The sequence below is a fragment of the Camellia sinensis genome, chromosome 6, assembly GCF_055761805.1.
Source record: "Camellia sinensis isolate YWXY chromosome 6, ASM5576180v1, whole genome shotgun sequence".
In the NCBI taxonomy this organism is placed as follows: Eukaryota; Viridiplantae; Streptophyta; class Magnoliopsida; order Ericales; family Theaceae; genus Camellia; species Camellia sinensis.
Window position 1 is genome coordinate 112,986,619 of NC_138966.1, and position 72,089 is coordinate 113,058,707.

Consider the following 72,089-nt stretch of genomic DNA (forward strand, 5'->3'; position numbering starts at 1 on the left):
AGCATCTGAGCACTTGATTGCCCATTCTTGATGAAGCATGTGCTGGTTCAGTGATGATCAGCACATTTGGCGGTGCTTGTTTTGGTGCGATGGTGAGTGGCAACATGGCCATTGAGTTATTTGTTGTTGATCAAGATAAGAGGCATGGAGGCTTTTTGTCAAATGATCTTTTTGTCATGCGTTGGCGCCGTCGATGAAAGAATGGTATAGCTTTGTAGAGAGAGAGAGTTTATATGTTGCCATTGTGAGTTATCCCAAGTATGGTCTTTAAGAATTCTAGAGAGAGAAAGCTAGTTGGTTGGTGCCTGAAGCCCTTCCATTGCATCTTTTATTGCTTCTTGTAGAACACTAGGGAAAATATGTTTGGTGTCTGCTAGGATGCGTAAGTAGAAGTATTTGCATAGTTCGACAATGTGAAATTTTTTTAATGAGTGGATGAATTCTTTGGCAAGGTGACTGTTGTGAGTTTCTGCAAACCACGGTACCTGCTCTCTTCTAAACTTTGGCGGGGTATGAGTTGATCGTGTGTCACTAAGTTGTGGACAACAACCTGAAAAATCGGTTGAGATGAGTGCAAAGTGACTGCCAATCTGAAGAGGCTAAGGTTATGGTTGCTTAAGTTAGCTCCGATTGAAGTGTTGTTGGCTCGGTGGTGACCACAGAGAAATATGTTAAGGATCCACACCGATGTGAACTTGGCTATGGTGGAAGTCAAGTATGGAGGCTGTGAATACAGATTTGCTGAAGTTTTTCAAACCTAGGGTGGCTTTCCATTAACTTGGTAGTTGCTTGTTGGCAAGTAGAGGTTGGCAAGCAGAGGTTGATTTATTTTTGGGCTCTCCTGTTTATGTATAAATAGGGAGAGCTATAAGCTGAATTGTATCAATCAGAAAAGAAGAAAACAAAGAGTGTATGTATTTGTGAGTGAGAGTGCTATAGAGAGAGAGAGAGAGAGGTGTGAGTGCTGTAAACTCCCTCCGGGAAATTCTATAGTGGATATCTCTCCGTGGACGTAGGCAATTGCTGAACCACATAAATATCTTGTCTCTTTTCTGTGTGTGATTGATTTTTGGAGTGTCTTAATCCTAACCAAGGCTGCAAACGAACTGAGCTGTTCATGAACAAGCTCGGCTCGGCTCGTTTAGTAAACGAGCCAAGCTCGAGCTCGAGCTCGAGCTCGAATAAGCTCGGCTCGTTAAGCTCGACTCGTTTATCTTTATTTAAATTATATAATAAATATATTATTTATATATTAAATAATATATAAATATATATAAATACATTATTTATATATTAAAAATATATAAATATATATAAATAATAATATAAATAATATTTTTTATTTAAATATTTATATTTAAATAATATAAATAATATTAAAAAAAATTTATCGAGTCGAGTTGAGTCGAGCTCGAGCTTCATTAAAATTAATGAGCTGAGCCGAGCCGAGCTCGAGCCCAGTTCCTTATCGAGCCGAGCTCGAGCTCAATAAACGAGCTCGATAAGTAAACGAGCTGAGTCGAGCTGAGCTTGAGTTCAGCAAAGCTCGGCTCGGCTCGGCTCGGTTCATTTGCAGCTCTAATCCTAACAAATGGTATTAGAGCCGCGTTGGTCAATTTTTGAAAAAACATGGTGTGTTTTTCAAAATTGCCTAGAATCAAGTTGCTCGAAATCAACTTTTGAGCACACTAAGAGGTGCGTCTCTTTGAGATGATTCGCCGGAAACGAGTGCCGTGGAGCTTGCCGAAGATTCGCTAGAATTTCGCCGGAAATTTTAGTTCAGCGAAGGAATTTGAAGAAGAAGGCTGATGTCATTGTGATGTCATCATTACATTAGCAGAGTTTTCGAAATTGCAATTTAACCCCTAAAGTTATGGTAAATTGCATTTCAGCTCTTGAAGTTTTTGAAATTATAATTTAGCCCTTGAAGTTGTGATAAATTACATTTCAGTTCCTGTAGTTTTTGAAATTACAATTTGGCCCCTTCAAATTTGGAGAAATTTCATTGAGGTCCCTCAAAAAGGTGGGAAAGTGCTTTCCTGGCTAATTTGACCATTCTGGACTCAACAGTGTGGTCTGTTTGTCCAAATTCAGATTCTTTGTACAAGTAAGAAGACGATGGAGGAATCCACATCAACTTTAGGATCGATGATAAAGTTAAATGCTTCCAATTATGGAATCTTGAAGCCGCGAATGGAAGATGTCCTATACTGTAAAGACTTATTTGACCCTATTGCTCTAAAAGGGGTAAAACCAGAAGTAGAGAAGGATGAAGACTGGATAAAGATGAACCAGAAGACTGTCGGTCAGATCAGACAATGGATAGACCACAGTGTGTTCCACCATGTCACCCAGGAGACAGATGCATATGTCCTCTGGACAATGTTAAAAGGAATGTACCAGTCAAAGATCGCCCAAAACAAAGCCTTGGTGATGAGAAGGCTTGTAAATCTGAAGTTGAAGAATGGTGTGTCTGTCGCTGAACACACCAGTAAATTCAAGAATCTGGTGAATCAGCTTGCAACCGTCAAGATACCCTTGGATGATGAAATGCAAGCCGTTTTATTGCTCAGTTTTTTACTGGACAGCTGTGAGATGTTGGTGGTTTCTCTTAGTAACTCTGCACTAGAAGGGAAGTTGACCATGAGCATGGTCACAGACGCCATGTACAATGAAGGGACAAAGATGAAAGACATGGAGGTAATCAGTTCTATGCTCTTTGTGACGACCGGGTCTTCATTTTCCTCCATTTCTTCTCTTTTCTTTCTTTCTTCACTCCGTCTTTTTTTTATTCTTGTTGAGCTTGAAACGTCCAGAATTTAGCTCTCAAAATAAAATCCTTATTCTTGTTGCGTTTTGGTATTGAATCTCACTTGTTCCGGAGAGCGCGATGACAAGTCTGGAGTGTCTGGGAGCCAAATCAGGGAATTCTGGGCTGCTGGGCACGGGCCGCACGTGCGGGGGCCCAGGGCCATAGGTACAGGAGGCCAAGCCGTATGTGCAGAAAAATGGAAGGCAGTGTGTGTTGCATTCTGCTTAAATTGCAGGTGCGGAGGCGAAGTGCGAGACTAGTTGCACGTGTGGGGATCAGTGCCGTACGTGCGGGGGCACATGCCGCACGTGTGGGGCGGGACCAGTCCGAAAACTCTATTTTTTTTCACTTTGGGGCTGTTTGTATCTCATTCTAAAACCTCTCCCTCTCTCTCTAAAAACACTTTCTCTCCTCATGCTCTCTAAAAACCCTAACCAAGGCACTAAAAACTCTTGAATCTTGCTATCCATTGGGCTTAGATCATCATCATCCATCTCCACTCTCGAAGATCAAAGCTAGGGCTTCCTTGGTATAGGAGAAATTGAAGGATTCTCCCTCTTGATCCTAGGGTTTCATATTCATTTCTTCATCAAGCTTGAGGTAGGGGAAATCCTTGAGTTATATATACATGTTTTGCAATGTTGTTGTTGGTTTAGTAGTTCCATGAAGCATTGGTGTTGATTCTGATTTTATGATCTAAAATGTAGAGGGTTTTCAAAATGGGTCTGAAGCTTAAATCTTTTTACAAATCCTTGTGGGTTTGCTTATTTATCACACACTAGCTAGATGGTTGGTAGGTTTTCTTCAAGGAAGTGAAAATTCTTGTTTTGATGAAAACCCTAGGTAAAATTTTGGGGAATTTTGGAAAATAAGAAAAGTGTCTATGAAATTCCTTGTTTTTCTTGTATCAAGTGAATGAATGAAAGTAACTCCATCCTTTATGTAATAAAATGGCCACCTACTTGTTATATGAGATTTGAAATGGTATTTTAACATTGTTACCAAATATATGAACTTGTGTTGTTGTAAGGAGACAAATGGTTTTGCATTAGGGAAAGTGTGAATTGTTAAATCTTATAGTTTGATGTTGAAAACATTGCATGTATCCTTGAAGAGGTTAACATATTGAGATTTAGATATGATGAGAGGTTGTTGTTGATGCTACAAATTAATATTGAGGGATGAGAAGATAAATGTGGTAAGTTGACATTGTTGAAGAAACGTCATGAAATGTTGCGTAACAGCATCATTTTCTTATTTGATTTTCATCATTGTTTGTACATCTTGACGTGAATTGGCAAAACGTTTACATTAAGAAAGATTGCATTGAAATGAGAACCTTGGAATTGTGATATAGGGTAAATACGTGGTAAGTTCGGATAGGGGGTGTAGTTGTACTTGTTAAGTTGGCCTGAGTGTTCTTGGTGAAAGACCAGAAAACCGCGCGGATAGGTGTCGAGCCTTCCGGGTAATACTGGTAAAAATGACAGTTTGGTAGTACTCGTAGAGTCTACTTGCAGACACCAGCCTAGGGATTACCAGTGTCGTATTTACCGCCCCTATTGAATTAATATTGGAAGTTTGAAATTGATGAGATCACATGATAATACTGAGAACATGGTGATTATGAAATGATGCATGGAAATAAATATTTTCCTCATTGATCAACCTTAGCATGGCATTGCATTTACATTTATTTTTGTGGTGAGGAAAAAGCATAACTGTATATACTTTGTGAGAATTTCTCTACTGGGCTTTATGCTTACCCCTATGGGATTTGGTGCAGGTAAAGGTGTGGTGATCTCGCCGAGTTGATGGTGTAGACGTGATTGTGAAGAGTGCTTGCTCTTATATTTTTGTGTAAATTTTTGTAAAGCCGATGGCTAATATGTATGGGTTCGAGAGACCATTTTGTGTAGCCAGGCTATCTCCTTGGAACTTGTAAGTCCTTGAGGGCCTTATTCTTTTTGTTTTGATGATTTTACATGCTATAGATTCATGTACTAGTTTATTAATGAATGTATAACCGCATGTGAGATTACTTTGTAAAACATTTGATCTTATGTAATGGGATTTGGAAAATATATTATTTGGAAGTGGGTAGTTCATGTCGAATTATTTCGGGGCGTGACACTCTTGTCACAGAAGATAGAGGCAGAGACAGAGGTAGAGGAAGAGGCAGAGGAAGATGTAAGAGTAAAGGCAGATGGAACAACATGAGTAAATCTAGAGACAGTAAAAGACAGAGTAACTCTAGCTTCACTTGCTTTCACTGTGGCTAGGAGGGTCATATAAAGAGAAATTGCCCAAGCCGAAAAGATAAAGGCCAAAGCAGTAAGTCAAAGGGGGATGAGAACACACCAGCCACAACAACTGATGAAATACTTCTTGCAGTTGGTGAAGAGGAGGATTGCCTTCATGTGGCTGACCACAGTTGTACAGAATGGGTGATAGACACAGCTGCATCCTATCACACAATTTCCCACAAAGAACTCTTCAGCTCGTACAAAGCTGGAGATTTTGGCACTGTTCGAATGGGAAATTCTAGCTATTCCAAGATTGTGGGCATTGGAGACATTAGTATTCAGACTAATGTTAGACCCAAGTTGGTTCTCAAAGATTTGAGGCATGTTCCAGATTTGCGTCTCAATCTTATCTCCGGAAGCGCCTTGGACCGATAGGGTTATACAAGTACATTTGGAAATGGCCGTTGGAAGCTGACAGGAGGAGCTTTGACAATCGCCAGAGAAGAGATGTCTTCAACACTGTACAAGACTCAAAAGAAGATCTGTCTGGGAAGTCTTAATGCAGCAGAAGACAAGGAGTCAACAGACTTATGGCACAGAAGACTGGCTCACATGAGTAAGAACGGATTACATCTGTTGGCAAAGCAATCCAAGATGCCCTTATCCAAAGGCAGTGCCCTGAAGCCGTGTGATCATTGCCTTTATGGCAAGCAGCATCAAGTATCATTTAGTTCAACGAGCAAGAGGAAAACAGAAGTGCTTAGTATGGTATACTCGGATGTTTGTGGCCCAATCGAAGTGGAGTCACTTGGCGGCCGCAAGTATTTTCTGACCTTCATTGATGATGCATCAATGAAGTTGTGGGTGTATTTTCTGAAGACGAAGGATGAGGTATTCCAACACTTTCAGGAGTTCCATGAAATGGTGGAAGGAGAGACTGGGAAGAAGTTGAAGTGTCTTCACACAGTCAATAGTGACGAATACACTTCCAATGTTTTTAAAGCATATTGTGCTAGCAGGGGTATCTGGCACGAGATAACAGTTCCCGGCACCCCACAACATAATGGTGTGGCAGAGAGGATGAACTGCACTATTGTTGAAAAAGCCAGATGCATGCTCAGAATGACAAAGTTACCAAAGTCATTCTAGGCTGAAGTCACCTGTACAGCCTGTTATCTCATCAACAGGTCACCTTCAGTCCGTTAAATTTTGTGATACCTGAGGAAGTCTGGTCCAAAAGAAAGGTATCATATTCTCACTTGAGAGTCTTTGGGTGTAAGGTGTTCGCACACATCTCCAAGGAAAATAGACAGAAGCTTGATGACAAGTCCACTCCATGCATATTTGTGGGCTACTTAAATGCAGCATTTGGGTACAAGTTATGGGGCCCAGTGAATAGGAAGATGTTCAGGAGCAGAGATGTTGTGTTACAAGAAGACCAAACAATAGCAAATTTTGATAAGTCTGCAAAGTCTAGAGATGTCATCACTCTAGACTTGTTACCATCTCTCAAGCCATCACAAAATACTAGATGTGATGATGCGCTACAAGAAGTACCAGAGTTGTAGGATCTTATGCCAGAAATAGAGGATCAAGAGGAAAGAGATGAAGACCCAGATGAAGAGGGTGTTGAGCAGGGGGAGCAAGCCCCTCTACCAGAGGCAACAGGGCCTCAGTTGCGGAGATCTGGAAGAGCTGCTATGTCATCAGCCAAATATCCCGCTTCTCAGTATATTCTAATTACTGATGAGGGGGAGCTTGAGAGTTTTTCGGAAGCAAAGAGTCATACAGAGAAAGACTATTGGATGCAAGCCATGACGGAAGAGATGAGTTTTTTGTAGAAGAACCACACTTATGAGCTTGTTCCATTTCCAAGTGACAGGAGAGCCTTGAAGAACAAATGGATGTATAAGTTGAAGAAAGACGGCAAAGGTAAACTATTGCAGGATAAAGCTCGCTTGGTGGTCAAAGGTTTTGGACAGAAGAAGGGAGTTGATTTTGATGAGATCTTCTCTCCAGTTGTGAAGATGACTTCCATTCGAGTAGCTTTGGAATTAGCAGCTCGCTTGAATCTGGAGATAGAACAGATGGATGTCAAAATTGCCTTTCTCCATGATGATTTGGAAGAAGAGATCTATATGGAGCAACCAGAAGGATTTAAGGTTAAAGGGAAACAGAACCTAGTTTGCAAATTGAAGAAGAGTCTCTATGGCCTGAAGCAGGCGCCGAGATAATGGTACAAGAAGTTTGATTCATTCATGGTGGATCACAAGAATGGTAGCAGACCAGTGTGTATATTTTCGAAGGTTTTCGGATGAAAATTTCATCATCCTACTGTTGTATGTCGATGATATGCTGATCATCGATATCATTGGACATGATACTACTATGATCAACAAGTTGAAAAAGAACTTGTCGCATTATTTTGACATGAAAAATTTAGGCGCAGCATAGCAGATTTTGGGCATGAAGATTGTTCGTGACGGGAAAACCAAGAAGATATGGCTGTCACAGAAGAAATATGTTGAATGGGAGATTGAAAGGTTTAACATGAAAGATGCCAAGCCAGTCAGCACACCACTGGCCAACCATTTCAAGGTGACAAAGCGTTCGTGTCCCACGACCAACCCTGAAAGGAAAGAAATGGAGGCAATACCCTATTCCTCTGCAGTAAGGAGTTTGATGTATGCAATGGTGTGTACCTGGCCAGATATAACTCACGCAGTTGGCGTTGCGAGAAGATTGATCGCCAATCCAGGAAAGGAGCATTGAGAGGCAATCAAATGGATTCTTTAGTACTTGAAGGGAACTTCAAAGATGTGTCTATGTTTTGGGGGAGCTGAACCAATTTTGGAGGGTTTTACAGATGCCAATATGGCAGGTGATCTTGATGGTAGAAAGTCTACATCAGGATTTCTGTTCACCTTTGCAGGGGAAGCTATTTCATAGCAGCCCAAACTATAAAAATGTGTTGCTTTATCTACAACAGAGGCAGAGTATATTGCTGCCGCAGATGCTAGAAAGGAAATGTTATGATTAAAGCGGTTTCTCCAAGAATTGGGTCTACAGCAAGAAGAGTACAAGGTACATTGTGATAGTCAGAGTGCAATTGATCAGAGCAAGAATTTCATGTACCATTCCCGTACAAAGCACATTGATGTTCGGTATCATTGGATACGAGAAGTGATGGAAAAGCAGTTGATGAAGCTGGTGAAGATTCACACAGATAAAAACTAGCCGACATGCTTACAAAGGTGGTCTCGAGAGAAAAACTTGAAGAATGCAAGGAAATTGCTGGGATGGACTTCCAGTAAGGATCCTACTCTCCATAGGTGTGGAGGGGGAGAATTGTTAAGGATCCACACTAATGTGAACTTGGCTATGGTGGAAGTCAAGTATGGAGGCTGTGAATACAGATTTACTGAAGTTTTTCAAACCTAGCACTACAGGAAATGACAGTTTTGGCGACCAAAATATTGGTCGCCAAAAGTCCCATTTTTAGTCGCCGAATGTAATTAGCAACTAAATTTTTTTGTCACCAAGTTCGTCGCCTATACCCTGTCGGCGATAGTATTGGCGACTAAAATATTTTTGGTCGCCGAAAGTTAAACATTTGGCTACTAAACTTTGGTTAGTCGGGAAAGGTGATCTTTTGGTGACTAAATTATTGGTCGCCGAAATTGAACTTTTGGCTACTAAACTTTGGTTAGTCGACAAAGGTATCTTTTGGCGACTAAAATATTAGTCGCCAAAAGTTCTCACAGAAAACTAAATTAAACTATTAGAGACTAAAATTTTAGTCGTTAATAGAATATGTACATTTAGCGACCAAACACTTTAGTCGCCAAAGGATGTCATGTTTTTAGTGACTAAAATATTTAGTCGGCAATTAAACTTCCCTCATTCTGATTTGTTTTAGCTACTATGTGGTTTGGTCACAAAAAGCCATTTGATTATTTTTGCTACTAAATTATTGGTCTGCAAAACATTTGTTTACATTTTTGGCTACCAACATATTTAGTCACCAAATCCTATATTAATTTTTTTTTTTAATTTCTGAACCACCTGTATCCATTATTATTGCAACCTGTACCAAGTGTAAACAATATAATCCATCAATACTGAATATATTATCAACCATTCAACAACGTGCACACATTTCACTTCCAACCATCCAAAATATTTATATTCAACGTCCAATTCTAAATGTAATACAAATTCCATACGAACCAAGTATAATTCAACCCCAATAATTTAATTCCATACATAATAGAGGATTAACCAAATTTAATATTCAAAAGGAAATCTATACCACACCAAATTCATCAAAATTTCAAATTCAAATTCATCAAGTTTCGCATCAAATTCATCAAGCGTTCGCCACTTCTTGAATATGTTGAGACTGGCTTTTACCAGGTGGAATAAAAATCAGATCTTCCCAGCCGGAGTTCTTCTCACTCATCTGGCATCAAACAAGGAAAGTAATAACATGTTGGCAATAACTTGTTCGTATGAGGCAAAAAGAATGACCAACTCCACAAATCCAGCATTCAGATCCTCTTACCTCCATTTTTTTAAGAACATCTTCCAAACTTCCCACCTGTAGAAAGAAATAAAAACAATGGCTATGCTAACCTTATAGCACATGAGTTACAAATTAACTCCACATTTTAGTTAAAATAAGGGGAGAGAAACAATTTGGGAACATGCTAATTTAGTAACTTTTTGGCTATTTCACTACAAGAATTAACACTTTTGGCAACAAAAAAATTGGTCGCTAAAAGTCAATTTTTGGTCGGCAAAAGTTATCCGCGACCAATTTTTTTGGTCGCTACTTTGGTCGCCAATTGAGGGTCGGCAAAAGTAATTCGCGACCAAAATTGTGGTTGGTCGGCAAAAGTTGGATTTCGCGACTAAATTTTTGGTCGCTAAATATTTAATTACCGCGACTAATTTATTTTGTCGCCAAAGCACTTTGGTCGCGAAAAGTAATATTTTCCCGACCAAAAAGTTTGGTCGCCAATTGTGACATTCCGCGACCAAAAATTTTGGTCGCCAATCGTGACATTCCGCGACCAAAAAATTTTGGTCGCCAATCATGACATTCCGCGACCAAAAAGTTTGGTCGTCAATTGTGACATTCCACGACCAAAAAAGGTTTTGGTCGCCATTTGTTACTTTTCGCGACCAAAACTTTTGGTCGGTAAAAGTAAGTTTCCACGACCAAGAACTGTTTTGGTCGGTAATAGATGTATTTTTTGCGACCAAAACTCTTGGTCGACAATTGTCATTTTTTGCGAAAAAAAATAATTTATTTGTCGCGACTAATAAATTGGTCGCCAAAACAGGAAAACAATACACCTGTAATTCTTAATAATTCATTCAATCCATAATAAAGCTATAATTTTAAAGCATCATTCAAATTAACTGAATCATTAACATTCGAAACAATACATAATTCATTAACATTCGACACAATACAACTATTCTAAGTTTTCATTCACAAGTCACACCCATCTAGCATAACAAATTGAAACAATACATAATTCAGATTTACAGCATCAGGAAAATTGCTTAATCCACTAAGTTGCCTTGATAGCCAATCAAAAAGATCCTTGCGCCCTTCCGTGCCACGCTTCGCATCCATCAAAGCAGTAGTGATGTAAGGCACCTAATAAAGAAACAGAATTGGAAAATTTACTAATGAATGGGGCAGCAGATGCACTAATTCGCTCATCATAGGAACTGTGGTCAACCTGCAGCTCTGAAACAGGGGGAACTGAAGGCTGAACAGACACTAATGATTGTTCTGGATTACTATGTACTGCTTCAATGCGTAAAACTTCTTTTGAAAAGCATTTTTGGAAAGATTGAGATAGATGGGATGCTGCTGCTGGCTGTGGTTCTTCAAGTGCATCAGTTAATGCCTCACCGATCAAGGATGAACTGGAGGCCTTGATTGTGCTTGTATGCAGATCTAGCTTTGACTGGTTGAATGGCTCTGGTAGCGTTCCCTCTGGAACTTCCCCCTGAATGCTAAGAGATATTGTTAATTACGCAAGCTATGCCAAAAAAAATCAGGATGACAGTGCAAGCAAAACAAAAGACAGATGATTATAGACAATAATATCTTTAAAAGTACATCAGAGGCAAAATGCAGATATAGAATATAGACCAAATTGTTCTTAAAACGCAAAGCCAACTTCCTAACTGGGGACAATCATTCATACTTCTGGTTCAGACCATCAAAAAGTCGCAGGACGCGTCTCTAACTTGTCACCATGACACTAATACTGATAACTGAACTAGAGTTTTGCATTCTACACAATTAAATAGTGTAGTGAAAATTGATTATGCTGAAATTTGGGAATGATGTACAGAATTAGGTTTTAATTTGTGAAATTGGCACCTTTCTGTGTAATTTGGTCTGTCAAATTTATTCTTTGTTTGGGTTAATTGATGTTAGAAATTAGGATTCGAATTGCCAACCCAACAAAACCGACCACACCAAACCTCCCACTACAAAACCAAAAGATTCAGTTATTTGTATAGTATGGTCAGTTTCATTACCATTTTATAGGAAACCAACATGTTCAGTATGGGGCCAATTTTGCTTTATAAACTGTCCGAACCAAACCAATTACACACTTACATACAGGTTCACGAAATCAATCTTAAAACTTCATAGAAAAATATGTATACCTCATGATGGGCTTTAAAGAAATCCAATAGTCTACCCTGAAAGACCTTCCTCGTGTGTGAATTCCCACTAGCCAATTTCAGCATGCCCTCATTCTTAATAGCATCAACATTCATAGTAACATGAAGATCAGGCTTCATACAACAAGTTCGCTCATCATGTACAAGTACCTTCTTTATCTCAATCACTTCAGGCAAAATAAACTTCAATTGTGCTAAATGACCATGGGAGAACCTCCTACAAAAATTAAATCATGACATTACAAATCTAATGAAAAGGATTAAAAAAGAAATCCTCTGGCAATATAGAAGTTTATGTGCTTTATGTCAAAAAGTTTAAGAAACAAATAAATTCATTAATCTAATACAAATAAAATGCCATAGGAATTTTGAATTAAGCTCACAGTTTTCATTGTCTTGCCTTTTTCTTTTCAACAAAAAATGGAAACGAATAACAGGAATAGACAAACAGTCAAGGTAAAAAAGACCTTATAATTGACGATTTGGACCCATATCACTAATTATTTAGATATGGCTTTTCTATACCAAGAAGAATCCTAGAATTCAGCTAAACTGATTTATTAAAATGGTAACATCATAAATTATTAAACCTGGTTCAGTGTAACTATTTAGATATAGCATCATAAATTATAAATTATTTAGATATAGCAGATTTGACAACTTGGCTGAATGGCTTTCCATCTTCTACCTCGCTCATTACATAACCCAGCGTACCTATTCACATACAAGGATATGAAACAAAATGATAAAATTACAACTTAAAAAACAAAGCATGTTCGATATATGCAAGCAAGCATGAAGAAGAAATAAGACATTTCAAAAAAAAATAAAAAAATAAATTTAGTTAATGTAACTTGCTTTTTCTTTAATTAGTAAGGGATTTGGGTGGGGGTGTTTGAAGACAGTGTCATTTTCTTGGGAAAAAAAATTATATTTACAGATAATCAAAAGGCACATAGTGGAACATTGCAGTGGAGAATCTGTACAAGATCATTGACAGAACAGAAATGAAGTTGCAGGTTAAATTTTCTGTAATTCTGATAAATAAATAAAAGACATTAAACTCCTTTCCCTTTAAAAATTATATTATGAAATTACTATTCAAAGTGAGTCCTCTTCACTACTTATTTCTCTTGTTTCAAACTGCTATATGTTACAGTTTTGTCTTTTTCTGAATACAACTAAGAAAGCCAGAAAGATAAGATATTACACCACAATATAGACTATTTTGATTCTCCTTGTATATTAGTTTGTTGATAACCTCACTAAAGTTTACATAATAGTATGCATTAGTCTGGATCTCAGGATCCTCGTCATTCATGCATTAGAAATACTATGAAAGAATATAAGACAATTCTATTAATTTTTAACATGAGAGCAATCCTGATGAAATTTAATTGTGGATATAGTATTCCCCACACCCTAAAATTTCACCATCAAATCTGAAATAAATCAATAGAGAATGCCAACTTCCCTAAATGCATGGAACTGGGCAATATTATGGCTGGCAAGGATCTGCAAACAATATCCCCTAACAATGTTCATGAGCCAGTCCTCACACAAAATTAGCCACATGATATGACTGATAAACAATTGGACATGCATGTTGCAAATCAACACTTTTCTATATGTATATAGTAGCAAAAACCATATAGTTCAAAAGGACGAAAAAATAAAGTCTTCAAAATTGCCTCACATTATACGGACATTTCTATATAAGAAGATTATCCATCTAAGACAGAAGATGACACGACATGAGCAAGGGAACCATGTAGGATATGCGACTTACTCACCCACTAGCATAACATTCCTAGTGCTATCATCCAGTGCATGAAGAAACGCCGCTATGCCTAATTTATTTGTAGTCTCATATCCTTCATAGATATTCCAAAATAAGTGCACATAACCATATCTTAGTAATTTGCATAGAAGCAGTATCTTATCTCAAGTCATGGATGACAAGAGATTGGTCTTGGTGATAATCAGTTATTTCCTCATATCCTTAGATGGAAGAAGTATACATGGCTAATAACTAGAGAATGCATTGAACATGCGTACCCACCAATATAAATAAATATATAGATTGAGTACCTTATTCCCAATAGTCTTATGGAATCAGATGCCAAAGTCATATCTGAAATGTATTCTTCATGAACATCAAAAGAGTTGCAGCAAGTACGCTGCCTGGTATCCCAAACCTGCATTAAAGTGAAAATGAAGAAATAAAGGTGTAAGCAAACAAATTAAGATTAAGTTTCTCCAGCACTCCACAGGGTCATAACCATAAACAGTTAAACAAAAATCATGGAACACCTCAAGGGAGAAAAATAGCATTATTTTTGTTCTTTCAAATTACAATGTTATATAGAATCATAATGTTCACAAGTTTGACTTTCTGCTGAAGTTGGCATACATAATTCATCTAATCAATGTATCGGTTCTTTTGTACTATAGAACTTGATCAGTGTTGTTGTAAAACTTCATTGATATCGTTTAATAACAAAAGATAAATTGTAGCTTTTTTCTCCTGCTCTAGTCTCTGTCAAACTTATCCTCTCTTGCAACTTTTAATTAATAGCATAAATATATACGTATATATATATATATATATAAACAAATCAATCTCTGCAAAAATGCAAAACATATAATCCCACCTTATAAGCTTTACTTCTTATCACAAATGGAAAAAGGTTTTGACCATTGTACTAATTGATAATATTGACAACGAAGAGTTGCTACCTGGTGATACGTGCTCCGTCTTGAGCATGGCGAGCAATCTTTTCTTCAACACTCTAAAACATACTAAGGACTTCAAATACCATCTATGAGGGATTAAAAAAAAAGTTCTAGACAGAAAATCATGAGATTGAGTCTCACCTCACGACGCTGAACAGTACCCCCATATCCAGTAGCTTGGCAGAATCTCCTGACATCGTTTTTGAAATAAAAAGAAAACTTGTTTTTGGTTAGTGAGAGTGTATTTTGAAATAAAATAAACAAATAAATAAAATCAAGATAGGAAAAGATGAAAGCAGAGAGCTTTCCATTTTTGTAAAAAAACACTAATAGATGCAATCACTATCCCTTTGCTCTGTTTCTCAGCAACCAAACAAATGTTAAATAAACAAGATCGACATAGCCAAAAAACTATTTTAAATTTAATAATAAGCTTCTTGATATCTATAGATTCTCTTTCTTTTTCATGTGCTACCAAGATCCAAGATATATATACATAAGGTTTACAGTAATCAGTTCTGAATTCTGATAATTTTCCAACCAGTTGCTGTCAAATACACTGTTAGAGAGGGACAACATATATTTTGGGGAGATATGGGGGCAAGGCATCATAAATAAGCTTCGGCCCTGAGGGAACACTCCATGACCCTACAATCCACTGATAATTCATGCTAACTTTTCATATCATGCTCCCCACCCCATCATCACACAAAGTGTTTGGCCAAAAAGAAAAGAAAAGAAAATAATAAGAAGGGGGTAGCCCAATGGCCAATGGTTTGAAAAATAATTTTGTTCACAATCCTCTTTCTTGGGTGAAATCAGGAGAGTTTTGTTCACCTAATTAGACTTATTAGGGGCTTTAACCATTGTAGGGTTCTTTCAATTCAAAAAATTACACAAATAGTGTATAGAAAAACTTTATTATTTAATTATGGTAAAGCATGATTAGCAATTACATTTTTTTTTTCAAATCTTTATTGCTAATAAAGTTTTTACTTAGGATTAGACAATTACACATTGTATAAAAAAAATGTAATTACTAACCACATTTTACTATAAAGTTTGTTCGTATACTATTTTATTTAATTTTGAACTTAAAAAAAATACAATGGTTAAAGGTCTTACCTTCATTCTTTCTCAGTTTTTGCTAAATAAGCCAGGCAGAGCAAGACCAGAAAGAAAAGATCATCACAAGAGTTCCTAACACCACTTTTCACAGATCCCACCATGATCATGAGTCATGATTATTCATCCATCCATCCCAGAAGAGGGTCCACATTAGAAGTATGAAAGAAATTATAGAGAAGACCAATCACCTCAACCCCAACCACCTCAAATCTTATTGTACTTTTTAATTACACAAAATTACATAAAGATATCAATCTCAACTTTTGAGGCAACGAAATAATTTAGTTATTAGATTACTGTGTTTAATGAATCTTTCACTTTTTGGAGGTTGCACCTGTATCCAGTTTATGGCTCTATAGTATGAACAAATTATGAATTTAAAAATTATAAAAGAGCATAATTATCAACAAAAGCTTGGAAGCAAAAGGAAAGAGCTAAAGAGCATTTATCAAACTGACAAGTGTATGGAATTCAAATGAAAAAGCTAAAGTAGATTGCCATCTGCCATAAAGTGTAATCATCCCCACAAATTTGTATTTGAGAGAAAAGAAAAGAAACCTAAAATCAAGGCCAAAAAAGCAAAAGCTAAAGCTAAAGAAACCTTTAACAAAATGGATCCATAAAATTAATGAATAAAATACAAAGCAAAATGAAAATACCTTCGTGTAGCTTAAGCTATCAGTCCATTACAAGCTTGTTGAGTTCTATCAGTCCATGGAGGCAAACCAACATTGACAGAAGAATTAAGCATGTGGGTATCTGAAGAACTTGTGAATTTGCCCTTCTTAGACCACAACCAGATCTTGGAGACCGAAAAGCTTTCACCTTTGCTTCTACTGCTTATTTTCTTCCCCTCTGCATCTCCATCAGCAGTGAAATTCACATTTTGTCCTCCTCTCCCTTTCACAAATTTCCCAAATTTCCCAAACCCAAACCCAAACCCAAACCCAAATTTCCCAAATTTCACAAACCTAAATTTCCCAAGAGCTTCAACAGGCAGGCTTCAAGAACAAATCACAAAATCCCCAAATTTCAGAATCAATTTAGAACAAATCAAACCCAAATTTCAGTCAAGCAAAAATCAACCCAAATTTCACAAATTTAAATAAATTTCTGAAACGAATTTAGAAAATAAAGACCTGGATTCCAGTTTGATTGATGAACTTCTTCTTTGGGATTGATTTGCAGATGAACTTCTTCTTTGGGATCGATTTGCAACCGTAGTTAATCCCAGTTGACTTCTCTGCTGCAATACAAAACATATATATATATATATATATACATAAACCCTAAAACCATCTTAAAACCCCAAATTAATGACACTGAACAACACGGTCATACAAAATCAACTCACATGTCGTCGATGGAGATAGTGGCCTAGAAGATGAATCGAGTAGGGCCATTCGTCCTGGAATGTAATCCCCTGCGTTGAAACCTAGAGCGAGAGAGAGAGAGAGAGAGAGAGAGAGAGAGAGAGAGTAAATTAGGGTTTGATAAGAAGAGAGATCAATAATAGAATAGAAGGATGGGTAGTGTATGTACCTGGAGGATGAGGTCGTGATATCGGCGATCTTGTCGTAGGATTTGGAAGCCATTGCGTCGCTGTGGATCGCTCACGACGGTTAGATCTCGGCCTAGGATTCAAATCTGATTTAGATTTCGATGATCTTCTCGGATCCGGCAGAGGTACCAGTGGAGGAGGAGGAGAAGGAGGAGGATCATCGACGGCGGTGGGTGTTTAGAAGAGAGAGAGAGAGAGAGAGAGAGAGAGAGGCACCAGCGGAGGACGGAGGAGGATCATCGACGGCAGTGGGGATCTGCGGCGGTGGCCGTGGCGATCTGTGCCGGTGGTGGTGGTCTGCGGTGAGGTGAGGCTTGGTGATGAAGGAGAATCTGTGTGAGAGGTTTGAACAAATGGTTGTAAACAGAGGGGGCGGTGAAATATATCCCAATAAAAAAACATTTCACCTTTAGCGACTAAATTTGTTTTTTGTCGCAGAATCTTAACATATAACGACTAAAATTTGGTCGGCCATTGGCTACCAGTGCATTTAGATATCAAAACGACGTCGTTTTGATATCTGCGACTAAATTGTGTTAGTCGCTAAAAGATTTTACTGTTCCCGCCCAATTTTTCACCTCCTGACATCATTTTTAGCGACTAATATTTTAAATTGGTCGCGAAAAATCACCTTTTTGCAACAAAATTACTTTAGTCGGTAATAGTATCAACGTTTAGCTACAAAATATTTTTTGGTCGGCAAATGTTATTTTTTTGCGACAAAAATTTTTTTGGTCGGCAAAAGTGGTCGGCAAATATGTAAATTCTTGTAGTGTTTGGCTAAAAAGGTAGGTAAAAAAAACTTGTATGTTTGGGATGACTTTTTGGCTAATTACGAAAAGATGTGCAAAAAGTAGAGAGAAAAGAGAATCTTTGACTTTTTGGTATGGGTTGTTGGCTTTTTGGCTAATTTAGTAACTTTTTGGCTAATTGGCTAAAATAGCCTCTTGCCAAACGAGGCCTAAATGCCTCAGAGAAAAAGCCATGATTCAAAGCATGAAAACTGAGCTAAAATTTATTCTAGGTCAAATTAAGAAATATTCTCTAGATTTCTTGAATCTTCTGGAACATACTTCTGCAACTCTGTTAAACTGTGAAGTATGAATTGAAAATAACAAAGTCCAACTCGGATATGATGCATATGAATATCTCATAGAAGGGTGATAAATTGATGTTGCTGAGTGCAAGCACTTCTGAATGTTGCTAAGGTACATAATGAGTAAAAAATAATGAAACGATAAAATAGATATAAGAAGAATATGGTCCAACCCAAGTAAACTCAAATCTCCAAACTTTTAAGAATTTTAAAATGTACTATAAAATTATAAAATTATGGTCCAACCCAAGAAACAATTTATAAAATTAAATCAAACGAATTTCTCCACTTCATCGACTTTGCTTTAACTATATTAGCAATGTTCATAAATGGTCAATTCATGATAACAATGGCCACTTTAGCTGTTACCTAGGCATAATTTTCCACAATTTGATTCAATAATACCACATCATCCTTGTTCATCTTGTACCTCTATTCTCCTTTTTCTTCAATGTGATTGACACTAACTTGGCTCAAAGATTAGTTGTTCAACACATTTGAAAAACTTGGCTCAAATTCTTAGGCTGTTGCATCATTCTCCTGCACATTTTTCATTTACCTGATGTGTGTGCTTGTGCTTTTTTGTTTGTAATTTAATAGTTATAATGTTATCATGTTATCATTTTAATTCTTCTATTTTATTTATTTATTTTTCTGTTTAAAAGTCATCACATATGCATCCCTCTTTTCTGAATTATTAGGCTCCAGTTTTGGTTGTGACTTTTGATCACAAGTTCTTTGTTTTATTATCATTTAAAAATTAAACTTTGTCCCATGAACCATTAGACTTTTGATCACTAGTACCATTAGACTTTGTCCTGTGAGGTGGGTACATTCTCTGCATTCATATTCAAGATAAATATGCTCATCTACTTTGAGATTGTAAGAGAAACAATAGAAAAATAATGATATTCACACAACACTTTTAGCCTCACACTCCACTTGCGAGAGGCAAAGCACAAACAAAGGAGTGTGGTAAGCTTAAAGTGTAGTATAAATATCGTTGCCATAGAAAAATGTCCCATATAACTGATTAGAGCATGCATCATCAAGACAAAAGAGAAAAGAGTATTCATCAATCATGTGAAGCATAAAAAAACATACGTATGCACATCTTTGCAAGACCACAGGATAATTTATAACATTATATCAATGAAAACATGCTTATGAGATCAGAAGTTCCATAACCATACAATCTCTAGTAAGTTCCATAACATTACTAATACCAGGAGTTCCATAACCAATGCTTTCCAACCTCAATACTTATGAGATCAAACTCAAAATGCAAAAATCATTATATCAATGAAAACACTAATATCTAGGTTCCATGCAGAATAATGAGTAGCACGATTCAGACATCACAACCAGCTCAAAGATTAAAATGGCATTAATTTTCTAGAAATTAAAGCAGATCCTTCAAAAGATGCCTCCTACTGCAAGAAAGCTCTACACATTGCAATATAGTACACCTAATGTTCTGATTTCCACATTATTGGCAATCATCTTGCCCTTTTATTATTACTGAAATAAGTTTAAAAAATTATGTTACCTCGTCTATGTTCTCAAACTTCCTTTCTGGCTCTAGAGGTTGACCACCATAGCTTTGAGTTGGACGTGGGGTCACATAGATTACCCTTTTAGAACTCATGCAACCCATGGCCTATATAATTCGCAAAGGTTCTGCAGCATCCAACAAATGTGACTTCTTCTAGAAAATTATGCACAATCACAAAATGACATAGCATATGATACAAGAGCAATTATGAAATAAACCCCTTGGATTCTCTTTCCAGTAACAGGACATTTGGGTCCACTGGCCCTCTTCTTTGGTGCTCTGATATACCAACCTCCCTCCTAAATTCACACAAATTTAGCTCAAATCAAAAAATTTAACTATCATTTCCACAATTCCCATAGCAAACTCGTAACTTATTTTACACATTATAGCTAAATCTTGTATCGAATTTGGCACAAAACTTAGTAATTCTAAAATACAACACAATGTTTATCTAGTCTTTCGAGAGTTCCAATTTGGCCTTGATCTTAATTTTTGACAATAACATTCATTGGAGAAACAATAATTTTTCTAGTGTATAGGATTGTTAAGTGAATATTAAAATAATAATATATACGATGATATTATCATTTAATGAAAAAGGTATATGATTAAATTAATAGAAAATAAGAGACATCTAATTTTATTTGTATGTTTTCATGAAGGCATTACATAATAGTACTCAGTATTTTGTTCCAACTGTAAGTACGTGAATTTCCAAAGTCAATAAACTCCTCTCGTTTGTTAATTCATATTTTTAGTGATTTTTTAATTTTGTATAAAGTGAAAAAAAGTTAATGTGTCTGAAAATAATTTTTTTAATTATATTAAAATTTATAAATTATTGAGATATTTGATTTTTTAATAAATTTTTAATTTTTAATTTTAATATTTTAATTAAAAAAATAAATTATCAAACGAGACCTACCTATTAGCACTAAACTAGGTGAATGGACATGGACTCAAGACTATTTAACTTTATCAAACAACTTTTAAAATAACAATAATAAAAAATAAATAAATAAGCACTAACAGAGACATTGAAATAGAAACTAAAAAAAATCAATTGGAAGTTTGGAACTCCTTTTAGAAGATAGAATCATTGGTCGTTCCAAGAAGATTTTTACGATTCGATGGAACTCATAATAGTAAAATCACTATGAACTTCATTAAGGCCCATTTGGGTGTCTCAAAAAAATGAATTGGGCCATTTTACTTTTAGCTCATTTACAAATTAGACAATTTAATTTATTTAATTCTCTATAATGTGTGAAATGGTGAGAGGCTGAGTATATTTTAATTTGATTTATTTAATTCTCTATAATGTGTGAAATGGTGAGAGGCTGAGTATATTTTTGTGTGGGCAAAAATTCATCATGATGATGGATTGATGATGATAGCAAGCAAAATCAATAGAACACTTTCATCGTGGTTAATGTATTACCTGATTGGAAGCATTCCAATGTCCAAGTTAGAAAAACTTAGAGAGAATAAAAATAAAATAAAAAAGAATTTACAAAAATAATATAATTTTTATTCAGGGAATGTCCTCCAAACATTTCTCTTATTATTAGGATTTGACTATTTTTAATAACTCTTTTCTTTCTAACTCTACTCTTTAATTTGCTTAGATTATTTCTAACATATATTCCAATAACCTTAAACTAACTAAGATCACTATTATCCTAACTAAATTGGCATTAAACGTGACTCTTTTCTTCAATTTCACACTTGATATATGAGAATTGTCTAATAGTGACGTTTCACCTCAATCGACTACGCCCAATTAAATATTTTCTTTTACAGTTATTTCAATTGCCCTTAGTCTTTGCTTTCTCTCTCTCAAATCAAAGAGGGTGAGGGCTACTATTGCACAACTTGTGGCGGTGGATTTATTTCATTGAGAAATTTTCATCCCAAGTGACTTCCATAGCTCGTTTGCTCAGAAATTTTTTTTTTTCACCAAATAAAACTTATAAAATGTTATTTTTGGACTTTCTACTTAGTTTTTTCTTTGTGTATTTCATCTTTTTAATTTTATTGAGATTTCATGTAAAATTTTAAGAATAATTATTGATTTTTGAATGATACTAAAACAGGACTAATAGCCGTTGGACATTTACCATTGCTTCGGAATATGTATAAATCTAAGGGGCAAAACAGGGGAAAAAAAAATGAGCCTTCTATAGCAAAACAATTCTTATATATATAGATATATATATATATATATATATAGAGAGAGAGAGAGAGAGAAGCATACGCGAGACGGAGCATCAATGGGGCAGAGTTCATCTTAGCGATGAAGCCTCTGGATCTCGTGGCGGTGGCGGTGGATCTATGAAGATCGGCGGAGGAGGAGGCGGCGTGAAAAGAGCGGCGGTACTCACGATGACGATGGCGATGGTAGAGGAGGAGGAGATGCTCTGGTTTCCGGCGAAGGCGAGGAAGAGCGGCAGTGAGAGAGGGAGGGGAGAGGAGCAACGGAGGCGGAGAGGGACGCTAAAAATAGAAAGAGAGAGAGAGAGAGAAAGAGAGAGAAAGGAGAGGCGCTGATTATTTTAGGGTTTGGTTTGGTACAATATATATATATATATATATCATTTTATACAATTCACGACTAAATATCTAATGGTCACCAATTAATTTTTGAAATCCATTCAAAATTTGAAAGGTCTCTGAAATATATCTTTGGCGACTAAAATATGTTTTGGTCGCCAAAGATAAAAGTAATTATTTGTTTTATTCGGCGACTAAATAATATTAGTAGCCAAACAAATTCTACAGCGACTAAAAAAAATTTGTCCCTGAAAATATATTTTTGGCTACCAAATTTTTGGTCGCCAAAAAATAAAAGTAATTTTTTTTTCATTCGGCGACTAAATTATTTTAGTAGCCAAAACTAACTCTACAGCGATTAAAAAAAAATTTTGTTGCTAAAAATATATTTTTGGCAACCAAAATTTTGGTCGCCAAAGATAAAAAATAAATTTTTTTTTTTTCATTCGGCTACTAAACAATTTCAGTAGCTAAAGCTAGCTCTATGGCTACTAAAATTTCTTTTAGTCGCCAATTGTGATATGTTTAGCTACTAAAATTTTTTTTAGTCGCCAATTGTAATATTTTTAGTTACTAAATTTTTTTTAGTCGCCAATAATCAACATTCCCCTACTAAAAAAAATTAGTAGCTAAAAAGTTGACTTTTGTCGACTAATATTATTTTTGGTAGCCAGTTCCGTAACTTTTGGCGACTAAATTTTTTTTGGTAGCCAAAAATGGTCGCCAAAAATGTATTTTCTTGTAGTGTACATTACAAGAAAATACATACTTGCCATTAACTTGGTAGTTAATTGTTGGCAAGTACAGGTTGATTTATTTTTGGGCTCTCCTGCTTGTGTAGAAATAGGGAGAGCTGTAAGTTGAATTGTATCAATCAGAAAAGAAGAAAACAAAGAGTGTATGTATCTGTAAGTGAGAGTGCTATAGAGGGAGAGAGGTGTGAGTGTTGTAAACTCTCTCCAGAAAATTCTATAGGATATCACTCCGTGGATGTAGGTAATTGTCGAACCACGTAAATATTTTGTCTCTTTTCTGTGTGTGATTGATTTTTGGAGTGTCTTAATCCTAACAAAATAAACCTGGCAAAGGCTATGTTACTACCGGGAGTAGGGGTGTGCGCGGTGCGGGTCGGTGCGGTTTGAGAGAAAAATAGAAACCGTATGGCGGGTGGCGGATTGATAAAAGTGTCACTAGAATTTGCCATTTTCCTTATAAAAAACCGGCGGTTCGGTTGGCAAATAATGACGGATTTGCCTTGGCGGTTTGGGCAGATTGGTGGTTTATAAAAAATATAATTCAAATTACAAAACTTAAATTAAAGAGTAAAAAAAAAACAAAAGATACCGTGATGTTAAACCAAAATGTTTACTATTGAAAAGTATTTAGATTGAAAAGTGAGCTAATGCAAGCTTGCAACATGGCCAGAAAAAAAAAAAGTTTGAAAAGTGAATTGGAATCCAACTTTATTTTGGATTACTGACATCTTGAATTCCCATCGAGCAGTAATGTAATACTATATTCTAAGGTATAGAACAACAAGCAAACTTAAGTAAAAAAGAATTTTTAGAATCTTATAAAACATGATTTAATAGCGGTGCGGGTCGGTGCGGTTTGGAAGAAAAATAGAAACCGGCGAATTGATAAAAGTGTCACTAGAATTTGTCATTTTTCTTACCAAAAATCGGCGGTTCGATTGACAAATAATAACGAATTTGCCTTGGCGGTGCGATTCGGTGCGATTTTAGCAGTTTCGGCGGTATTCGGTGCGATTTTAGCAGTTTCGGCGGTATTATGCACACCCCTAACCGGAGTGATCAAAATATTCACGTACACTACGAGTTGAATTAAAATATTCACTTTATGAGCACCAATACATCCAATGTATATAATATACAAATAAACTCTCGGAATGCCAATTGGTGAACCTTAGTTCTTTGGAGAGAGAAACTAATCAATTAGTGAGCAATATGTTTTTTGAAAGCTTTTCCCAGCAAGATCAACTAATAATAAAATATTTCAGCATGTGTGCATGCCTATTATATAGATAAATAAGTTTTTTAGAAAATGACGGTTTTGCTTTGTATTTTGACGACCAGTGTTATTCGGAGCCTAACAGAATACTTTTTGATCAATTTTTAGAGAGAGAAAACTTACAACCCACAATTCTGTGATATATATATTGAGTTTGATTAAAAAATAGGTGCTTTCAAAGAGGAAAACACAGGACTTCCCTTAATTAGTGTTGGCCGATTTGCAGCCGATAATGTGGTCGGTTAAAGAAGTCAGGTTGTGATCGGATGCCACGGAGATGTTCTCCAGCCTTAGCAATGGACCCTTATTAGTTCGGTAGTGACCATGATTTGTGACGTTGCGACGTAATCGAAACACTCCGAGATAGTGATGCGTGTTGGTAGAAGAATTGTGTTCATGCTTATAAATTTGAGAATACGGATTAGAGAGATCAAGTTGGAGGCAACTTATCTTGGATTTTGGCTTGCTGAATTTCTTGGTTGGCAACTCTTGTTGACCTTTCGGCTTGCTGAAATGCTTGGTCGGCAACCCCTTACTCTTAATCTTTGTTCTACTGAAGCCAGTATGTCGGCAACCTCTCTTGGCTTTTTGGTGTGCCGAAACACTTGGTCGGCAACTTTTCTTTGTGTTTGGCTTTGCTGAGAGCTTGGTCGACAACACCTCTTTGGTCTTCGACCTTGCCGAGAGTTTGGTCAGCATTTCTTTTTGGGTTTGTGCCGAACAATAGAGTTAACGCAATCAAGGTGTATCAAGACATTTTCATATATATGTAAACTATAAATTCATGAATTTATATTAGAGATATAGAGTTAGAAGCTAAAAACAGTGAACTTTAAGGAAATATCATGATTCTCCAATGATAATCAAAGCTGCCTCCAGATCATGTTATTACGTTTGGATATTTTTTATTTTATTTTTTAGCTTCATAAAAAGCCGATCAAAACATTATCATAAATTACTATAATAACTCATGGTCTAACTTCGTCAATATTTCTTTCTTGCTGAGAATTTTTCTAGAGAGAGAGAGTGTGAAGACCCAGCCAAGGGTCCAAACAAATCATAAAGCTCTTCATGAGATAGATATAAAAATGCATGTAAATATTAGTATTTATGCAAAATAGATTTTTCAACTTTATATATTCAGCCGATCAAAACATGAAGCCTATCAAAATATTACCACTATTCAAGTATATATATATATATGTCTTTATTATGAAGGTTGGAATAGACCATATGGTAACAAGAAAATACATTATATTTGCAACAATGATAACCACTGTACTGATGGTCGGCATTTTATAAGTCAAGAATTCGGAATGGTGTATTATTGTGTCGTGCTTTCGCTATGGCAGCTACGAGTAACAGGGATAGTGGCGGGCAGAGGATCGGAGCAGGTGGATGGCAGCCAGTTTTGTATGGAAGAAGAAGGCAAGACCAGCGGACTGGAGTCCAGAATGATAGAATAGGAGTCATTACAGTTTTTGTGGATAATCTTCCATGGTCAATGAATCCTAAAGGTCTGTTCCTCCTATTTTCAAAGTTCGGGGTAGTTAAGGATGTATTCATCCCAAATAAAACCAGGAAGTCCACCAGATCAAGGTTTGGGTTTGTTAGATATGATTGTTCAGTGGCAGCTGAAGTAGCTATCCGAAAAGCTAATGGCATATGGTGTGACGACAAGGAACTTCATGTTAAGAAAGCAGCCTTTGAGAAGGTAAGAAGTAATACGAATATAGGGGGGGAGACAAAAAAGGTGGTTACTCATACAGATAAGCCGAGTGGTTATAAGGGAAGAAATGATGGCAGGGTAGACAAGAAGATGATGGGTCATCAATCATATGCAGAAGTCCTAGTTCAAGAAAGCAAACAAGGGGATAAAGGTCATGTCATCTTGGGGGTGGAATCAGGAAATGGATGGCTGTATAACAGTGTTATAGTCAAATTGAAAAGCTATTATGCTTTCTCTGACTTCCGTGATAGCGTCCTCCAAATTGGTTCCAAGGATGTGGTGGTCAGAAAAGGAGGGGGAAAGATGGCCGTTGTGTCGTTCTTGTCGGCGGAGGACATGAAATCTCAGCTGGCCCTTTTGGAAGATTGTTTAAAAGAATGGTGTGCGTCTGTCACAGAGTGGAGGAGGGGGACATATTTAGCTCCGGAAAGGGCTGTGTGGCTGTGTTGTTATGGGGTGCCCCTGAATTTATGGAGCAATGATACGTTCATGAAGATAGGCCGGGTATGGGGAGAAATAATCCGAATAGATGAGGATACATTAAATCAGGTGTCATTTAGCTATGGGAGGATAAAAGTAGCAACAAGTGTAATGTCTTCCATTAACACAGTAGTGCATATCCAATGTAATGATATGATGTATCCAATTAGAGTGTGCGAAGAGCATGTGATGGTAACTAAAGTATTGGGTGATTCATACAATGTGAAGTCATCCCAGAAGAGGGAAGATCTTTGCAGCTCAGTTGGGATGGCAAGCCATGCTGCTGGGAATGGAATGAACTCGAACAAGGAGGATGCTGAGGTGGAGGATTCAGTACAAAATGTGCTGGATACTTACGTTGATATGGCAAGATCAAACAGGGATGAGATGGCAGTCAATGTACCTGTGGTGGAGGAGCTGATTCCTAATGATTGCTTCACCTCGGTAGTGGAGGAGACAGTTGGCGATGCATCGGGAAGACGAGAGACTATCAAAGCAGGCGTGGGAACAACTTCTGGAGTGCTGTTTACGGCTCAAGGTCATAATGAAGGAAGTGGGAATGAGGATAGGACTGGACTTGTCAATGGGTTTATGAAAAGCTTGAGTGGAAATGGACTGGACAAAGATGGAATATCACTAGAAGTTAATTTGGGTGAAGTCCAGTATAGTGGGCTACCATATGGGCCCATTATCAATGGAAATAATTCAAGAGGGGTGGGCTTGGATCATACGAGGCTTCAGGTTCATGGGAATGGGTCAATATCATCACCTATGCATTGCAATAGTGTACAAAGAAACACAGGCACAAAAATGGGTGAGGTGAAGCAGAGGAAAAAGTTGGTGAGAAGGAAGGGGACTTCAATTGCTAGCAGAAATTCGACGGAACTACAGAGGAAAGGTAGCGGAGGAAGACGGGAGAGGATGGGTGGAGCAGTGGTTATGGGAAGTTGGAGCAGAGGGGCTGCGCTTAGGGCAAAATTGGGGTTATCAGCAAGATCGGTGCCCCAAGGGTCAACAGCAAAATCAGGATCAAACGGGAGTAGTACGAGGGTTGACAAGGTCTTGCATGAAGAGGCTAAGGCAACAATTCGCATAGGTAAAGCTCTTGGCATCTGTTTTGAAGATAAGGAAGAGGAGGTAATCATCAAATTAAAAGAGATGGAAGCCAAAGATAAAGAGAGGGTAGCACCTAGGGTTACAGAAGCACAAAGCTGATGTGCTTCAATTTGGAGGTATAAGGTGTTAAGCTTTTATGTTAATGAAGTTATTATCATGGAATGTAAGGGGTTTGGGCAAAGCCGAAAAGAGGAGGAAGGTCAGAAGCATTCTTAAAGACAGAAAAATTGAGTTTGCTTGCTTTCAAGAGACAAAGAGATCTGATGTTTCATCCTTATTTGTACAATCATTATGGCCAGATGAAGATATGGAATATATGGTGGTTGATTCTGTTGGAAGGGCAGGGGGATTGTTGTGTATTTGGAAGTCATCTGTATTCCAGCTCTCTCAGTGCTGTAGCACTAGGCACTGTATTATACTCTCTGGGACACTTTTGCCAAATTTCAAATGTGTACTGCTCAATATCCATGCTCCAAATGAGGTGAATGAGAGGGGTAAATTTTGGAGTGTATTACATAGATTGAAATCAATGTTTAGTGATCCTTGGTGCTTGGCTGGGGACTTTAATGAAATTAGGAATATTGGGGAAAGAAGAGGATGTTCCAGAAGAGACAAAGGGATGAAGGAGTTCAACCAATTCATTGAAAAGTTAGAGCTTATTGATTTACCTATGATGGGTAGGCAATTTACTTGGTGTAATGCTACTGAAGGGGAAAGATGGAGTAGGATTGATAGGATCTTGTTGTCAACTGAGTGGTTGGAAAGGGTTAATTTTAAACTATGGGGTTTGGAAAGAAGTGTGTCTGACCATTGTCCACTGTTACTGTTAGAAGATGGGAGGGATTGGGGTCCAAGGCCGTTTCGCTTTTTAAATGCTTGGTTTCTCCATCCCAATTTTGGAAGCCTTGTGAAGAAATCCTGGGAGGAGTCTGCACTGTCTGGATGGGCAGGTTTTGTTATAATGAATAAACTAAAGATGCTTCGAGCAGATTTGAAGAAATGGAATAGAGAGGTTTTTGGGAATGTAACTTCGGCATTAAAGGTAGCAGAGGAGGAGCTTCATGCTATTGATTTAGTGGCTGAGTCGAGAAATCTTGAGGAGAATGAGGTTCGAAGAAGAAGAGAAGTTAGAAAAGAAGTATGGTCACTGGTTAAATGAGAAGAATGGATGTGGAAGCAGAAATCTAGACTGAATTGGAACCTTCAAGGGGACAAAAACACAAGATTTTTTCATATTGTTGCCACCAGTAGACAGAATAAAAATTTGTTAAACTCAATTGAAGTAGATGGGGTGTTGTACGAAGATCCTTGTAGGATTAAACAGGAGGTGTTTAAACATTTCAAAAGGAGATTTTCAGAGGAGTGGAAATCCAGGCCCAAGCTTAAAGGTCTCTTCGAAACCATTGGGCATGATGAAGTTTCGGATGGGTTAGTTGCGCCATTCTCTGAGGAGGAAATATGGAGGGCTGTGAAGGAAAGTGATGGCAACAAGGCTCCAGGACCGGATGGGTTTAACATGGCCTGCTTTCAGAAGTGCTGGAAGGTGTTTAAAAAAGAAATCCTACAGTTCTTCAATGAATTCTATGATAATGGGCGTCTAGCCAAAGGTATTAATAGCTCTTTCACAACCTTAATTCCTAAGAAAGATTGTCCGGAGGGTATTTCGGATTATAGGCCAATTAGCCTTATTGGTTCCATCTATAAGATTCTTTCTAAGGTTCTAGCATCAAGGTTGAAAAAGGTGCTACCAAGGATAATTGGGGATTCTCAAACTGCATTCATTGGGGGACGGAACATTTTGGATGGGGTGTTAATATCTAATGAAATTGTGGATTGGTGGAAGAAGAAGAAGCAGAAAGGGATGATTTTGAAATTGGATTTTGAAAAAGCTTTCGACTCAGTAAATTGGGAGTGTTTATTCGAAATGCTGTCCAACTTTGGCTTTCAAAACAAGTGGATAAGGTGGATAAAGGAATGTTTGCAATCATCTAGAGTTTCAATCTTGGTGAATGGCTCACCTACAGCTGAATTTTGTCCAGAAAACGGACTCAGACAAGGGGATCCACTGTCGCCGTTTCTCTTTATCATTGTGGCTGAAGGTCTTAATATGTTATTCCAAAGGGCGAAAGATTTGGGTCTAATCAAAGGAGTCGTTATAGGCACTAGGAGGATCAATGTAACCCACCTACAATTCGCGGATGATACTATTGTGTTTTGCGAGGCTGAAGAGCAAGAAATTCTGAATGTTAAACGAATTTTGAGATGCTTTGAAATGCTGTCTGGATTAAGGATTAACTTCCATAAAAGTAAGGTATGTGGGGTGGGGGTACAAAATGAGGTGGTGGCTGATTTCGCCAAGAGACTGAACTGTCAAGGTCAAAAGCTGCCTTTCACATATCTTGGGTTGCCTCTTGGGGCTAGTCCAAAAAAGAAGACTACATGGTTGCCAGTGATCAATAAATTCAAGTCCAAGTTAGCTTCTTGGAAGAGAAAGACACTCTCTTTTGGGGGTCGGTTAACTATGATCAAGTCAGTGTTAACTTCATTACCAGTGTTTTACTTATCTTTATTTAAAGTCCCTGTGGGTGTAGTTAAGTTGTTAGATAGAATCCAAGCCAGGTTCTTATGGGGAGGTCTGGAAACAAAAAAGAAGCTCCATATGGTGCGTTGGGAAGAGATCACCAAAAAGAAATGGTGTGGTGGTTTGGGTATTAGAAGGCTGAGAGATGTTAATGAGTGTCTCTTAGCAAAATGGTGGTGGAGATATGGTGGTGAGGATCAAGCATTGTGGAAAGATGTTGTGGCTAGCAAGTACGGCAGCTTTGGTGGGAGATGGAGACCTTTTTTGGTGGAAGGCATTCAGTGTTCAAGAATATGGGGTGATATTCTTAATTTAGAACACATCAGTCCCAACTTATTTAACTTCTTCATGGAGAATTCTGTCATCAAAGTTGGAAATGGGAGGAGAATTAGTTTTTGGGAGGATCATTGGGCATCTAATTGTAGTTTGAGGGTTGAGTTTCCCAGATTATTTGAGCTGTCAGATGACAAAGAGGCTAATCTTAATCAGATGATTGACAGGAGAAACAATTCAGCTGGGTGGAGTCTTAGGTTCAGAAGAGGTCTGAGGGCTTGGGAGGAAGATGAGTTGGTAAGACTTAGAGCATACTTGATTGCTCATGAGCCAATTTTAACAGATAGTGTTGACTCCTTAGTTTGGAAAGCCTCAATTTCAGGAATGTTCACCGTACAATCAGTATATAGCAGGAATGATGCAGCTCAGGGGTCGGAGGATGTTAGGTGGATTTGGCAGAATTTATCTCCTCCAAGAGTGCAGTTTTTCGGATGGCTTGTTTGGAAGGGTAGAATCAAGTCTAGAGCATTCCTTCAGCGTATAGGGTGTCTCAGTCAGGATGCAACCACAGAGTGTGTGTTCTGTGGCTGTGCTGTTGAAACAGATTGTCATGTGTTGCTCCAGTGCATGTTTGCTTGGAAAATTTGGTCGAATATTATGTCCTGGTGGGGTATGCAATGGGTAATTCCTGAGAATGCTAGAGGTGTGCTGGAGTGGTGGAGAGGGTTCAAATGGAGTATATTTGAAACTAAAATTTGGAATGTAATTCCATTCGCTGTGTTTTGGTCAATATGGACTCTGAGGAATGACTGTATTTTTAATGGCAAACAGCACTGCTTTATGGATGTCTGTGAACTCATTAAAACTAGAATTGCCCTATGGATAAGATCTAATACAAGTCTGTCGCAGTACTCTGTTCATGATGTGGTTGAGAATCTGCCCCAGGTGCGTAGGTGTTTGGGGGGTAGGGGTGTGTAACCTTAGAGTCTAATACAGGTGCTCCGGGTGTATATTGATATGGCAGTGAGATCAGTTGGTGTTTTAAGTAAATTTCTGGGGTGAAGTAGTAGAGAGTTGATTGAATTCTGCTGAAGCTTGGATCTGTTTTGGCGAAGATGGTCTTCTGATAAAGATGCAACTCTTCTATATAAGGACTGCTGTCTTTTGGACTCGGTTGTTGAGGCTTGCATCTGACTGGAGTTCCTGCTGTTACAGTGTTGGGTCAATTGAAGTTTTGCTGCATTGGTGGGCGGGGATTTCAAACAACATATATAAAGTTGCTGCTGTCTGCTGGGGAGATTCTGTTGGGTGTGGTGTGTTTGCTGCTGTCTGATGGGGAGTGTGGATGTATCTAGCTACTGTTGGAGTATTTGGCTCAAGTCTGCTTTGGGTATTGGTTGGCCAAGGTTCACTGCTCTGGAGTGTCATGCTGCTGTGTGGTCATTATGGTGCACATGCTCATTCTCACATCTCTGCTGATATCTATTGGATGTCTGGTGGATTCCCCATCTGTTCTGCAGAATTTGTTTCCATCTATTATGCTTGGCTTGCATGGTTGGGTAGGAGAAATATCAGTAGGCTTTGTGTAGGTTTGCAGATGGCTGTGTGTTTGTTTGGTTTCTCACCAAACATACACTAAGCCTCTTGGTGCTTTGTTCCCCCTACTCTGTTTTCTTCTTCAATTAATAAAACTTTCTTTGCTGATCAAAAAAAAAGAATTCGGAATGGTGTTTTGTCATTTTCATAGTTAATCTCTTTCGTTTTATAGACGGCGTGAATTGTGGAAGCAGAAATTATTCCACATATATTAATCAAGAGATTAATAAAGAATTAATCCGCACCGTTCCGTATCTGCAAAAGAATAAATAGTTAGTGCCTCCTGACTGGCGGTTGCCGACCGAAACCAACGATCAAATTAGATATCATATATCTAAATGAAACTGAATAAGTAAAAAATAATAATTTAGGCATGCCTCATCTCCAGAGTTAAAGAATACATCATTTTATATAGGCAAACTTGCCACTCATTTTGTCCAATGAGTTTAAGCCATTAATTTGGTCCAATGAAATAAGCCACTTGTATGGAGCAAGGATCCTCTAGAGTGATTTTTCCCTAAAGTTTCCTAGAGTGCAACATTGTGTGGTTGAGATTTATTGGCAAGTCACATCAATTTTTCTTATGTGACTTGCCAGTAAATCTCAATTACACAATATAACACTCTAGGAAACTTTAGGAAAATTTCACTCTAGAGGATCCTTGGTGACTTGTATGGCCCAAGAGCAACTTTGCAAGTTGACAAGTTGCATTATAAGGTATTATTTTATTACTTGAATTCTATTTCTATGTAAGCACTAGGTGGACCCACCTCACATGATTAATTTTTATCCCTTCACAATATATATTATGGAGAACACCATTTTTTTTAAAAAGTACTTTAAAGTTGTTTTTTGAATATTTAAAAAATAACTTAACATTAAAAAAAAAATGATAAGCATTTTCACTTTAAAGTTGTTTTTTGTATTATTTTTTATAAAAAAGAATATAAAAAACTAAAGCACAAAATTAAGAAACATAAAAAATAAAAAGAATATAAAGAAGGTTGTTTTTCCAATAATAATAATAATAATAATAATACCCACTCTTCTTTTAATGTTGGGTATGGGCAGTTCCCCTTTTGTCTTTTTTATCACGTGACTTCCAACCATAGAATACTCCTGGCATATTCTTTTGCCCCCCTCCAATTTTAATATATGTTTTTTTTTTTTTTTTTAATGTTTTAATTTAATTTAATTTTTTTTCTCCATATCCTTTCCCTCTATAAATTCAAAAAAGTAAGAAAAAAAAAAAAAAACTCATAAATATACTTACACTTTGAATCCTACAACCTAGATTCACTTAAGATTTGGCCAGCAACAAAAATTTTAAATATACACAATTAATTAACTTTTTATGTTTAGTTTTTGAAACTATTTATGATTCCCATAGATTTATTGTTTCCCTCCCTCTACTATTATGCCTCCGTTTGGGAAGTGGGTTGGCTTTTTGATTTTTTTGACTATTTTAGCCTGAGGCTAAAAAGCCTAGTTTGGGATATTTTTTTAATTTTTTTGACTTTTTTTGTGAGAGAGGAGTGTAATGATTATGAGTTAGATTTGATATTTTATTTTTGTAGCTAAAATAACCTATTTTATTTTTTTGTGGCTATTCTCTCCCTCTCCCCCAAGACATGTTTGCACTTTGTCCCCAATTCTTTGCTGGCCTCTTTTTATTTATAACTTTCTTAGCTCCCTTTTATATATATATATATATATATATTTCTTGAGTAGTCCAAGTATGATTGAATACTCCCTACAATTGATACAACAAAATTTTTTACCAGTAAGACACTTGTTAGTTCGGAGGTAAAGGATGATCACCCATCCAACGTGTTTTGAAGTTCTTTATTTGTCAAGAATGTCACCTAAATAATGCATATGTTATTATGGAATTATTTAATAAATTTTATGAATTTAGTTATTATTAAATCTATATATGAATCTTGGATTTGTGAAGAAATTTACAAGGAAAATAAAAAAGTGAAAAAATGAAAATTTTGTTTTAGTACTTTTTTCTTCGCTTTTTTTTTTCTTTTTTTTTATAAATTTAATATTCAAAAAACTTAACAATCATCAAATTGCTGCAATTCTAAGTCGTCAGGGGGATTAAGGTCCCTCATTGGAAAAAAACAAAAAAAACAAAAAAAACAAAAATGGGATTTTTAACAACAATGCTACAAATTCCTAAAAAATGCAACTCCACAACCCTATTCACTTGTGATTGGTCCAAGAAGAAAAGAAAAAAAAAACAAAAAAATAAAAATATATGATTGATCCATATCATTTTGAGAGTCACGGGGTCCCAACTTTGGGGTCCAAGCATTTTTGGGATTTTTAACAGACATGGCCACATCTGTTATTGGGAATGAGGGCAGGTGCTGTCACAACAGATGACATTGTTTAGCTGTATATCATTTTTTTTTTTTTCACATTGTGCAATTGATTTCATTTTCCCTTTTTGAAAATTCATTTTCAAACCTAAAAGCTAGCCCCTCCTCAAAAGTTAGTTGAAAAAAAAAAAAAAATCATATCTACTAAAAACTTGAATGAGTTTGATTAGTTGATAATAAAAAAAAATAGAAAAAAGTAAATCAATATTAAAACTGAAACATTTGAAACAAATAACAATTCAATTATACATATGTAGCAACCATATAGATATATATATTTGATAGTTACATGTATTTTTTCTGTATTATATGATTGCTACATGTTGTATAAGTGAATTGTTATTTGTTTCAAGTGGTTTAATTTGAACATTTCTAAAAATTGTCCTTTTTAATAGAAAAGTGATTTGAAGCAGATAAAAATATTGTAGAACTCAATTTCTATACAAATTTTAACCTTTTTTATTTTCAATTAATCCAACTCATTCAATTTTAGATAAATTACAAACACACTCCTGACATTTACTTAAATTACGGATTACCCCTTGTGATTTTAGAATTTACAATTACCTATTTATCATATATTTTTATTTAACATAATTAATAAAAAATAAAATAAAATCTCTAACTACTTTCATATACAACAATAAAATTATATAAATTATTAATTAAAATATATTCTTAACATTTTTAAAATTGTTAATTACTTGATGATTTATTAATAAAATTAGTCAATTGTTATGCGATTAAAAACTTGAAGGGGTGAGATATAATTTTTAAAATTACAAGAGACAATCTGTATTTTAATTAAATTTCAGTGAATGTATTCATAATTTATCTGTCAATTTTTAAGTAAATGTGAATTACTTTATTTATTTATTTAACTTTTGCGGAGAGCCTCACATCTTTGTTTGAAAATGAATTAAAAAAAAAGTGAAATTGAAATCACATTGCACAAAGTTGAGAAAAAAAAGTAATCAAGCAAACGGTGTTGTTTGTTGTCACAACATAATGCTATAACAGCACCATGCCCGAATTCCTGTTATTGCGCTCAAGTGAATTGCTGAAGAGCTGGGATTTTGGGCTTAATATTGGTTTAGTTTGGAATTTTTTAAAATAGTTTTTTAAGTTTTTAATTTATATTTTTTGCGTAAAATCTTAAATTATTTTTTTTACTTTTTTAGATTTATTTAAAACATATAAACTTAAAAAGTACAAAATTTATGAAAATTTTAAAAAGTTCACTAAATACAAATATATAAATAAAAATTTCATACATTTTAATTTTTTTTTTTTTGTATGTATTGATTGTTTCTTTTAGATTTCTTCACAAATATTACATTTCATGGACTGTTTGGTCCTCTTTTTTTTTCTTTGGTCTTTCTTAGTGTACTTTTTTCAAACGTAACAACATAACATTAAAAAAAAAAATTTCTTAGTGTACTTTTTCTGAACATAATATTCCAATCAATGTAATATACAAAAACTCTTTAGTGTATTTCTTCCAAACATAACAATTCAAAAATGTAACACTCCAATGTAATGCACCAAAAAATACAATTTTCCAAAACAAAAATAATTAATTGGTTCATAAATTTTTTTTAAGGACTAAATGGATTAACATTTCCCTACATGAAATTTATGAATAAATTTTCCTATTTTTTAAAATACATCTTAATTAAGTGTATGTAAAAAATATTGACTAAAATATAATAAAAATAACAAAACACAAAAAAATTAAAAAACTCAAAAAGTATTGTTAAAAACTCAAAACCAAACAAAATTGTTCAGCTTCCGTTTGGGAAGTGGGTTGGCTTTTTGGCTATTTTAGCCTGGGCTATTTTAGCCTGGTTTGGGAAGGGTTTTTTGGCTTTTTGACTTTTTTGACTTTTTTTGTGAGAGAGGATTGTAATGATTATGGGTTGGATTTGATGTTTTGTTTTTTGTGACTAAAATAGCCTATTTTGTTTTTTGTGACTATTTTATCCCCAAACCAAGTTCCCAAACAATGCCTGAGTGTGTCTTTTAGCTTTTGGTTATGTTTAACAATATATATATATATATATATATATGGACGAATTACACAAACAGTCCTTATAATTTGAGATTTGTAATATTTTGATTATTAACTTTTCAATTGTGATACATTTGATCTTGAATTTTGAATCTTATTCTAAATAAGGATAATCAAAGATATTTCTTTTGCAAATTGTTTATTTCAAGGTAAAATCGTTATATAACTTATTTTGTGTTGGTAAACTTGTATGTTGTTTGAAATGTAATGGAATTTTTAAAAATAAATAGTGTTGAAATTTTATTGGTTATAAAGTTCTGTTTGGTTTGGTTTTCAGAATCTATTTTTAGAAATTATTTTTCTCTGAAAAACTAAAAATTAAAATTGGTGAAAAAAAAAATTAAAAACACATCATTTTTATATAATTTTATCTTTTGGAAAGGTAAAAATAATTTTTTAAAATAATATTTTTGATATTTATTTTTGTTAAGTTATTTCTATTTTTTCAAAATGCAAACTTGATGATAACTCTGATAACTTTGATGTTATTTTTAAACTAATCCATTAAATTAAAAAATTCAACACTAAAAATATTTCATATATTAAACATATTGATTATATATTAAAATCATAATAACAATTCATTACATGATAATTGTAAAAAAATATATGTTAACAATAAATACAACCATCTATTACATGATAACCATAAAAAATATTAACAAAAATAACCACTCATTACATGATTATCTTCTAAATACATACTAAAAATTAATTTGGTAAAAAATTCAAAAATAAAAATATAAAAGATTTATTATTTTTATATAATTTTTTCTTTAGTGGGTAGAAATAATTTTTAAAAATTAAAAAATAATTTTTTGACATTTATTTTTGTCAAACTAATTTATATTTTATAAAATTAGTGACTTTGCCCTTGAAATGGAGCAATAGTATCTTCAATTATCTTTATTTAAAATGAGATTCAAAATTTAAGATCAAATATATCACAATTAAAATATCAAAAATAAAAATAACACAAATTCTAAACTATAAATACCGTTAATAAAATTCGGCTATATGTGTATTAAAATTTATTTAGTGGGCTTTGCCAAGTCACCAAGAGTCTCGGCCTTTAGTACTCGTGATATTTGGGCTATTTGACCCATTATTGAACAAAAGTTTCAAAATGGTGTATTTTGACAGAAAATATTTTCTTATATTCTTTACATTCTTAAAATTAATACATTAATGGTTGCGTTAGTGTTGGCGGTAAGGTGGAGATGAAAATGGAGGTGTTGGGGGTGGTGGTTGTAGTAGGGGAGCGGTGGCAGCTACTATAATGGAGTGATTTTGGTAGTGGTAATAGTAATGATGTAGAGATAGTAGTGGCAATGGTTGTGAGGGCAGTGGAGGTGGTGACAGTGATGGTGGCGATGGTAGTTGTGGTCATGGTGGTAGTGGTGATAATGTGGTGACACTGGTATAACTTTTGTTCAAAAAATATTTTTCACTTTTTAAAAGTGGAAAATATTTTTCGTCCAAATAGACTTATTTTTCATTGACTATGAAATTTTTTTTGTTGACTTTTATTTTCTATTGTACCAATCGACTAAAAATATAAAAAAATATTTTCTATTTGAACAAACGGAGCGATAGAATCTTGGGCTTTATATTTGCTATGGCTCAATAGAGTGTTACTGAAATTTGATCTGGCAAGCTTATAATTCTTGTGCCAAAATCCCACACTAATACTACTTACGATATGTAATTTATTATTTGAACAAATATTTTTAATTTTAATTTTAATTTTTTGGCTCACGAGGCTATTTAGAGTTTCCTCCCCTCTATAAATATATTTTATTTTAATTTTTTTTCTTAGGAGAAATTTAGCATTTTGCCGACTAATTCCTAAATACATGCAGTCTCCTTCTATATATTAAACTATTGAGTCAAATTCTAGAGATAACCTCTTCTAATTCTTTTTGTCAAATGTAGAAGACTTCAATATCCAGCAAAGGTTCTACAATTAATTACATTTGACAAGCGCTTTTTCTCATATATCAGTCTTGAGACATCCATGTTAATGAACAGTGTGAATGTTGTGTACGTCAATAAATAGTGTGTGAATATTGTGTGCGTCACCAACATATACGATACTGTTCCGTTTGAAAATTGAATATTTTAATTTTTTATGAAGAAAAGTAAAAAAATAAAGAATAATGTGATAATTTATAATGATTTTTTGACTACGAACCCACATTCCCAAACAATATTTAGCTAAGAAGCCAATTTTCAATCTTCCTTAGAACAATCACATATACTTTCAATGTTTTCTTTACAATTCATAAGAAGAAAATACGGAAGAATTGAATAATGAGACTTCAATCCAAATATTCAAAACAACATTATAAAAGAAAGGGTAAATTACAAATATACTTTCTGAGAATTACTTAAAATACGGATTGTCTCATGTGGTTTAGAAAATTACAAATACCTCAATGTCAGAATCTTTATTTAATAGAATTAACTGAAAAAAATAAAATTTCTAACTCTTCTTGTATATAACAATAAAATTATCTGAATTATTAATTGAAATAAAATTTTAACATCATTAAAAACTTTTAATTAACTTGATAATTTATTAATAAAATGACTTATTTGTTATGAAATTAAAAATCTTAGGAGGCATATTGTAATTTCAAAAATTAAAGAAAAAAATTCATAATTTAAATAAACATCAGGAGATGTGTTTCTAATTTACCCTAAAAGAAAGTATTTTGAAAGTATAATGGATCAATATGCTAAATTCTCATACCAACTTATTGAATGATGGTCTCTGTAAATTAATTATTTTCTCCAATGCTGACATACAAAATTGTCTATGGTTCACTAAAATGGGAACGCATTCAAAGGTGACTTAATATTTCATCAACAACACTGATTTAGTGCTCTAATTTTGGAGCACTAATGTCAGTTCTAATGAGTTGGTAGTGTAAGAAAAATAAATAAATAAATAAACAAATGTCAAACTATCACAATAAGCTGGGATCTACAGCAATGCCACCTCATTAGTGTAACTTTAGAGCTGCTACTTTAGTGGTCCCAAACATTATTCTTTAATGCCCTTATGATCCTAGGTAATTATTAAATAGTTTCAAAATATTGTATGATATTATCTACATAGTTTTTTAAATTAATCATGTAGTAAAGTTTTTTTTTTTTTTTTTTAAGTAGTTAGAAGACTTGCTTGGTTCGTGTTTTCAAAAAATACTTTTCAGAAAATTTTATTTTTTTATTTGCCATATTTTTTTGTTTTTACTGAATTTTTTTAATATTTTAAGCAATTTTTTTTTTTTACTTTTTAGACATACCTAACATAAATATACCTAAAATGTAAAAAATTTGTGAAAAAAACCTTTTAAAAATTCACTAAATACCAAAAATATAAAAAAAATACGAGAATTCAGTACATTTCACAAATTTTTTACTTTTTAGATACATCTAAGTAAGGTGAATCTAAAAAAATAAAAAAAATGTTTAAAATTTTAAAAATATTCACTAAAAACAAAAAAATACGAAAACCAAAAAACTCAATTTTTAAAAAACTTAATCCAAAAAACTCAAACCTAACACACTGAATAATGCTTCATTTTAGTATATTCTTCATTGATTAGGAGTACCTTGTTGACAATGCCACATAATATATGAACAGTATTTAATAATTTTTTGAGACATTTCAATGAATTAAAATGATCAAAATACCCTTATAAAGCACAGCATACCAAATCTCCAGCAACATAGAAGAGTACATCAAGCATTATTACATGGACAGCCATCTCTCCAACTCCTTCCTTCTGTAACTCCATTTTTCTGTAGTTGATTCCATGTCTAAATCCTCCTCATATACATTCCTAGGTGGTGACTGTTGACTCATGTGCCTTGGACTAACATGTCCACCAATCTTACACAAAGTACAACTATTGGAACCATACAATTCACCCAAGAACTCATCCAAATGGAAGTTCTTCAAACCCCTTGTGATCTGTTTGGCTTTGAGATCGCTTAGCCGGCGAACAAGAACAAGTATGCCTTCCATGATCTCTCTTTCGAGCTCTTTCTCTATCTCCTTTGCTAGCTCTTCCCTTAATTTAAGCTCTTCCTCTATAACATTATGCAGTGCAATGCTTGTACTCTTGTTTTTGTCCTTCAATGGTGAGCTCAAAATGGTGTTGCTTCCCATACTTGAACAACAATCATCATCTGTGGAGATGAAGGCTATGTTAGACCACATGATGGTGGTGTTACTTGAGAAAGGTGGTTTGGGTTTGGAGGGAGAAGATGTGTTAGTTTTTCTCTTAGAGAAGGTGGTTTGTCTTGCCAAAGATCTACCATTCATTGGCAAATATTTGGAGGAGTCAATAGCCATTGAGAATAATGAGATATATATATATATACACACATGAGTTTGGATTTTGTTAGACTAATGCTATACAAATTTTTCTTACTTGTTAATGTGGCGTTATCATTTCGTTTTAGTACTGCTTTACAAACTAACAAATCTCATTTATTTATTTTACTAATTGACGTGACACCTATTGCATTGTTAAAATGCTTCATTTTTCAAATTAAAAATAATACTTTTATTGCATAATACGTCTAGTAAAGAAAATTTGTAAAATTCGTTAATTTGTATACCTATTTATTAATTGTGTATATTTTTGTATAATCTAAACTTAAACTTGAATTTGAATGTGTGGATGAAATTGATTTTACTTATTCTAGAATGACTTTGAGCCCTTGAATTAACTAGATTGATTAGTGGCTGATGGAGATTTATTACATAGTATTTTAGAGATGATATGACATGTAAGTTTTTTTGATCAGCAAAGAAAAATTTCATTAAAAAACATGAAATTAAAGGTACAGAAAGACGACAGAAATCGAGAGAGATTCGAGATAGTACAGACTATCCCTACTACTGCTACTCACAACCATCTAACCAACCTCTCGGCCTCACGATATTAAAGATTAAAAAAAAAAAAAAAAAAAAAAAAAAAGAAGAACTTAACACCAAACACCAAACCGAAAACCCCTAACACACCAACCCAACCCCTGCAAACCCAAACACCAAACATCAACCACACCACTAACCAAACAACTCGAGACCCTTCTAGAGATTAAATACAATGCACCCCACTAACTCTCACTCTCTTTCCCTTACACCAGCTAAGTTTTCTTATTGATTTTGGCTTTGTTACTCAACTCCATCTCGATAAAATCCTTCAGGAAAATGTCTTCTCTACCACCAAAATCAATCTGCAATTTCTGGCCCAATTGTAAGGTTTCTTTTGCTTCAGCCAAAAGGAGTCTAAACTCCTCTTCCTCATCTTCATCTTGCTGTTCTATTTCCTCATCAGATTCCACCAGCTTGTTCAAGAAGCGCTTGTTGCAAACCCGAATAGTGCTAGAAGAGATTGATGATTGCGATGGCTGCGAAGATCGGACAAGTTTGGCGTCCTTTGATTTTTTGTTGGAACCTTTGGCATATCTCCCTTTATTCAAGAATTTGTGGGGAAGCCCCAACTCAAGAAGTGATAGTTTCTTTCTTCTATTGGTGGATTTGTGTATCCTAATAGGACTGGTTTTCTGCGGAAAAATAAGTGCTTGAGATGGGTTGAGGTGATTTGGGTATGAGGCATGATTAGGGCTAAGAGATTTTCTCACTTGGTTTTGGGATAACATAGGGTGGCTGGAAGAAGAGCACAGAGCATTGGATTCTGTGCGTTGATGTACGTCTGGAAGCTCTGCCTCAAGCGTGCGAAGGTCGGTGCCGATTATGCTACGTGCGACATCAAAAGAATCCTCAACTTGGCTGAGAAGAGCTACGTCATCATCACCGTAATTCTCTCCGGGAGCTAAGCCTTCGATATCACCGGCCAAAACCGCACCCTGTAATACATGTCCGGAACGGATAGAGACATCTTCACCAACGTTGATGTGATCACCATCATCTTTTGGACCCTGTACATCGCCGGTCTCTGCACTAAGGAAGCCTTCAACAGAGGTAGAATCATCCATACCTTCATCCACCTTAACAGCCGCTTTGGGGTAGTAAGACGAGCCTAACATATATATCTTTTGAAATTCCATCTCTGAAACTCTGACATCATAGAGAAATTGACCGACTTTTAATTTGCAGAATCCATCTATTGAGTTTTTAAAATTTGTTTCCACAAGAACTTTCCCTCTTTCTAGTTCCATGCGTGAACTAGTTTTTCCATCAACAGAAAAAACTCGGCCCCAGTTGCTGGCGATTTTGGTGAAAGTTGTGGAGTTCCAAGCATTCAGAGGAACCCCTTCAATGGCCAGCCAAACTCTCCTTGAAAGCGTAAACTCTCTACAATGCCACTCATATACTTCATCAAACCAAGTTTCTAACCACCACCTACTCCCTTGAAGCATCTCTTTCATATCTTCCACAGTATTAAATTGTAACAGAACCTTAACACCACCTAGTGGTTTGATTGTTACAAAATTGACCCCTTCAGTTCTCATTGCCTCCTCGATCATAGGAATAATTTTGTAATCTCTGACTATACCAACCGCACAAGTCTTTACCCAAGAGTCATCAATCTCTTCTGCATTAACAGTGAAAGAAGAACCATCTGGGTTAACTTCGACTCCTTCTAAAGAATACAGTGACTGGTCTTCGGGGACTAGATTATGCCTCCAGATCCGGTCACCTTCTAGGGAGAGAGGATGAGGCAAATGAGACTTCTTTTTTCTCCAAATCAGTCTTTTCCCAGAGGGAATGGTTGCCCTTTTCACCACTAGTAAATGACCCCGCCACCATACCCCATTGAATGAGCGAACGGCTTCGTCGGCCTCCTCTTCCTTAAGGTATCTTACAAACCCAAACTTACTATTACTAAATCTGCGTCTCTTGAAAGGGATAAAAGCATCCACAATCGTCCCACATCTATTAAACACTCTTCTAAGCCACCAACTGTACGTTTGCTCAGGAAGATTATCAATGAAGATTGAGAAACACTTGTGATTTGTTAGTTTGTATAATATTTTTTATTTTCCAAACTCGATTGTGAAGTTAACGGTAAAATAAGCATTTTATTTAATCATGTATGCATCTAGATTTTTTTTTTATGTGAAATAATTATTATTTCAAATAGTTAAAATAGATTATCATTAAAAAAAGTGATTTCCTGTTTTGGAATCTTTCAATCAATCACATGGAGTCTTTTGTTATCCTATTTCTATTTATAAATTAGTTAAGTTATTAATTCAACTTGGATTAATATAAAATTTATTTTATAATTAACTTCATAATTTAATCATAAAGTTAAATACATATATACACATAAATTTAAGACATGCTACCATAACATAATCTTTTCACTCAACTCCATCCTGAATGAGTACAAAAAAAAAAAAAAAAAAAAAAAAAACTTGAGTAAGCCTTATCAATAGATCAAGTTTAACTTGATTATGATCTAAACCCAATTCAAAATATCTAAATTTGTTTGATAAAATTCAATCCAATTATCCATATACATCTGAATCCGTCTGATCTGATTTTAAACCGAGCAAAGTCAGTTTAATCCAATCAGAAAATTAATTTTATGCATAAATCAAAGTCTAATGTGTTTAGCATGCTTAATCTATTATGATGAATAAAAACAGCCTAAATATTAATTGTGGTTGGCCATTATCAAATCTATTAAATACGAATTCAAATTCGGATATATGGTTAATCGGATGGGATTTTTTTTCTGGATCCGGCCCGAATCTGTCCGTTGACATCAATGTAATTAGTAATGCCGGCATGTCTTATTGAAATTGAAGTATATGTTGCCGGCCACTCATGCATCCCACTTAAAAATTTTCTATACAACAAATAAAAAAAAAAATCACACTACTGGCAGAGCTTAGTATTTTAACTAGGAACTACATGTCAGACGCTTGCTAAATGCCACCACTGCTTTGCCAAATGCCATATTTACTTCTACAAAAGATATTCCACTCAAACAATAATACAAATATTAAAAGAAATGCATATTTATTTTTATTGATTTATCTTGGGTGTGCATTACATATGGTGTGTAATTCATAAGTTTTCACGTACTCACGTAAGTTATCTCACAAAAACGCGTAATAAACATAAATTTTTTGTAAGTGAATTCATAAATTTTTTGAAAATCACACAATTACGTAAGTTTTCACAAATTTACGTAAGTGATCTTATAAAATTACGTAACTAACACAAATCTGTGTAAGTTATCTTATAAAAGTTTTGAAGAATACAAAATCACATAAATTTTCTCAAACTCACTTAAGCGATCTCACAAATATGTATTATTTAACACAAATTTCTCGTAAGTGAATTCATAAAAATTTTGAACATTACAAAATTACGTAAATTTTTACAAACTCACGTAAGTGATCTTACAAAAATTCATAAGTTAACACAAGGTTTCTGTAAATGAACTCATGAAAGGGGTTGCATATTTTGTGGTAGGGTGCATTTGGTATGCACCCCTAAAGGGGTGGACACCATAGCATTTGTAAAATTACTAACACAATATCTATTATATTTTGAATTGGAGTTATTCAAGTTCAAATCAGAATTTGGGAGACTCATGTGATCCATCACGGGTCCCATTTCAATGATTCAAATAATTTATTTTGTAGGATTCTTAGTGTATATTATTCATGAACAAAATAAGATCGATCCGATAATCTTAATATTTTCATCTTATTGCATTTATCTATAAAAAAAAAAGGAAGGATGGTCTAACCGTTCATTTTGTAAGACTCTCAATATATATCATCTACTGAAAAAATTAGATTGATTTGATAATAATAGCCTTTTCATTTTATTACAATTGTCTTAAAAGAAGAAGAATGATAGTCTAATCATTAATTTTGTAAGCCCCTCAATGTATATCATCCATTGAAAATTTTAGTTCAATTTGATAATCGTAACATTTTCATTTTATCATGTTTATTTATAAAAAAATAGAGGACAAGTATATTTTTTAAGATAGACCATTTATTTTTTTAGAGACAAATACAATAAAATAAAAATGTTATAATTATTAGATCGATCTAATTTTTTCTAGGGATAATATGTGTTAGCCCTACGGTTAGTATGCATATATGTGAATAAGTTTTGATGACAACAAACATATTTTTATGTATGTTGTTTATAGAGAAGAATCTATGTGAATGTCACAAAGATTAAAGGATCAAGGCAAATTAAGCGAGACAAAAAAATATTCAAATTCATAACGGCTAGTTTTGCTTACAAATAGAAATAAGATTGATTGGGAGAAATTCAACACCACAACAGGCTCTCAAAATTTAAGTTCACAAGTGCTAATTTTTTTTAATTCAAATTCAACACGGTTAGTTTTTTAATTCAAATTCATAATGGCTAGTTGGACTCTCTCTCTCTCTCTATTTCTCTCTTTGTCTTTCTCTCTCACTCAGTGGGTATATATATATAAGGCATCTCTTGTAGCCGAACACAACAAAAAGTACAATAATCCTGAAGTTTTCTGTGTAAAATCTGCTCCATCTCTTGCTTATTCGATTCCAAACTTATTTGTTTAATATTTTAAGAGATATCTTGTGTGAGCTTTTGATTGTAACATCTACTCATTAAAGAGTTGTTTTCGTGTACTAAAATCCTTAGTTACTTACCGTATACAAAGGGTAACCCTTGTAAGGAAGACAATGGAGAGGTTGATATGATTTTCGGGATTTTTCTCATCCTCGGAGGTAGATAATAGAGAAGGGAAATTAGGGTAGCGTTTGGTAGAGCTTTCTAAATATGATTTGAGAATATGAGTTGTATTTTGAGTTTGTGAGTTTTGGAATTATGATTTGAGTATGAAAAATTTGTTTGGTGAATGATTTTGAAAAGAGTTTTGAATTGAGTGGAAAATTTTTAATGTGACATATGATGTTTGATATAAAAATTTACACCTCATAACCAAACACATAGTTCAAAATTCTATTAAAGCTCATAATTTTTTTTAAAAAATTTGAAAAATATTTTTTTTGAATATATAAAAATTAACATGTGTCATTTGCAAAAAAAAAAAAAAAAAAAAAAATTATACTATTCCGGTCAATCGGCCGGACGACCGATCAGGCGAAATTAATTTTTTTTTTTTTTTTTGAAAATCCCGCTTGACACAGAGTTTTTTGCAAAGTTTTCTGTTTGTTGTAGAAATATAGTTTGAAAACCCTATCCAAACATGATATTAGAATGTGTGGGTAGAATTATGATTTGAAATCCTTCCAAACACAGCCTAGTTCTCTCCCATGAATTGTCTCTCCAAAATCCAACCTCTTGTAAAGCTATGGGTAGGTGCTATTTATAGGCACCTCTTGATGTAGGATGGAGCTCATGTGCAAGGTACCCTCTAATTACCTTATCCAAAAAGGTGGCCTCTCCGAGGATGAGGAAAACCCCAAAAGAGGAGATCAACCTCTTGGTGAACCCTTTTTCTTGGTCACACCTAACCAATGATCCCCAATCATCCCAAAGGGTCAGAAGTAGTTCCAGAGGACGCCCTGCCACAAAAAGGTCAGGGGTAGTTCACAAAATCTCCTTGCCACAAATATTGCCGAGTCTCAGGGACCCCTTAGATCGTGCCACCTCGACCCTGGTATAGGCTAGTTTAACCGAAGAGTGAATTTATCTCCACTCACTGTCCTTGAGACCGGGTCCTTTGTTGGGACTCCATTACGCCCATGGTTCTGGTGCATAGATCCCGAAAAGCTCCGAACCTGCAAGTGTCTCTTCAAAATCCAACCTCTTGTAAAGCTATAGGTGGGTGCTATTTATAGGCACCGCTTGATATAGGATGAAGCCCATATGTAAGGCACATGGAGAATATTCCCTCTAATTACCTTATCCGAGGAGGTAACCTCTCTGAGGATGTAGAAAATCCTGAAAAGGAGATCAACCTCTTAGTGAACCCTTTTTTTTAACCACATCTAACCAATGATCCCCAATCATCCCAAAGGGCCAGGGGTAGTGTAGACACCCTATTTTTTACCATCCTTAAGACTTAGACGTCATCGTTTGTGCACCTGATGATTGTGCTTGTTTGTGTTCATTTTGAGTACCCGAAATTCTCGGCGGAACGCCTTGTCTTTGAGCCTCTAAACCTTACTGTTTTGTGCATGTTTTTGGACCAAAAGCTTGTTGCCTCTTGCCTGGAGAGGAGGGTGACCTGTCTGCCAGCCCTGGGACCTGTCGGCCATGGGTTGTGCCCGATGGCCACCAGTGGTGGCCGATGGCCATTGGTCTCTTTTTTTCAGATATTTGTTTGCCAGCTGTGCCAGCTGTTGCTCACTGAGCTACATCTTCATACACGTGTATGAAGGGATGTATACAAGCTCAAACCTTGTTTTTCTATATATAAGGGGTGTCCTCCCCCATTTTGGGGGGTTAGACATTTTAGACTGAAAAATCTCTCTCTCTTTCTCTCTCTCTCTCTAGAATTCTCTCTCTCTCTCTCTCTTGTTGTTTTGTGCTTTGTAGTTAGTTTTCTCTACACTTTTGCACACTAACCCTTAACCAAACTTGACCACCTTGGAGCTGAGGTCTTTTGAAGCCTAGTTTGAGCCTTGGAAGAAGGTTTAGTTTGAAATTGTGGCTGTTTTGTGCTATGCTTCAAAGGTATAGAACTTACCTTGCTTAAGCTTGTTGTGCATACTAACTTTGACATCTTTTTCAACTGTTTTAAGACTATTTTTGAAGTGTAAAAAACTTTGTTTTTGAGGCATAAAAGTGGTGGTTTGAACCTTTGTGAGTTAGGGGGTTGTTTCTCCCTTTTGCTCATTAGCTTGTGAAGTTTTTTGTGCTATTTTTCATCACCTTGAAATCAAAATTTTTGGGGCCTTTTGACCACTGAAATTTACAGGTTTTTTAGTGGTAAAAACTTTGTTTTGAAGTTCAAAATTGGAGGGGTTAGTCTCCCCTCCTTGTGCCTTATTTGCATGCCTAGTTAGCTTCACACGTTAGCATGTTTTTCTAGCTTAATTAGCTTAATCTCAGCATGGATTTGCCTTTGTTTTGACCTGTTTTGGCTTTGTTTTGGCCTGGTTAATTCAATTGAGGCTTGTATTGTATGGTTGTAGTGAAATTTCCTTCATTAGTTTGTTGTTTCAATGCCTTGATCATCTTTCTTTTGAGTTAATGGCATGATTTAGTGTTGTTTTGCACTGTATTACAGCACTTAACATCTCTGCAACCTCCTTCATTTCTTTACTTTTTCATTTGATTTGAGGGTTGATTAACCTTCGGGTTGTGTTTAAGCTTGAGATCGAGATTCGTGCTTAATGGTTTCAATCCTCTTTTGAGGGTTTCTACTAATCAAAGGCATGGCCTCTCTCTTGCCATAAATCATCCCTTGGTTGATACCTCTTCCATTAGAGGACACTCACCCTTGGACTTAATCGATTAAATAATTAATCAGTAATGTAAAATGAGTAAACAAAATGAACAAAGTAAAATAGGCAAGATAAGCATCTTTCGTGTTGCATTGCATGTGTTCGGATCAGACGTTAATTCGAACACGAGGAAAATGAGACGTTTCATACTCAAAGTGATGAAACACACCACTTTCCTTGGTCACCATCACCCTTGATTATGCATGATAGGGTAGTGGTTTTTTTGAGTCTTGTTTTGCACTCATTAAGCTTGTACAAGCTTGGTTCCTTAGCCATCATGCATGAAAAATGCTTGGTTGATGGTTTGAGGGCCAAGAGTTATACTCCTTTGAGCTTGTGTAATGATAAGGAGAGTAACAGTACAGACAAACCTTGAGAATACATTGTTTTGCCTCTGTTTGCTCTCTGTTGCAGCAAAAAAGGAATTTCAGGGAAGGGGTGGCCGACCGGCCACCATTGGTAGCCGACCGGCCATCAATGAAGAAGGTTGCTCTGTGTGCTCCTGAAGGGGATCAGAAGTGTTCTGGGAGTTTCCATAATTTTCAGTGGTCAACAATGTGCAAATAGAGGCTGCAATGGCAAGGCGGTGGCATTTTCGGGAAGAGAAGCCGAGCAGGCATGCGTCCCTCGTCCCTTCGGGCCATTTACTTGCTTTGCTTAAATTAGTTAGTTGTAGCTAATTTATTCATACAAGTGTTGTAACTATTTAGTTAATTAATTCGTTTTGTAATTAATTAGCTTAGTTCGGTTTGTAATATTGATTAGCTAGAATAGTTAATTAATTCGTTTTGTAATAATTGACTTAGCTTAGTGTAGGTTAACTTATTCATTTGGACCCTTCTTCGCAAGGGCGTAATGTTGTAACAAGTGTGCGTGCGTGTGTGTATGTCTTTCAACCCCACGTCTTTCTTCCTTTTATTTAATCCCTTTCGATGGTTAGATTAGAGATCATATTTCAATTAGCATACCTTATGCTTGCATGTTTGCATCCATTCATTTGTCTTGCATGCACTGAGGCTCGGTGTATCATTCAAACTGTATTGTCATTTCAATATTTTCTTTAAATACATGTTTATCGCATGTTGTTCAAATTGAATCATATGCCATATTAGTAGTCGAGCCTATTAATGGCATATTGCATGTGTTGCATTAGGCATCTTGTATAGTTAGGATCATCCATTTTTCTAACTAGTTTTGTTTTGGCTTGGAGTACTCAGTGAGTTTTATGCTTTAGCATACTTGCATGAGTGTGATTGCCATGTTGCTATGTTTCGCATGCTTGCCATGAGGCTATGTGCTTAAATGTTTAACTGCATGAATACCTATGGATGAAGACTTGTTGTTTGAATAGGAACAATTCAACGAATGTGAGTTTTTAAGCCCACTTTGTTGTGGCAAAATCATGTTTTAAGCCCACTATGTTTGGTGGCAAATCCGCATCTTTTAAGCCCACTTGAGGGTGGCAAATTCAAACCATTTTTGAAAACAAACATGAGTTTGAGTTGTTCCAATTTTTGCGACTAATCTATACTTGCTTGTGTGTGTCACACAGTAATGTTAGCTAATAACCGAAATAAGAACACATAATGTTTATAAAATGACATATCATGATTAGTAGAGGCCGATTTTTGATCGGGCGAGCAAGGGTGCTCATTTCAGGACCTTTCCCTCTTGTACCTAAGTTCCCGAGCCGAGGCAACTTTGGTGATGATGGACACGTGGCCTTTGGCACGAGTTAGAGTTTCCTAAATTTCTCTAAAACAAAATATTTAGGCGGCGACTCTGTATCTGGCAAAGTAGTCCAATTTTGGCATTATTTGATTTAAAATCGATTTTCCAAAAAGATTTACCGAATTTGGACTCTTTGGTGTTTATCAGTTTCACATTGCACTTGTGAGATTAGATTCAGAACCGCAAGAGTCTGAACTGTGAGGCCTTCTTTTCAAACCCTTTCGGAAAGGTGGGGTGCGGAAAAAGGCGATTCCACAGTTTCTGGCGACTCCACTGGAGATTTAGAGAACTTGACTTGAACTCATGATATGTTGTTTTATCTACACTTATGTGTTTCTTTGCATTTGCATTTGCATTGGTACGCCTGAGTCACAGTGTTTGCTATCTGCTATTCCTGAGCGGTTTTCCAGAGGCTTGCTTGGAAAGCTTGCCAAAAGGCTGACCGGTTACGGGCTCTGCCACGATAGGAACACAACCCTTGGATCTGGACTACCGCTGTACCGTTTGATCCTCCTTTCACTTCTCAGTGTTAGGTGTGAGAGGTATATTAGGTAGTCTTGCTGAGGTATTTTTTTTGACCAATCAACCTAGTTGCATATCGGAAACCATAGAGACTGTTCCAAACTAGGACATGTTGCTCACCCGAATGCAGGATTGTTTGAAATCGCTTGTTTGCATAGTGAATCCCTAGCTCCTGACGAAATTAGGATAGGGTAGCCCTACCCCACCATAAGGGTGTTTTGGCTCTCACTTACTTGATACATGCTTTTAGAGTGAAACTCTGCAGGAATGTATGTATCAGTTGCCAGTCTGGGTATCAGTTTTGGGGCAGAAATTTGGGGTAGAAATCAGTGTTTGAGTACAGTTATCCAGCTTATGATTGCAACTGTGTGTTGTTCTTGTCTGAGCCAAGGTGTTGTGTGGTTTCTGATTTTTTTTTTCTTTTTGCTTTATTTTCTTTTTGCAAGGTAGTCTTTCACCTTTGCTTCAGACGAGTTTGTTACCCCCCAAGCACTCTGGACCCGAGTTAGAAGGATTTGTAGATCTGGGGATCTAGTTGAGGGATAACCAGTGTTTGTGTCAATCTCGCTGGTTACTAGACGAAGGAGGATTTGGCAGAGTTCGCCTATTCAGCAGTCACCATTTACCTCGCTTGTGCCCAGTCATGCCTGATCATCTACTTCTACTCCAGACAGAGAGTACTTACCAGTTCTGGTAGTTCAAAGTCCTCCAGCCAACATGGAAGACATGTAGCGTCAACTCCACCAGACTATTGAGAACATGCAGCTAGATGCTGCCCGAGAAGCTGAGACCACAGCTCGCCAGGCCGAGGTTGTAGCCTGCCAAACAGAGGTAATAAAAAGGCTTCAATAACAGCAGCCACAACCTGCAATAGCCACAGCATCTCATGCACCCCCAGTGGGAATCCCGGCACCCGGGGTCACATTCAATGTCCAGGAAAATGTGGGCATCCAGGCGGATCCTATTCCACCTCAGACCTCCAAGGCACCAGTTTACCCGACAGAGGTGCCGTTTGAATTTGAGGTCGACCCTACTGCACTGAAAGTGAGCAAGCTGGAGAAGCTCTTTAAACGAGCACATGGTGTGAGCTTGATCCCTGAAATAGAGGATGGCTATACTGAGTCGGCAGTGACTTTGCTGGACAGATTCAAAATGCCGTATATAGACCGCTTTGATGGCTCGGGTGATCCCATGGTCCATCTATGACTATTCTCTGGCATCTTGCGACCCATGGGTCTCACCAGGCTACAGGAGCTGTCTCTCTTTAGCCGGACCCTGTCGGGTATAGCGGCCATCTGGTATGCCAAACTTGAAGACTCTGTGAAGAGAAATTAGAAGGAAATGGTCGAGGCCATCATAGCGCAGTATTCCTACAACACTCAGATCAAGGTCACTACTCGTGATCTCGAAGCGACCTGTCAAGAGCCGAAAGAGGACTACTCCAATTTTGTCACCCGGTGAAGGGCCAAGGCCTCTCTGATGACTGTCTGGCCAGCTGAAAAGGACCAGATCATAATGGTGGTCCGTAATATGTAACCAAGACTGTTACAGAAGATGATAGTCTTACCTCTGTCTACTTTTGTTGACCTCCACGAAATAGGGGTGCAGATAGAGGATGCAATGAAGCAGGGTCTGATAGACCACGAGAAAGAATAGCCTAAGAAGGCTTTTACACGCAGTTCCAATGCGACTACGAGTGCTAGTGCAGCTGGAAGGCCTTCCGATGTTGGTATGGTCACCACCACACCGAAAATCGCTAACTCCTTTGCTGGTACATTTGATACAACCTCACAAACTGTGAAGCACCAACCTCGAGGCCAAAGGGTCTTCACCCCTCTATACATATCCTTATCTAAAGCCTTAGGGGTCCTGATCAAAAAGGGACACCTAAAGCCACTAGAGCCTCACCCCCTACCCAATCCTCTTCCCCCGAAGCACAACCCCGCCAAATACTGCGCTTTTCATCAACAACATGGTCACGACACTGACCTATGCTTCAGATTGCATCATGAGATTCAAGATCTCATTGACAATAAGGTGATAGCGCCTCCTCAAAAGCCTAACGTCACTACAAATCCCCTCCCACCACATAACCAGGTCCCTACACCTCGGCAAATAAACCTCATCCATACATTGGCCATCTCTTACGACCCCAGTATATACATCACCTCTGTCCACCTACCTAAGCCGACGTTGTTCATCCTTGAGAGCACAGACTTGTACATGATGAACGTGCCCATATCCCAACCCAAACCTGTGGTGGTGACTGTGGTAGAGGAAGGCATGCTAGCCTTGGTGGAGAATGGGAATACTAGTCCAGTGCCTGAGGGCTCCATGGACTTTTCTGAGGAGGAATATAACCCGTGCCGCTACATTGTGCCAACCAATCAGGCTAGATCAGATGTAGAGCTGCTAACAGGAATAGAGGTCAGTGTAGTCCGGGAGGATGGACCAAGCCAGGGATTAGATGACTTAGCCGATCTGGAGGAAGACATCAGCAATCTATAGTTCTTTGATGAATAAGATCTGGGAAATGTACAGATTGATTGGTTTGATTTGAACGGGTAAGCAGACAATTCAGGGTGGCTCAATGATGAACCTGATGTGGATGAGGGACTTTAACCGAAGCTGGAAGAGCTAGAAGCAGGAACTACAAGGGTTGGAACGACCGAGGATAAGGGAAAAATTTCGGAGAGCACCGGTATTAAGAATTTTGCTCAGGAATTGAGTAGTGTTAGTACAGCTGATACAGAACAAGAGGCCGCACTAAAACGGTTTGAACAAGAAAGGGATGAGAATAGTCAGAAAGTTGGAAAAGCCAAAGGCCCTGCGGGGAATGATTGTGATATTGATGTGGGAGTATTTACAATGGAACCAGACAATTGCCTATCGGTTGCCGGAGGAATATGGTGGGAAGATGATGATATGCGTCTTGCCCACACTGATGAGAGGACAAAGAGGTTGAAAAACAGAGGGAAAAACTGTTAGAGGAAGAAGCTGTGCGGAAGCAGCTAAAAAAGATCCAAGCAGACATATCCATCTGGGGGTTGCTCATGGCTTCGCACGTGTACCGACAAGCTGTCCTGTCAGCCATGGATAAGGCCAAACTATCTATCGACACAACTCTGGAGCAAGTCATGGGATTAGTCTTCCCAGGAGGTGCTACGCCACCTTTGACCTTTTCCGATAAGGAATTGCCATCCGACGTCTCTGTGCACACCAAACCGCTATACATCTTAGTTGAATGTAAAGAGAAGTAGGTGTCAGTTGTATTAGTTGACACTGGGTCTGCGATTAATGTTTGTCCGTCGCGCACGGCCTATGCTATTGGCTTGAAGCCGACAGATTTTGTACCAACGGCCCAAGTGATCTGGGCTTATGACAACACAAGCAGAGAGGTGATGTGAACAGTTCAGATCAGAACACAGGTCGGGCTGGCCTAACAGGATATTGAATATCACGTTCTGGATGTTCTGACTACCTTCAATTTGTTACTTGGGCAACCTTGGTTGCACCAAGTAAAAGCTGTTTCTTCCACCTTGCATCAGATGTTGAAGTACCCCTATGGAAGGGGGTGACCATTGTGTTTGGAAATTCATCTATACATCCTCCGCCGGAGGTCACTACACCAGTACTGGAGATTGTACACGGGGATGAGGATGTCTTCCTGTCTGGTTTTACCTTGGCTGAGGCCCGAGTGGTGCAAGATATCTTGGCTGTTGATGAGGGGTTGTACGTCAGTGCTCAATCAATTTACCTCATGAACAAGCTACAGTATATACCCGGGATGGGATTAGGAAGAAGCGGCCGGAAGGGTGTTATTACATTGGCCGAAGTGTCATATAACCCTCATGCCTTTGGCTTGGGCTACACGCCTACCAAAGAGGACTGGGTGAGAAAATGGAAGGAAATGGCAGGAAGAGCCAAAGTAAAGCGAATCAAAGTGGGAAGCATTATGAGCTTGTGCACAGACCAATTCAAGGAACTTTGAACAGCCGCTTAGAGGGGGAAGACTTCCCATTTTGAGGCTTTCTTGAGCCATGGTTGAACTCTAAAAGGCGGTGTCTGCCTGGCTTTGAGATTTTCTTTGACCTATAGCTGCAAGAGGGTGAAGCCATAGAGGAACATACTGAATTACTTACTGAGGCAGAACAGAGTACAAAGGATGAGTCCAATAGCAAGGAACTTAAGATAGAAGCAGCTCTGGCATGTCTCCTTTCGGATCCTCAGATCAAATCAGAGAGCTTGGGGGATGACTTCACCGTTTCCATGATCGGAGATTAATCAGGTGTGGACCCTTCTGGTGGTATTCTGGATGCATCTAATGCACCATTTCTCATTTGGCAGCTAGATGAGGGCTTTTTGTCCAGAAGTTCTGAATCAGGTAGTGAACCGGAATCTGATTCCATAAAGTCTGTGGAGTCGAAGTCAGATTCTAGTTCTTCTGATTCGGAGTCCGGTATTCCTGGGGTTGATAACCCGGATGCTGTTGTTTTATCCAGGTCGTCTTTTTCCTTTCCTTTTGAGTCGGTTGTAACTGAGGAATTGGACGAGCTAGAAGCTTTGAATGAGAATGATACCACTGTTGTTTCTGAGTACTTCTCTGTGCCACTTGAATATTGCATTGATCATGACTTTCAAAATTTTGATAAAAACGACGAGGAAGGAATTTCTCTGGTTTTGAAACATTTGATTGATCGAGAGGAGGAGAGGTTTGTAAAACCCCTTGTTGATGAAGTCACTCCAATTAATGTGGGTACTGAGAAGGATTCGCGTCTGGTCCAGATCGGACCACGTTGTCTTCGGAGGAACGCGAGCACTTAGTCGCTTTATTAAAAGATTTCAAAGATGTTTTCGCGTGGTCCTACGAAGACATGCCTGGAATCAATCCTGAGATTGTACAGCATCGGATCCCTCTCGACCCCGAGGCCCGACGCGTCAAGCAGAAACTTCGGAGAATACGCTCGGATTGGGCTTTGAAGATTAAGGAAGAGGTCACCAAGTGGATAGATGCAGGGTTTTTGCTAGTATCTGAGTATCCTATTTGGTTGGCCAACATTGTTCCGGTGCCGAAGAAAGATGGCAGAATTCGGGTGTGTGTGGATTTCAGGGATTTGAATAAAACTAGTCCGAAGGACGGCTTTTCTCTACCGCACATCGACGAATTGGTGGACTTCACCATAGGCCATGCGTTACTTTCTTTTATGGATGGATTTTCCAGGTATAACCAGATCTTGATGGCACTTGAGGATAGAGAAAAGACTGTCTTTCACCACGCCGTGGGGAACCAACGGCTACAGGGTGATGCTGTTCGGTTTGAAAAATGCTGGGGCTACTTATCAACGGGTTGCAACCACTATCTTGCACGATATGATCCACAAAGAGGTTGAGGTGTACATGGATGACATGATTGTTAAGTCCAAGAAAAAAGAGGGCCACTGCATTACCTTGAAGAAATTCTTCCAACGGATCAGGGAATATCGGTTGAGGCTGAATCCACAAAAATGCACTTTTGGTGTCACAGTAGGGAAGATGCTGGGGTTCTTGATCACACAGAGGGGGGCATCGAGGTTGATCCTTCCAAAATCAAGGCCATACTAGAAATGCCACTACTAAGGACTGAAAAGGAGGTGCGAGGCTTTTTGGAAAAAGTGCAATTCATAAGACTAGGGGTGAGCAGCGGATATACCGATCCGCCAAAACTGACCGAACCGAACCGATCTGCCGCATTTTGGACGGATACGTGATGACGAGCGGACGGTTTTGGATTGATTTTCTCCAATCCGTTAATTTGGCAGACGGATGGCGAATTTGAGGTTCCTTTGGCTGCAACCGAACCACCGAACCGCCAAACCGCGAGCACTCTTTGTAATTTTTAAGACTTTGTGTTTTCAATATGTTTAAATATTCTGTTTGTGTTTTCAATTGAAAAAGAATTTAAATATTCTATTGAAAAAAAGTTTTCAACTTGAATATATTTTTTGAATTGAAAAAAAACCTATTATTTATCTATATTTTTTTATTTTTAAATCTAATTCTAAAAATAATAAATAGAAAATATGATATATGCTGGTTGGTTTTTGTTTTCAAAAACATATATAGATGTAACAATACAGAGACATACAATCTCTACTACTGCTTTGTTCATGGTTTAGGTGGTTTGAATTATTTTTATATTTTAAGAACTACAGATTGTAATACTTTAAGTGGATGAGGCATGCTGTGATTGTAATATTCTAAAGTTTCAAATTTTCTTTCTTTGGATGAGGCATGCAGTAATTGTAATACTTTTTAAGTCATTGACTGTAATATTTTTTTTTTTTGTTGAGGAAGTGCACAAGTTGAATTATGTTGAAAATTTATAAAATTTTAAACCGCCAAACCGATTCGCTTCCATCCGCCAAACCGCCAATCCGCTCAATCCACATCCGCCGGATTGGCGGACGGATGTGGATTAATTTTTTCCAATCTGCCAATCTGGCGGATAGATGGTGGATTGGATATTTTGTGACCGCAATCGATCCGTGCCCACACCTACATAAGACGGTTTATTATAAAATTAACCTTGACTTGTGAACCACTATTTGGTCTCCTGAAGAAAGGAAAGAAATTCCAATGGGATGATCGATGTTAGTTTGCTTTTGAGCAGATCAAACAGTACCTCTAGAACCCGCCCGTGTTGTCACCGCCAGAGCTGGGGAAGTTGTTTATTTTGTATTTGTCAGTAACCGACACGACAATAGGCTGCATGCTTGCATAGGAATCTGAGTATAGAGTAGAGAAAGCCATTTATTACCTGAGCAAGAAGATATTGGAATATGAGACCCGATACACTCCGCTGGAGAAGGCTTGCTTAGCCTTGGTATAGGCTACCAGGAAGTTGAGGCACTACTTATTAGCTTATTCCGTAATTTTGGTTTCGAGATTAGATCCCATCAAATATCGCTTCGAGAAACCAGCGCTTACAGGTAGGCTAGCTCGTTGGCTGCTTCTTCTCTCCGAATTTGATTTGAAATATGTGACACGCAAGTCTATCAAGGGAAGAACGGTAGCTGAGTTCCTGGCGGATCACCCAGGGAAAGGAAACGAAGTGGTAGAATACCTATTCTCGGATGAAGCTATTCTGCAGGTTGAGGAAGAGATTTGGACCATGTACTTTGACAGAGTATCTAACCAGTACAGTTATGGGATAAGGGTGTTACTGATAGCACCCGACAATTCTCATATACCCTTAGCCTTCAAACTCTGGTTCAAAGTATCTAACAGCGAAGTAGAATATGAAGCGTGGATCGCTGGCTTGGAAGCTGCCCTGGAACTAGGGGCAAAACGGTTGGACGTCATTGGGGATTCGAATGTGTCTCAAGCAAAAAGAGACTGGAAGGTTAAGGAAGAAAGGATGAAAATCTATCACCAAACCTTGGACGTTCTGATCCCTAGGTTTGAGAAGTTGACCTTCACTCATCTGTTAAGAGAGAACAAAAGGTTTGCTGATGCTTTATCAACTCTATTTTCTATGATAGCCATCCCTCTGGGAGTCTGGATGCGTCCGATCATCATTGAACAGAGATATGTGCCGGCTTACGAGTTGATCGCCGCAATAGATGAAGTACAAGATCAGAAGCCCTGGTATTATGATATCTGGAACTTCTTGGAAAAAGAGGTTTATCCACCAGGGGCAAATGCTAAAGATAAAATGGCAATACGACGAATGGCTACTCAGTTTATCATCTGCGGGGGTAAGTTGTACAAAAGGGGCCATCTGGGAATGTATAAACTGTGTGTTAATGTAGAGGAGTCAAAGCGCCTAATGGAGGCCATCCATGGGGGAGAGTGTGGAGCGCACATGAACGGAGTAATGCTAGCCTAGAAGATTCTCAGGCAGGTTTATTATTGGTCAACCATGGAGGAGGATTGTATTAGTTTTGTTCGGCGATGCCACAAATGCCAGATTCATGCCAATCGCATGAACATTCTGCCGTCGAAGCTGTATAACATGATTTCACCATGACCTTTCTCAGTTTGGGGAATTGATGTTATTGGGGCAGTTACGCCGAAAGGCTCGAATGGACATGAGTATATCCTGGTGGCAATAGACTATTTTACAAAGTGGGTTGAGGCCCAGTCCTATGCAGTGCTAAAAACGTCGCATGTAGCCAAGTTCATTAGGAATAACATTATTTGTCGTTATGGGGTCCCGAATGAGATCATTTCAGATAATGGTTCCCACTTCAGGAAAGAAGTGATCAACTTGTTGGAGAAGTACAACGTGACTTTTCATAAGTCATCTACCTATCGGCCACAAACCAACGGAGCTGTTGAGGCCGCCAACAAGACCATCAAGCACACTTTACAGAAGATGGTGGAAGCCTACAGGGACTGGCCAGACAAATTGCCATTCGCTCTTTGGGGCTACAGAACATTAATTCGAACATCTACTGGGACAACTCTGTATTCTCTGGTTTATGGGATGGAGGCTGTTCTGTCGATTGAAATAGAGGTTTCGTCGCTGCGGGTTATGGTTGAGTGCCAGATAGCAGAAGCGGATTGACAGCAGAGCAGGTTTGAAGAACTAATGTTGTTTGATGAGAGGAGGCTGAAAGCACTGTACCATGTTCAAGGTCATCAACGCAGAATCGCCAGGGCTTTCAACAAGAAAGTTAAGTCCAAGAATCTGAAGGAAGGAGATCTGGTGCTCAAAGACAATCGGGCTCCCATCCATGACCCTAGGGGCAAGTTCAGACCTAATTGGACTGGTCCTTACATCATTAAGATTATTTGGTCGGGTGAAGCCGTCATTCTTATGGACCTAGATGGCCTGGAATTCTCCCAACCAATCAACATGGACAAGTTGAAGAAATACTATCCACTTGAGTGGCTCGCTAGGCCGGAACCCCGATAGAGTGACCTAGGCAAAAGTTAGAGCACAAAAAATTCAAAATAAGAAAAACTGAGCTCGCAAGGTCGAAAACCCAGAAAGAACGACCTTGGCAAAAGTTGGAGCGCAAAAGGAGAGTGTTAATACACGAGTGAGCCCGAACTGAACTATGTAAGGCTTGATTCCCATCTTCGGGATACGTAGGCAACTTCATTCTGAAGCTCAGCCATAAACATTTCAAACTCAACTGTCCTATCCATGAGATTGTTCAGGTCATCTTTGTCTTTTTTGTATCCAAGAGTTCGGTTGTGATTTTCACTATGAGAGCTGGTTACAGTGCTGAGCAGTGCTATTCAGACAAGGAGCAACTTTCCAGTTGCTGGATTCGGGGTTGTACATCTCGAGGATAGATTCCATGTGTGTCGAGTTGTGATCCTTATCGAAAATGGTTTTGAAAATTTTTAATAAAAGTTGATTTTGTTCAAATTAATCTTTTTACAACTTAGACCATTTCTCGACTAAAAGGAAAATTTTCAGTGCCCATGACTTTTAATTCATTGATTTCAATACAAAGTTCCCCAACTCTTGATACAAATCGAAGTTTCTTTTTTTATTACATTCAAAAGGAAAACTTGAAAGTACAGATCAAAGCAATAAACTTGGGGCATAGATGAGTCAGGTGTTCCTGTGTCCCCTCCCTGAGCTTGTGGAAGCCTTAGATGTTAAAGTAGGCCCGATTTGTGCCTCATCTTCAAGCCAAGCCAGGCATTCGCCAGAAAGGGCGCAATTGAAATTGGGAGTAGGAGCCAGAAGTTCTCTTATTCTCCATGTAGTGGGATATTGGGCTAATTGTGAACGTTGGATTGGAAATGAAGTCGGGTGCTCTACCTCATCTTCTGGGCAAGTTTGGTTGTGTCCGAACTGACGCCTGAACCGGAATGGAAAGTAGAAGACACAGTGTGTCAGGTCAATCAGCTGAATGCCAGGTTGTCGAGACATACTATAGCTCATCTCAGGTAGATCAAACCAGGGGCAACGCCAAGCAATGTCAACAGCAGACCTGTTGCACATCCAGTGGCACCACTACCCCTCGTTTGGGAAATCAACTAGCCGTTGGCGAAAAAAATAGCCTCGTGCTGAATATGCAGGGCAAGAGTCTACTACCTTCAACCTGTCCATGAGCCATATCTGGGGAGGGATGAAAGAAAAGAGAGATTAAAGAATAGAGAGGTGTATGTGAAGAGAAAAGTGAGAAAGGGTTTTGAGAGAAAAACAGAACATGAGTGCCAAGTGATGTGAGAAACACATGTGAGATAGGGTGGGAAACATTACCTGCAAAAGTAGTGGACTTGCTGTAAATTTGGTTAACTCCCGTTGATGGAAGGCGTCCAAGCCCATCAAAGTCTCGGCTAATGTTAAGCCAATACAGCTTTTTCCCTCTTTCAAGCCTTGGGCCACTTCAATCAAGCGAATGCTAGACCCTCCGAAACCAAGGGCAAGCAAAAAATGAGCCAGCATACACAAACAAAGGGCGTGCTGTCGAAAGCTTTACCAGAGACGGTCACCGCGGTTGCCGGTATAAGAAAATCGATGAATGAGGCTGGGAAAATCTAGCTCTCCGTTGTGAACCAAGGATCGAGCCTCATGAAAAGTGAGCCCACACATTCTTTCAAAAGCTTGGATGTGACCAACACGGGACTAAGGCAAGATTTCCTCGTCATGCTGGGATTCCATCAAAACTCAGAAATTTTCAATTGTAGGGCATATCTCTTGCCCCCCCGAAGCTGAAAACATGTGTAACCGGGTTCTAACACCTAGCTGCCGCATGTAAGAATAGAAAACACAGTGGGGTACGACTTCGCGGGAATAGTGCATTTATCCCAAAACCCTGGAAATTTAATTTTTTCGAGCCATCAAAAGTTGTAATCTAATTTGAGAGTTTTTCGGCAAAGACTAGCTCCATTTGTGGAAAAAATAGAGCTGGAATGAAGAAACTACGAAGTCCTAACTTTTGTAGAAGATAAGGCACTGAGTGGAAGACAGGTGGCAGCAATCTGAAGGCCCCTTGCGCTGATGGCCGATTGGCCAGTGCTGGTAGCTGACCGGCCACCATTGGTGGCCGACAACCTCTATTCATGGCCGATAGCCTCCTGGTTTGTCCTCTAGTCCATTTATGAGTTGAGAGTGGGAAGAACCTGTGTTTTGTTCTGCTCTTGGTGCATTCTGCTATCTTGTTTTAGTAGTTTTGTTGAGTCGCTTTTATGTTGTTTCAATTTGTTTATCGAGTTGTTTCAATTTGCTTATGGAGTTGTATTCGTTTTGCTTATGGAGTTGTATTTGTATTGTGTTGCTTATCGAGTTGTTGCATTGTTCATCGAGTTGTTTTTACTTTGTTTGCTAAATGTTGGTCGGTTCATTACCTGAGTAAGAAAATGCCAATACAATGTACAGTTTTCAATGTCCATCAATCTTGTTTTTGTGCAACGTGGTGCTCGTACGGTGCTCAGGATGTAAAACACAACACTTTTTCGTCAAAAAGTTGTTTTCATTCCGATCATGGTCACTTTTTACAAAAGAGTACAAGTTTTTAAAGAAAATAAAACTGTCTAAGCTGTACAATGTGCTAACACTCATAGCAAAAAGAAACTAAGCAAAAATATATGGATCAGTGCTAGCTATTTCAGTCTCGAGAGGCCCTCTTCATCCTTTTCTTGGGCACGGACTCAGAGTTGTCTCTGTCAGCGCCGCTGTTTGTGCCTCCCTCTAAACCAGAACCTGAACCAAAGTCATCACCGCTCTCTGCCTCAGAGTCTGGCTCAGCATCATCTCCACTAGCAGAACCCGAGCTAGCATCAGCATCTCCGCTCTTGGATGACTCAGTGTACTGACCCACAACCTCCTCGGACTCGCTGGTCTTATCATTGTCGTCGCTCATGATAGGCTCTGAGGGGCTCCTTTGATCTTGATCGCGGTGTTTCCCTCGGCCACGTACCGGAGCTTGTCTCTCTCTCCTTGCTGCTGGAGGGGGAGCTGATGGTCCTGCTACTGCTGCTGCCGGTGCTGTCGGTAAAGGTGGAACTTGAAAAGGCAGTTGGTATATGTCAGCCACAGTATGTGTATCGGATGCAAGTATGGTGTGCAGAATGAGTACATGTAAAAGTTAGGTGCAGAGTATGAATACAGTATGAACATGCAGTGTGTCAGATGTGATCTATACATGCAGTGCATCAGTGCAATGTGGGGAACTGTTTAGTCGAAGTGTTAGTTTCAATATGTCAGCAAAAATGTGATGACTAGGATATAAGAAAACTGGAAAAATTACCTGAATGCTGTGGAAGCTGAGTAGTGCCTCCCTCCGCAAGATCATGTCCTTAAATGAGGCTAACATCTCGAGCAATCCCTCGACATACCCTGCGGGTGCCTGTAAATACAATTTGGAATGATCAGTGTCCGGAAGGAATGAATGTCTAAGTATCTGAGCAAGAATGAAAAATAAGAATCGTAGTGCATACCAAAGGTGAATCAGGCATTCTAACATATCTGTGACCAGCCACCAGAGGCTCAATCGGAATCCTGTAAGCCTCTTCGGTGTACTGCCAACCTGTCAACTCGGTCTGAAGCTCTGGCCAACCAAAGCTTTGCCTAGCGGGGGGTACCCCTCTGGCCCTACTCCTCGACGCTCGATCCCTGCTCGTCGAAGGGGCGTTAACTGTTCTCCCTACACGAGCATGAATACCCGACAAAGGAGGCATGAGATGCGTCTGGATATATGTCGCATAGTCCCCCTCACCAAGAAAGTAGTCGGCCTCCACGCCTCGTGTAAAGTTGATCACCTCCTGGGAGGAGAGACTCTCTATAGCCCGCATGGATGGCGGAAGTGGCATGGGAACCGCCTGTGAGGGCAAACCCAAGGTCTGGCACAGGAAGCGCTCGCTTAAGAACCAGACTAGGCCTACTGGTCCCTCAAGTACGAGCCGGTAACAAGAAGCACCCTAAACACCAGCAAACTAGAATCTGACACCCTTAGGCATCGTCGCCCAGGGTTGCCATGAGATCTGCAGACAGCAAATGTACAGATTGTTAGTTGCCATTAGATATGCAATATGAATCAGAGCTGAAGTAAAGTAGAAAGAGTTGTGAGTTTTAAGTCACCTTCGCGGTGGTCACCGTGTCAAAATATCTGCGGAAGAATAGAAAAGTCTCTCGTGTCCTCTGTAGGCATCTCCCGTCATATCGGTGAGAGTATGGCACGACGGGAGGCATCTTGACCTCCAGCTCTGGGGTAAGTGTCTGAAAATATGCATATACCCATAGCTGCAAGAAGCAAAAGGGCGACAGTTAGTATATAATAAATAAACACAGTTGATGCGAAAAACATAACATGTGTGCAATGTCTAGAGAATGCAGAAGGAAGAGAATGCAGAATGCAAAGAATACAGAATGTAGAGAAAAAACAGAAAACAGAGTATGTAGTGCAGAGCAAAAATCAGACTATGTGTGTGTAGTGTACAGAAAGTGCAAAGCGGAAAGCATGGTAGGAAATGTAAAGTAGAAAAGTAAAGCATACCTCCTATGCTCTCCAGTAGCCGCCCGCTCTGTTCCCGCTCCTGTGGGATGTTAAGCTCATGTAGTTGTACAAGGTAGCGAGGCCAACGCCGCCCCAATCGTAATGTCGGACCTGAGACAAGTCCACCAAGGCACTCAAGAGATATAGCCCAACAGTGTTCACCCTGTCGGCGAACAAGGTGGTGCCAAAGAGGAACATCTGGAAACCTCGGGTGTACTGCTCGATCTCCTCTAGGGTCTTTGGCTGTGTCCCTTTGAAATGATCCGCAAACCAGTTGTACCAAACTGTCCCCAATCGAAAGAGAGGTGGGCGTGTCCCCAGCAGGTAGATCCAGGCGGCCTCCCACTCGCCTATGTCTGTATCATACGGGATCGGTCGACCCCTTACCTTGATGTCAGTGAGCATAAAAAAGTCATACAGAGTCATCGTCATGTCTTCCACGGTAGAGAAGTGGAAAGAGTTGGTGGTGTCCCACCACTTCTCTACTAGCATGCCAAGTAGGAACCTGCTCGTTATGAGACACGATAGCCCCACGTAGAATAAGCCAAACCCGGCATTGTCAATAATCTGGCAGACGCCAACGGGGAGGTCCATATACCACTCTCTCACAGATGTGGTCCCATATCCTCGGGTAGAATGAGAGTCCCCCTGTAATCAAAATGAGCAGATAAAAGGCAGTGTAAGAAATACAGTGTAAGTGTGATCTATATAGCGCAAGTGTGAGCTATGCAAGAAATGCAAGGTACATTGCGGAAAATGTAAGAAGACAGTGTATACCTCGGTGGCGCTGTAGGATAAACGAAACTCCGGCTCTCCTAATAAGAGATCTGCTGGTGCACCTCATGCAAATCCTCTGAAATGACGGACTGTATCGGGCGGTAGCACGTGCACCTCGGGGTGGTATGTCTCCGGGTGAAAGGGTCGAACCCTGGGTGGTAATGGGATGTGCTCGAGATTTCCCTCCATCCCTGGAGAACCTTCGTCATGGGGAATGCTGTCTGCCATCTGGAAAGGAGATGAGAAAGTGGGCGAAAATGAGCAAAATGGGTGAAGAATGCCAAAAGTCAACAAAAGTCAACTTTGAGAGAGAGAAAATGGGAGAAAAAGTCAAAGCCTGGGAAAAGGCACAGAACCCAAGAGTAACTCGAGGGGAACAAGCCTCAAGTGGTGGAAATGGAGAAAAAAACACCGAAAACAAATTCTAATCGGTTCAAAAACAAACAAAATCAAGAGGTTTTAGCGAATCAACTTCGCATGGGGCGTTGGAAAATGCGTATAAAGCCTGGATCTGGGGAAAAGAAAGGTCTAGGGTGAAAGAGGAGTGAATTTCGGCTAGGGAGGTGTGAGAAAATGAAGTTTGGGATTATGTATTTAAAGACCCGAATGCAAAAAGACCAAATGGCCCGAATTGCCATTGGTGGCCGACGGCCACCATTTGTGGCCGACAGGTCTCTAGGGTGGCTGACAAGCTTCCAGTGTTCTCCTTGTGTGTTTTGCTGCTATTTTGTGCCCTCAGTTCTCGAGAAAGTGCAAGAAAAGTTCACTTTTAAGTTCAAAGTGTCTCTGCGGGAGCTCCGAACCATGTGTTCGGTGCATGACTCCTCACTAGTCAACATGAACGAGATGTATCCTTTCGAAACATATTGCAACTCCTCCGAGAGGTAATTTGAAAGTTGCGATTGAGTTGTTTTTATCAAGCACGCTTTTGTTATTGCATAGAACATGCATCTCTTTGTCGTTGCATGGAACGTGTCTTTCACATGTGATCTTTCATAGACTGTGTATTCCTCGCATTTGCATAGACCAGGCTTTTGTTTCCTATTCGCATAGAGAATGCATTTGGTAGAACATACTATTAATCTTCCGTTGAACATGCATTTTCTACAATCGATCATGCATAGAACATGCATTCTATATCGTTGCATCGAATATGCATTTCGACGTTGCATAGAACGTGCTCCGATTTTCACTTCATAGAGCATGCTCCCAATAATCATGCATAGAACATGTTGTTACGACATTTGCATAGAACATGCTTTGCTTATCTTGCGTAGAACATGCACTCTTACTATATTATGCTTGTTAAGTTTCTTTCTTATGCAAGCACGATATTGTATGTACGGTTCATTTAGAGGAATTCCAAGTGAGACCACTCCTGTCCTTTGATCGACCTTGTTTTGGTTAGACGCATTTGGACGTGTTCCAATGTTTATACCACACCCTGTTTCGGTTAGAAACATTGGGACGTGTTCCGATGTTTATACCACCCCCGGTTAGAAGCATTTGGACGTGTTCCGATGCTTATACCACTCCCTGTTTTGGTTAGAAGCATTTGGACGTGTTCCGATGCTTCTACCACACCTTGTTTTGGTTGGAAGCATTTGGACGAGTTTTGATGTTTATACCACACCCCTTGTTTTGGTTAAAAGCATTCGGGCGTGTCCTAGTGTTTACACCACTCCTTTTGGTTAGAAACATTCGGGTACGCCCGGTGTTTACACCACCCTCTTCTCCTCTCGCGTGCGACGCGTTAGGACGCTTTGGTTAGAAACATTCGGGTACGCCCGGTGTTTACACCACCCTCTTCTCCTCTCGCGTGCGGCGTGTTAGGGCATTTTCGATTAGAAACATTCAGGTACGCCCAGTGTTTACACCACCCTCTTCTCCTCTCATGCGTGACGCTAGGACGCTTCGGTTTAAAACATTTAGGTGTGTCCCTGTGTTCACACCATCTTTCTCCTTGCGTGTGCAATGCATTGGAATCTTGTTTGACACCTCGGGTGCGCCGATAGTTGTGTTGTTCTTTGCCTTTCCTGCGTGATGCGTAGTTAAGCTTGCATAATTTTCTTATATCTTTTCTGCATGAAATGTGGTTTGGTTCGTATTTACTTACTTCTTTTGTGTATGAGATTGCTGTAGCATTTCTTTGCATAGCACTTGCATCTAGATGTTTCATTATAGCCTCATTGCATGATCATAAGTTATGTTTTTGCATTGTGCATATCATTTGCATCTTGCTCCAGAGCTACGCTGGTTTGATTCCTTGCAAAGGGATACGTAGGCAGCCGACGGGCGCAACCGTTCTTTGTTTTGCTTGTTTGTTTGTCCAAGTCTTCGGCCTTGTCAAAATAGGTCGTCTCTGGGCTTTGACATTCACTCATGTCATTTCATGACTTCCGAGTTTTGGCAAAGAGGGGCAACTGTAGACACCCCATTTTTGACCGTCCTCAAGACTTGGACGTCATCGTTTGTGCACTCGATGATTGTGCTTGTTTGTGTTCGTTTTGAGTGCCCGAAGTCCTCGGCGAAACGCCTTGTCTTTGAGCCTCTAAACCTTACTGTTTTGTGCATGTTTTTGGACCAAGAGCTTGTTGCCTCTTGCCTGGAGAGGAGGGTGACCTGTTGGCTAGCCCTGGGACTTTTCGGCCATGGGTTGTGCCCAACGGCCACCAGTGGTGGCCGACGGCCATTGGTCTCTTTTTTCAGATATTTGTTTGCCAGCTGTGCCAACTGTTGCTCATTGAGCTGCATCTTCATACACGTGTATGGAGGGATGTATACAAGCTCAAACCTTGTTTTTCTATATATAGGGGGTGTCCTCCCCTATTTTGGGGGGTTAGACATTTTAGACCAAAATCTCTCTCTTCTCTCTCTTTCTCTCTCTTGTTGTTTTGTGCTTTGTAGTTAGTTTTCTCTACACTTTTGCACACTAACCCTTAACCAAACTTGACCACCTTGGAGCTGAAGTCTCTTGGAGCCTAGTTTGAGCCTTGGAAGAAGGTTTGAGTTTGAAATTGTGGCTGTTTTGCGCTGTGCTTCAAAGGTATAAAACTTACCTTGCTTAAGCTTGTTGTGCATACTAACTTTGCCATCTTTTTCAACTGTTTTAAGGCTATTTTTGAAGTGTAAAAAACTCTATTTTTGAGGCATAAAAGTGGTGTTTGAGCCTTTGTGAGTTAGGGGGTTGTCTCTTCCTTTTGCTCCTTAGCTTGTGAAGCTTTTTGTGCTATTTTTCATCACCTTCAAATCAAACGTTTTGGGGCCTTTTGACCTTTGAAATTCAGAGGTTTTTCAGTGGTAAAAACTTTGTTTTGAAGTCCAAAATTAGAAGGGTTAACCTCTCCTCCTTGTGCCTTATTTGCATGCCTAGTTAGCTTCATACGCTAGCTTGTTTTTCTAGTTTAACTTAGCTTAATCTCAGCATGTTTTTGCCTCTGTTTTGACCTGTTTTGGCTTTGTTTTGGACTGGTTAATTCAATTGAGGCTTGTATTTTATGGTTGTAGTGCAATTTCCTTCACTAGTTTGTTGTTTCAATGCTTTGATCATCTTTCTTTTGAGTTAATGGCATGATTTAGTGTTTTTTTGCACTCCATTACACCACTTAACATCTTTGCAACCTCCCTTATTTCTTCACTTTTTCATTTGCTTTGAGGGTTGGTTAACCTTTGGGTTGTGTTTAAGCTTGAGATCGAGGTTCATGCTTAATGGTTTCAATCATCTTTTGAGGGTTTCTACTAATCAAAGGCATGACCTCTCTCTTGCCTTAAATCATCCCTTGGTTGACACCTCTTCCATTAGAGAACACTCACCATTGGACTTAATCGATTAAATAATTGATCGGTAATGTAAAATGAGTAAACAAAATGAACAAAGTAAAATAGGCAAGATAAGCATCTTTTGTGTTGCATTGCATGTGTTCGGATCGGACGTTAATTCGAACACGAGAAAAATGGGACGTTTCATACTAAGTGATGAAATGTGCCACTTTCCTTGGTCACCATCACCCTTGATCATGCATGACAGGGTAGTGGTTTTGTTGAGTCTTGTTTTGCACTCATTAAGCTTGTACAAGCTTGGTTCCTTAGCCATCATGCATGGAAAATGCTTGGTTGATGGTTTGAGGGCCAAGAGTTACGCTCCTTTGAGCTTGTGTAATGATAAGGAGAGTAACAGTACAGACAAACCTTGAGAATACACTGCTTTGCCTCTATTTGCTCTCTATTGCAGCAAAAAAGGAAGTTCAGGGAAGGGGTGGCCGACCGGCCACCAATGGTAGCAGACAGGCCATCAATGAAGAAGGTTGCTTTATGTGCTCCTAAAGGGGATCATAAGTTTTCTGGGAGTTGCCATAATTTTCAGTGGTCAACAATGTGCAAACAGAGGCTGCAATGGCAAGGCGGTGGTATTTTCGGGCGGAGAAGCCGAGCATGCATGCGTCCCTCGCCCTTCGAGGCCATTTACTTGCTTTGCTTAAATTAGTTAGTTGTAGCTAATTCATTCATACAAGTGTTGTAACTATTTAGTTAATTAATTTGTTTTGTAATAATTTGCTTAGCTTAGTGTAGCTTAGCTTATTCATTCGAACCCTCCTTCGCGAGGGCGTAATGTTGTAACAAGTGTGCGTGCGTGTGTGTATGTCTTCCAACCCCACGTCTTTCTCCCTTTTATTTAATCGCTTTCGATGGTTAGATTAGGTATCATATTTCAATTAGCATACCTTATGCTTCCATGTTTACATCCATTCATTTGTCTTGCATGCATCGAGGCTCAGCACATCATTCAAACTGCATTGTCATTTCAATATCTTCTTTGAACACATGTTTATCGCATGTTGTTCAAATTGAATCATATGCCATATTAGTAGCCGAGCCTATTAATTGCATATTGCATGCGTTGCATTAGGCATCTTGTATAGTTAGGATCATGCATCTTTCTAACTAGTTTTTGTTTTGGCTTGGAGTACTCGGTGAGTTTTATGCTTTAGCATACTTGCATGAGTATGATTGCCATGTTGCCATGTTTCGCATGCTTGCCATGAAGCTATGTGCTTAAATGTTTAACTACATAAATGCCTGTGGATGAAGGCTTATTCTTGAATTGGAACAATTCAACGAATGTGAGTTTTTAAGCCCACTTTGTTGTGGCAAAATCATGTTTTAAGCCCACTATGTTTGGTGGCAAATCCGCATCTTTTAAGCCCACTTGAGGGTGGCAAATTCAAACCATTTTCGAAAACAAACATGAGTTTGAGTTGTTCCAATTTTTGCGAATAGTCTATACTTGTGTGCGTCACATAGTAATGTTAGCTAATAACCGGAATAAGAACACATAATGTTTATAAAATGACATATTATGATTAATAGAGGCCGATCTTTGATCGGGCGAGCGGGGGTGCTAATTTCAGGACCTCCCCCTCTCGAACCTAACTTCTCGAGCTGAGGCAACTTTGGTGATGATGGACACGTGGCCTTTGTCACGAGTTAGGGTTTCCTAAATTTTTCCAAAACAAAATATTTAGGTGGTGACTCTATATCTGGCAAAGCAGTCCAATTTTGGCATTATTTGATTTAAAATTAATTTTCCAAAAAGATTTGCCGGATTTGGACTCTTTGGTATTTATCAGTTTCACATTGCACTTGTGAGATTAGATTCAGAACCGCAGGAGTCCGAACTGTGAGGCCTTCTTTTCGAACCCTTTCTGAAAGGCGAGGCGCGAAAAAAGGCGAGTCCACAAGTAGTTCAAGAAAACTCCTTGTCACAAATATCGCCGAGTCTCAGGGACCCTTTAGATCGTGCCATCTTGGCCCGGGTATAGGCTAGTTTAATCGAAGAGTGAATTTATCTCCACTCACCATTCTCGAGACCAGGTCCTTTGTTCGGACTCGGTTATGCCTATGGTTCTGGTGTGTAGATCCCAAAAAGCTCCGAACCAACAAGTGTTTTAGGACTCATTAACGGAGTGACTTCTAGATTGCGTTCGAATCCGTTTTAAGCCAAGTGCTTCGGATCTCTAGGTTTGTGGATCTGAACCCTTTCGAGTTTGAGCTCAAATAGGTCATTAGGTTCTTGGTTCCGAACCCTTTCAAAACTAAGCCAATACCTCGGAGAATGGATCTCCTCCGAGGGTTTCATCTCTTTTGAAAACAAGGGTTAACCTCACAGATGCTCCTCGAATAGGCTTGTTGGACTCTCTTTAGAGATATATGCTTGATGGGTCTTCCTTGGCCCAATTTGTTGGCCTTCTTGTGTACTCGTTCAATAGAATTCACTTGGGCCCATTTGGCAATATTTTCTCAAAAGCTCACTAATTTTTTAGTCTTTCTGATTGGGCTTCGATTGGGCCCAATTAATTTAGTGGGCTTAAGTTAACCCCTCTTACATTTTGCCGGGCATGTATGGAAAATTTTGAATTTCTTAGACATGCATATTTCCACTTCTTCAGCCATGCTACGCATCACGCCCTTGGGAATATTTTGTCCTCATGTGGCTTTTGGATAAGATTGATGACTC

At 38.0% G+C, this 72,089-nt stretch overlaps 3 protein-coding genes across 6 annotated transcripts; 1 reads left to right on the plus strand and 2 right to left on the minus strand.

The window, feature by feature from the left end:
- Positions 1 to 9,216: 9,216 nt before the first annotated feature.
- LOC145792841 (protein TIC 22, chloroplastic-like) lies at positions 9,217 to 20,097 on the minus strand. Its single transcript, XM_082874564.1, has 3 exons — positions 19,849 to 20,097; positions 9,623 to 9,658; positions 9,217 to 9,520 (listed from the first exon to the last, which is right to left on the minus strand). Exons 1-3 carry the CDS (start codon positions 19,954 to 19,956, stop codon positions 9,428 to 9,430), a joined length of 237 nt encoding a protein of 78 aa, XP_082730690.1. The 5' UTR covers positions 19,957 to 20,097; the 3' UTR covers positions 9,217 to 9,427.
- On the minus strand, positions 10,460 to 17,978 carry LOC145789327 (CDT1-like protein a, chloroplastic). 4 transcript variants are annotated; one of them, XR_014332860.1, is made up of 8 exons: positions 17,185 to 17,978; positions 16,997 to 17,077; positions 16,302 to 16,888; positions 14,656 to 14,704; positions 13,870 to 13,976; positions 12,369 to 12,492; positions 11,761 to 11,995; positions 10,460 to 11,087 (listed from the first exon to the last, which is right to left on the minus strand). XR_014332860.1 is itself a non-coding variant. In XM_082874562.1 (7 exons), the coding sequence occupies exons 5-7, from the start codon at positions 13,908 to 13,910 to the stop codon at positions 10,662 to 10,664; spliced, it is 702 nt and encodes a 233-aa protein (XP_082730688.1). In that variant the 5' UTR covers positions 13,911 to 13,976; positions 14,656 to 14,704; positions 16,302 to 16,888; positions 16,997 to 17,077; positions 17,185 to 17,978; the 3' UTR covers positions 10,460 to 10,661. The 4 variants fall into 4 exon arrangements, 3 of the variants coding, with proteins under 3 accessions (XP_082730688.1, XP_082730689.1, XP_082730687.1); XM_082874562.1 differs by lacking the exon at positions 12,369 to 12,492; XM_082874563.1 differs by lacking the exons at positions 12,369 to 12,492; positions 14,656 to 14,704; positions 16,302 to 16,888; positions 16,997 to 17,077; positions 17,185 to 17,978 and having other exon boundaries at positions 10,460 to 11,094; positions 13,870 to 14,096.
- A 7,811-nt stretch (positions 20,098 to 27,908) lies between the features above and the next one.
- Positions 27,909 to 28,925, plus strand: LOC114286201 (uncharacterized). Its single transcript, XM_028229300.2, has one exon. It carries the CDS (start codon positions 27,909 to 27,911, stop codon positions 28,923 to 28,925), a length of 1,017 nt encoding a protein of 338 aa, XP_028085101.2.
- Positions 28,926 to 72,089: the final 43,164 nt, after the last annotated feature.

Bases quoted from the DNA above. Each gene is read 5' to 3' on its own strand.
- LOC114286201 (XM_028229300.2), top strand. From the start codon at position 27,909: ATGAAGTTATTATCATGGAATGTAAGGGGTTTGGGCAAAGCCGAAAAG.
- LOC145789327 (XM_082874561.1), bottom strand. From the start codon at position 13,982: ATGCAGGTTTGGGATACCAGGCAGCGTACTTGCTGCAACTCTTTTGAT. The intron at 11,996-13,869 runs GTACTCAATCTA...TAATTTTTGTAG, and splicing joins ATAAGACTATTGGGAATAAG to GAGGTTCTCCCATGGTCATT. The intron at 11,088-11,760 runs GTATACATATTT...CTTAGCATTCAG, and splicing joins TCTTTAAAGCCCATCATGAG to GGGGAAGTTCCAGAGGGAAC.
- LOC145792841 (XM_082874564.1), bottom strand. From the start codon at position 19,956: ATGGGTTGCATGAGTTCTAAAAGGGTAATCTATGTGACCCCACGTCCA. The intron at 9,659-19,848 runs GTAACATAATTT...TTCTTTCTACAG, and splicing joins AGTTTGAGAACATAGACGAG to GTGGGAAGTTTGGAAGATGT. The intron at 9,521-9,622 runs GTAAGAGGATCT...GTTTGATGCCAG, and splicing joins ATGTTCTTAAAAAAATGGAG to ATGAGTGAGAAGAACTCCGG.